Source organism: Galendromus occidentalis, unplaced genomic scaffold (assembly GCF_000255335.2).
Source record: "Galendromus occidentalis unplaced genomic scaffold, Mocc_1.1 scf7180000077440, whole genome shotgun sequence".
Lineage (NCBI taxonomy): Eukaryota > Metazoa > Arthropoda > Arachnida > Mesostigmata > Phytoseiidae > Galendromus > Galendromus occidentalis.
In genome coordinates, this window is record NW_003805428.1 from 1,577,480 (window position 1) to 1,639,165 (window position 61,686).

The 61,686-nt window shown below is 52.1% G+C and overlaps 5 protein-coding genes across 5 annotated transcripts; 1 reads left to right on the forward strand and 4 right to left on the reverse strand.

Annotated features, from left to right (window-relative positions):
- Nucleotides 1-13,895: 13,895 nt before the first annotated feature.
- LOC100903414 (DDB1- and CUL4-associated factor 8) lies at nucleotides 13,896-16,047 on the reverse strand. The gene is made up of 8 exons (XM_029111446.1): nucleotides 15,945-16,047; nucleotides 15,655-15,802; nucleotides 15,401-15,525; nucleotides 15,119-15,288; nucleotides 14,843-15,022; nucleotides 14,560-14,746; nucleotides 14,113-14,363; nucleotides 13,896-13,994 (listed from the first exon to the last, which is right to left on the reverse strand). Exons 1-8 carry the CDS (start codon nucleotides 16,024-16,026, stop codon nucleotides 13,896-13,898), a joined length of 1,242 nt encoding a protein of 413 aa, XP_028967279.1. The 5' UTR covers nucleotides 16,027-16,047.
- A 4,021-nt stretch (nucleotides 16,048-20,068) lies between these two features.
- On the reverse strand, nucleotides 20,069-24,243 carry LOC108864247 (short-chain dehydrogenase/reductase family 9C member 7). Its single transcript, XM_018639480.2, has 7 exons — nucleotides 24,163-24,243; nucleotides 21,970-22,183; nucleotides 21,629-21,838; nucleotides 21,388-21,529; nucleotides 21,098-21,271; nucleotides 20,783-20,995; nucleotides 20,069-20,489 (listed from the first exon to the last, which is right to left on the reverse strand). The coding sequence occupies exons 1-7, from the start codon at nucleotides 24,196-24,198 to the stop codon at nucleotides 20,348-20,350; spliced, it is 1,131 nt and encodes a 376-aa protein (XP_018494996.2). The 5' UTR covers nucleotides 24,199-24,243; the 3' UTR covers nucleotides 20,069-20,347.
- Nucleotides 24,244-24,897: 654 nt separating this feature from the next.
- On the reverse strand, nucleotides 24,898-27,147 carry LOC100903557 (carboxypeptidase O). Its single transcript, XM_029111411.1, has 7 exons — nucleotides 26,793-27,147; nucleotides 26,461-26,680; nucleotides 26,274-26,372; nucleotides 26,007-26,159; nucleotides 25,702-25,918; nucleotides 25,278-25,595; nucleotides 24,898-25,173 (listed from the first exon to the last, which is right to left on the reverse strand). Exons 1-7 carry the CDS (start codon nucleotides 26,858-26,860, stop codon nucleotides 24,983-24,985), a joined length of 1,266 nt encoding a protein of 421 aa, XP_028967244.1. The 5' UTR covers nucleotides 26,861-27,147; the 3' UTR covers nucleotides 24,898-24,982.
- A 323-nt stretch (nucleotides 27,148-27,470) lies between these two features.
- On the forward strand, nucleotides 27,471-28,894 carry LOC100903700 (N-lysine methyltransferase SMYD2-A-like). Its single transcript, XM_003743209.1, has 2 exons — nucleotides 27,471-27,638; nucleotides 27,734-28,894. The coding sequence occupies exons 1-2, from the start codon at nucleotides 27,471-27,473 to the stop codon at nucleotides 28,892-28,894; spliced, it is 1,329 nt and encodes a 442-aa protein (XP_003743257.1).
- Nucleotides 28,895-32,009: 3,115 nt separating this feature from the next.
- On the reverse strand, nucleotides 32,010-40,966 carry Hr4 (nuclear hormone receptor 4). Its single transcript, XM_029111447.1, has 8 exons — nucleotides 39,656-40,966; nucleotides 39,094-39,275; nucleotides 38,688-38,836; nucleotides 37,620-37,709; nucleotides 36,971-37,410; nucleotides 32,630-32,813; nucleotides 32,357-32,488; nucleotides 32,010-32,239 (listed from the first exon to the last, which is right to left on the reverse strand). The coding sequence occupies exons 1-8, from the start codon at nucleotides 40,883-40,885 to the stop codon at nucleotides 32,010-32,012; spliced, it is 2,637 nt and encodes an 878-aa protein (XP_028967280.1). The 5' UTR covers nucleotides 40,886-40,966.
- Nucleotides 40,967-61,686: the final 20,720 nt, after the last annotated feature.

Sequence of the window (61,686 nt, forward strand, 5' to 3'; positions counted from 1 at the left end):
AGTCATTGAGGAGTGGGTGAGCCGAAAAGCGACTTGCTCAGCTCTGGCATTCAAATTTTTGCGCCCCCACCGGCGGCCAAAAGTGGCGGGGGCTCAGCTCGATGTCTCTCAGCTCTCTTAGCAGGTGCGCTGCTGGAATAACGAGAAGAGACCAACTGCCGCTGGGCCTTCAGATTTCGAGAATTCAGCGTCAAAGGCGCATTCCTGATGATTGCAGATACGTTCGAACAGTCTCGAGATATTCCCTAGCGTACCCATCGTCATTCTATGCCTGCGGAAAAGGGAAACAATCATGGAGGATGATGAATGATGAATACTAGATAGAACGGGGTTACATTCCGTCCGTGAGTCCGTGGTCCGTGGGCAGTCGAGAAGCCGCCACCACGCGTGGCTCCGAAACGAACCACACGAGCGGCGAATGACACGTGTTTGAATGTTCGCGCGATGGTAGCACACTGTGACGTCACATCCGCTCCAGTCTCTCCGTTTATTGTAGCGTTGCTCTCTTGGCGCCATCTTGGATAAATTATTGTGTGTTCTTCGCTAGTGGTCGGAGCCCGACCGATACGCCGCTAAATCAATCCACTCAAATCGGGCTTTACACTGTGGATTTTGTAAATATATTCAAACGAGTTCAGATCCCGACTGTTTCTTCGTCCGAGGTAAGCACAAATTTGTGTTCTTTGCGACGCACGGATGAGTCAGAAGTCGGAAGGTTTTCCCGCACTCGTCGTTCGGATACCTCGGAATTCCTGCGAAATTCCGCCCAAAAATCTCGCCACCTTGCGTGCATCAGGGCGTTTGTGACCCTTACGTAGGAATTCGCCGTGGAGAGCGAACGAAAAGCGTCTTGGTGATCTCATTGGCGTCATGTAGGCCTAAACCCTGTGTTGGAGTGACCGGCTTATTCAGAAACTGTGCGGAGTTATCCGGCTCCACCAATCGGTTCCATTCGGTAGGGATCGCTCCTAAACCTAGAAAAGTGTTCGCCGCTCGGATATTCGTTGGGAATTTTCTAGAGAAAGTCGCAGAGACGCATCAAGTTGACTGACCCCCTCTGAAAACAACGTTCGACGTAGCGGACGCAGTGCCAGTGCTCCTAGCTCGGATATTGTTCTACCTAGCAAGATCGAACATCGAAGCAACGGTCTATCTCGCCGTAGAGTGAGCGGTGAGCAGCTATTGTACGTCGACGCATCGGCGAGTAAGCCGAAGTTCTGTGGTGAATTTCGATACCTTCCGATGATCTTCGTGTGACTGCTACGGCAGCGGTGGTGTCATTGGCAGTGCTTGTGCGCTTCCGACGACGGAGTTGGTCTCTCAATCGCTACGTTTATCCGTCGCTATTCGATGAGTGTTCCTTGCATCGTCGGTCGTTTACACTCTGGCGTGAGTCTATCGCGCAAGAATTGTGTTCTCTCGGCGCCCAGAGACGATTCGATGCCCGGCTAATGGCAGGGAATGGCTCACTGGTTGGCCGGTCGGTGGCTCGCGCCAGCTAGTTACTCGGCTGGCTTGTTCGCTCGCTTATTTGTCTGTCACTGATCCGTCGCCGACGGCGTCGCCGTCGTGGACAAATGTGCGCTGTCGCATTTGCCAAACCCTCTGGCTACCCATTCGTATTCCATTGTCGTCGTCGTCGGCGGCGTCGAGGTGCCGCACCGACCCGTTACGCGCTGCCCAGACCGTACTACTGCGAACTTTCCAACCAGCGCGACGGCGATTCCTCTAAGCTTCGACGGGCATGCCTTCCACGTCCCGTAAGAACGAACGTCTGCCGAACGTGTGACGTTGCTGCTGAGGATGCCGTTCATCGCCTGGTTCCGCTCTCTTTGTTATCGGCTCTGAATGCAGCTCTATCGAGTTTCATATTTTCTTCATACTCCTGAATTCGAGCTCTCCGGATTGGAATCGCCTCGGAGGCGGTGGCGACGACTGATCCGACGTCCGGTAATCTAGTCCACAACCTGTACCAACGTTTATCCGTCATCCCGTCCGTCCATCCATCGATTTCTTCCTGAATTCTCACCAATAAAAAGAGATCCATCCATCCATTCATTCCTTGGATCGCTCATCGGTCGAGGAGGAGGCCGTTGCCCGTGGCGCTAACCAGAAGGGAAGCCACAGCGAGCGACACCATGCAGCTACCAGGGTCGGCTACCAGCCGAGGCAGTAACAGCGACGGTCGAATGAATGAGCGAATCACCGCCAGGCCAACCGATTGGGCAGGCGAACGGGCCGACCGGCCGGCGGGCGGGCGGCCGCTCAGGCAGGCGGGCGGGCGGGTAGGCGACAGGCAGGCAGGCGGGCGGGCGATCCAAGCTGGAACGACGAACTGGTTGGCTTCGTCATTGAGCCGTTCCAAGCAATGTTGTCGCTTGCGGTGCCGCTATCGATGTTGCTGCTCTGGAGCACTATGATGCGTGACTGTGACGGCGATGTCAGCGGCTACCATCCACTCCAGCATCGCGTTCTTTCTACGCACTCCTAGCCGTTTGTGGCCGGCGGGAACTTTGGAACTTGATTGGAAGATGATTGAGGGAATAAAGTGGTTGCCGATCCATATACTCATCCAACCGGGATATATGATCGCTTACAGCAGGTTACGGAAAAGTGGTGGAGCGTTGAGAATCAATAACACGGGCATTCGGATGGTTATCGTGCGCGCGGGGAAGCCGACGGAAGATAACGGCCAGGGAGGAACGGATTCGGGCACGGAGGGAAGTTCCAAGAAAAAAGAGGGGCCGGCTAATTCAGAATCAGCACCCAGGAGATCAGGCTCCCGACTCGATCGGATTTGAAATGAGGGGATCGTCCTCGTGATCCGCACGGTCGACGGCAACGATCTTCGCGCCGATTGTTCGAAGATCGATCCAGAACGGAATGTCTTCGCTTCACGATTCGGTAGCGGGTGTTCTGCGATGGCGCGGTGCCAGACTTTCTGGTCATCGTCGTCGTCACCACTGTCGCAGCTTGAGTTCGTTCCAAGCAAGCTAGAATATTCGTCTGGTTAAGGGCGACATCAGTCGGCTTCCACTCGCTAGTTCGCTTCCTCCGCTCATTTTCTGAACTTCGTCCGCTTACCTCATGAGATTCCATCAGCCATGCTCTGCAATCGAATACCGAAAATGTTCTTCGAAACTCCAGCAGCGCTCGAGAAGATAATTCCATAAAGATCGGGAGTTTTTCCTTCTCCGACCTCTAAGGTTGAATTCAAATGACCGCTCTATTCGTTTCAGGGAGCGATTGTCCCCCGGAGAGGCTGTGGTAAATTTTCGATGTACTCCGATTATGTCTGCAGCTGCAGGGCTAGTACACAAGGGGGAATCCAAGAACAAGAAGACCTATGCCACCATAGACATCAATAATATCTACAAGGTAGGTTGAAAAATATTCTCCATATAGGATAGGATGAAAAACATACACATATGACATTGTATGTATCACCCTCCTGAAGCTCCGACGAAGATCTGAGATTCTCCCTCCGGAAACCAACGTCACTCATCAGGCCTCGATATCATCAATTAGCTCTTCGAATATTCAATTGACCGTCTTTTGCGTTTCCAGGGCAAATCCCTCGAAGGCCCGAAGTCCTCGGCAATTGGCGCTTCAAAACATGGACTCCAGTCGCTTGGAAAGGTGCAGGTCGGCAGGCGTATGCCTCCGCCGGCTCTGTTGCCCAGTCTGAAAAGTGAAAACCTAGGTACGATGTGTGCCTGTCCGCTTTTGTCTCGTTGCGCAGTCTATTCGATGGAAAATCTCTAGATCTGATCTCTCGACCTTAACGAACACCTCGACGATTTCAGGTAACAATCCGAATGTAACATTGGTACCTACAGGAGGACAAGGATGGGGAGTTGCGAAGACTTCTCAACCGGGAGCATCATCAACGGGGTCTGGGGGAAACGGAGCGGGAAACGGGAACAACAACACCAACAACAGCAGCACCAGCAGCAATCTACAGTCATCGGATCCACCAATCGCGCACCAGGAGAACCGCTCAGCTGTCGGCGAGAATGGACAGCCAGGGAAAGCCGGTTGCCAGAGCGGGGGTGGTGCTGGTGGGAACAAGACGTGGAGCAGTGTCGCCACTGGTCAGAGTCACGGTCAGCAGAATGGAGGTCATGGAGGTCCGGGTGGCGGCCCTCAGCTGCCTTTCTACCCCGGAGAGTTTCCCACGCTCAAAAACGAACCCGAGGGCAAACCGGCTGGTGGATCACTCAACAGTGCGGACCGGGACGGCCACGTTGCCAACCAATACGGTCCAGGCTTGGCTCTACGACCCGTCGAGTCAAACTGGAGCAAAGGCAGTGCTGGTGTAAGTGCCCAACTATCCGGAGGAAGCCCGCAAGCGAACGCTGGCAGTGGCGTCAACGGCCTCCTCAAACCGAGGCCTCTGTCTCCTCTGGGTTCGTCGCCCAATGATCCTCTCGGGATGGGCTATCCACCCAGTATCTCGAAAGGACTCGGACCTAGGGAGCGCCAATCACCTTTGACCAACGGTACAGCGGTAAGTGAATAATTACCTCCCCGGAGCTCTAGACTCACGCTTCAAGGTTAACCGAACGATTGAGGATGATAATAATCATAATTGGGATTATTATTTATAATCAAGAGTTATATTAAATAATCATTATCATTATCACAAGAATTATTTTAAATTATTAGTTTTTATTATTATATAAACACGGCAACCAAACGATGCTCTTTTGAGAATTGTCCATGAATGCGCATGCATGATCGATAGTGGATAGGGGATATCGCACATTATTCTTTATTTAATGAATTGTAAATATTCAATTCATGGAATGGACGCCGTCGATTAATTGATGTTTCTGTCGCAGCCTCTGTTCTCACGCGGGGAACGTGAAGAACGGCCTGGACACGCCGAGCGACAGGACCGTGGTGATGGACGTGGCGGCGGAGGAATGGGAGGCCCGCGACCCGGCGGCGGGGGCAGAGCATTCCAGAGGGACGATCCCCGCCTAGGACCTGATCAGCACTCGAAATCGGTGCTCAAACACTCCGCTATCATCTCTGACCAGCAACTCGAAGGCTTCGACCGGATACTCAAGGATAACGAAACCGATTGGTCCACCGCTAAAGGCGACATTGACTACAATGCGAAATTGTGTTTTTCCGAAGACGAGGACGACGAAGAACCGCGCTGTGGCGGCGGCGGCCGATCGGGGCGAGATCGCGAATCTCCTCTGAATTGCTCCCGCGATCAACCGAGCCAGAAACAGCTGTGGACCCCATCGGGCCAGCAGGACAGGGACGATGGCTGGAGAGAGGGACGTCACAGCCGTTTAAAGGACGGTGGTCGAGACAACCGAAGTCGCGGACCCATGCAGCAATGCGTGTTCGACGAGGACTCCCAGGACCGACAGGGGGATTCAGGCAACAGTGTATGGCGGAACAAGCAGCAGAAAACTAAAAACGAAATGAATGAATGTGTAGAAAGAGCTCGTATGATGCGTAGGGATTCTGAACGGAAACTTTCTGAACGGGACGACGTTCAATCTCATGTTGACCAGTACCAATCAAGTGACCGAGGCGGCAACCTGAACAATAACAGTGGCAACAGTCGGAAAGACAACAATTCCCAGCAACAGCTAAGTTCGGGAAGTCGTGGCCGAGTAGAGAAGCAGCTTCCACCTCGCTTTGCCAAGATGCAACTTGCCCAGGACAGTAGCCGTTGGAGTAACAATGGAGCCTCCGGATCCAGTGGGAATAATCGCAGTCGCTCCGACAGTAGCTCTTCTAACACAAACAACAACAGCAACAATAACAACGCCGCTTCCAATCAGGACAACAACTGTTCTTTGATGGGAAGCCAGCAGGAGAGCGTGTGGCAAATGAACAAGGAGAACAAGCAGCGAAGTCTGCACGACGAGAAGAGCCCAAGCCCGCAGCAGTCGTCACAGCAGCAGCAGCAGCAGCAATCGGATTGCCTGTGGCAACAACCCGACAAGCGTGAACCATCTGCGTGGCAAGATCAGGGCGGCTTGTTCGATCCGCCTCCGAGATTGAAGAACAACATGCACGCGGGACCCCCGTTGACTTTGACGAACGTAGCGGACATCGAGCCTAAGCGAAATCTCACGTCGCTCAAAAAAGGTGAGTTCCGACCGTCGGGAAACATTCATCCCTACGGCATTTCACTCGTGCTGAAATATAGATTTCGGAACGGACAAAATCCAAACCAAGGAATCATAAATCATGATCCATCATCATCGTGAAAGATTTCGTGCCGGATGCTTTTGCGAGAGAGCTGCCCCCCGAAAAACCGGAGTGACACATTTCCCTCTTGAATTTCAGACGGCTCAGCGGGTTCTAAGCAGAAGGACGACGAAGGCATCGATAAAGGCGCCGACGAGATGGCTACACGGATGAGCCATAAATCGGTGTCTTCGGATTCCCTCAAGGGTTCCTCAGGCTCGCAGGCCAGCCGCGGAACCTCGAGCAAGAAACTGCAGGACAACAGCGACGGCGTTGCCTCCAACGACGAGGAACAACGAGGATTTTCGCCTCGTGGTGAGCCTTCACGAAGAGGTCGAGGAGGCGGTCGTGGTGGTGGCGGAGGGAATGGCACCGGAAGCGCTGCCCCGATGCGAGGGTCCGGGAGGCCGTTCGGTGAGAATAGGGGCGCCCCTGTTGGCCAGAAAGGACCAAGTGGATATCCTTCGAAAGATATGTCCTCGAGAGGAGGTCGCGGCGGGGGTGGCAGCGGCGCCGGCGGCAGAGGTGGGCCCGCGTCGAGTCGTCACGGCCCGTCTCTGACCCAACTTTCCCCGCAAGATCGAAACCAGAAAGACGATACGCCGCCCGCTCGATTCAAGCGTTACGACGATCATGACGAAGACGACGACGACAAGAAATTCGGAGGACGCTCACAAGGAACAAGAGATTCGCGAGATAAACCGCTCGCCGGCGGTAGCGGTAGACAACAGAGGAACGGTGGCCCGAACGATCGGAAAGACACCCGCAGAGACGAGCGTCGGGAGACTTCCAAGAACGGTCAACAGCCGCAGGACAGCAAGAAGCAGGAGAACAAGTCCGCTCTGACGTCCAAGGACAAGAAAGTGCCGCAGGACTCGAAGAAGTCAGACAACGGCTCCGCGTCCGGCACCTCGCCAGGTTCCGCGACCAGTGTCGGTGGTCTGACCTCTCTGAAGAAAGATCAACAGCAGCAGCAGCAGGCTCAGCAACTTTCGTCCGTCGGCCAGCAAAGCGCAGGTGGACAGAAGGTTGCCGGCGTGACCTCTAGCTCGACACCCCCTCAGAAGAAGGAAATCGGATCGAGTAGCTCGTTGAAGAAGGAAGGCGCCTGGGGAGATTCTGAGGTTTCGCCGGGTATCGAGTTCGGCACGCTGGGAGAAAGCGAAGATCTTAACTTCAAGATCCAGGCTGTCAAGAAAGTCTGGGAGACCGATCAGACGACGTCCAGCCATCCGGCGCAGAGCCAGTCAAGCCAAGCGAGCGGCGTTCCGACGTCCGCGGCTAATGTGCAACAGATGTCCCAAGTTGCTCAGCAGAGCGCTGCCCAACAGCAGCAGCAGCAACAGCACTCCGCGGCTCAGAGTCAGCAAGCTCAGATTTCCTTCTTCCAAACCATGGAAAAGGAAACCTCTTCGAGTCCGATGCAAGTAGGACAATCAGCTGCTCAGGCCGTGACGCAGCAGGATTTGAGCACTTCCGCGCAGCATATGGTGTCGAGTCTGCAACAAGCTTACGCTAATTCTCAACAGCAGTCGAGCAAACAGGCGGTTTCTCTCGGGCCGCAACACCTGTTCCAGCTGATGCAGCAACAACACCAACAACAGCAGCAGCAGCAGCAACAGCAGCAACAGCAACAACAGCAGCAACAGCAACAGCAGACTCCGCAGCAACAGCAGCAGCAACAACAACAGCAGCAGCAGCAGCAGCAACAGAAGTACCACACTGCGCCCGCGGCAGCTGTTCAGCGCCACCATCCGTTGGCGACCGGTTACGGATCACTCTCGCAGAGCCCCATCGACCCGAGTCAACACCATCTGCGCGCTTTCGCCCAGCCTCACGCCGGCGCTGCGCAGATGTACACCACGTCGTTCCAGAACCCCCCACCTGCACCTGGACACCAACACATGACGAATAGTCAGGCACCTGCAGGCACCGGGGCGTCGAACGATCACCAGTACACCTACTTCCCGCAGGATATGTTCCGTTATCAGCAACAAACCCAGCAGAACCACTTCCGGAACTTTTTCACTACGCAAACCGGACCTTTTGGAGCCACGCAACAAGGATACCATCACCAGATGCCTCATTACCCACCACCCAACATGCAACAGACGTTCTCGACCGGAATTTACGCAGCGGCCGGACACGCTCCCGCCACAGCGGCCGCAACGGCGGCGTCCCGGTACGCCGTCAAGGACGCTCAGCAGCCGCCTTACGAACAGAGCACGCCGCCTCCGTACGCCCACTCTCAGGCACCTCAGCAGGGCGGACAGGCAGCTGTTGTCGCTGCAGCTGCTGCGAACCGTTCGACCGCCGGAACGATGGGTTCGCTCGGCGGTGTGCCCGCGAAACAGCCGGGCGGAGCCGGAGCCTTCGGCGCCGCTTCCAGCGGACTCTTCGGGTCGAACCAACGGGCTCAGCAGCAGTACGGTCAGCCGATGATGAGTCAAAGCGGACAACCTTCCGTCGCTCGTCAGAACCCCAACCCTTCGGCTGGTGGGCAAAGCCAACGGTACGCCGGAAAGTCATCCGGTTACTCACATCATTGAGTTGTCCTGGAGGTCGCGCAAGTACAGCCAAGCACCTTTCCCTCAGTGAACGGAAGTTCGGCTTCGTGAGTTTGCTTCTCTTTCGCAAATCGAATGGCATTCATTCAATCAATCAATCTACCACCCAGTTGCGGCAATGCCGGTCGACTCATGATCGCAGCAGTGCATTGATTAGGGAAGGACTTTGGATAGCAGCGGTGGGCTGAGAGTTAGTCCTCACGGAGAGTCCGCTTCTCTTCGTCGTCGTCGTAGCCGTCGTCTTCAGCAACGTATCGATCGCTACGAATCATCGTCGTCGCCGTAGTCGTCGTCTTCTAACTCCTCCTTCAACTGCTCTTCCCTCTTCTACTTCTTGTTCTGGTGGTCAGTCGTTCCGTCGATTGAACGAACGAACGAATGAACGGACGAACGAACGAACGAGTTGACGCCGCCCACCCGCTCGCTCGCTAGCTAGCTCGGTTGCCTAATCGGTCGCTTGGTCGGTCAGTCATCGTTACCGTCTTCTGAGAAATAACAGCTGTTCAGTAACACGTTCAATAGGCGTTTTATCCTTAATCCAACCTACAGAGATGGTGTCGCGTTGACCCCGTATGGTTGTCGGCGAATCCGACGCCCCCTGGACGACTGGCTGGGTCGCTCGCTCGCTCGGGCGCCCGCTTGCTCTTTTGCGGTGAGCCAACGCCGATGAATTGGCCGAAGTTTGAACCTCAAAGACAGATGCTCTGTCATATAAGCTCGGTTGAATGAGTGAGCCATTCAGTCGGTCGTACATCGGGAGAGAATTGCACGAAAAAGATGCTGGGAGAACGAGATCCGATGTGCTCCGTCGTCGTCCCCTAAAGTAGTTGACACCGACGTCGGCGTCGCCGGCCCCGACGACGCTGGCGATCTAAAAGAAAATCACCAAAAAAAAGTGAAGATCTAAACGAACCAATTTCTCCTTCTATCCGCGTGCGTTGAGCATGATCAAATGAATTCGAATACTGCTCGTGGTAAGCTAATTCAACAGGGAGCGAAACCAAGAAACTCAACAAAAAAACAAATACAACATTTTACAAAAGTTCCAAACAAACATCGAATTTGTGTTTTGAATCTACCGGGAACGAACTCTTCGGAGTCCTCCCCTCCCAGAATTTCCGCGTTGACTCGATCTTGTACGAGTCTCGCACTGACGTGTGGGAAAGTCTGTCTCCCCATCGATACGAGGTTCAGTTCTCTTGGAGTGACGATCAACAACTGATTCAGATCATATACCTATATCGGAACTGAGCAGCCAGTGGTTTCGATAGATTAGCCGAACGGTAATCGGAGAGCTCACAGTCAGTGGAATACTTGAGAATGAATCCACTTATTCGGTTCGGGCGAGTCGCCAAACTGACCGGGACTTGCAACATGGTTCACGAACTTCGAGGTCGCCATTAGCAGAGTATATTCCGGCACGGAACAAGCTTCGAGGGGCTTCACTGCTGACGGTTGGCGCTGGCTGCTACCCATTTGATTCGCTGAAGGTGATTATCCGTTAAAATTCATCGTGAAATTTTCAAATGGTCCATCGATCATCCATCAGTCTACCAATAATGCCTGAATGACCATGAGAATCTCTAGGAAAGACATGTAACCGAATCTGTCCGCTATCTTCCAGATTGCCCGGGAGTTGCATACATCAGAAAAGTAGCAAGACCATGCCACTGAAGACATGGCAGCATGTGCATCGCAGGAGAAGCAGATTGAGGATATCGACGGGACGACAGTGGGTAGTTCAATCAGTGGCTGGATCTGGGAAATCACACATTGACCCAGCTTGACGATCGGTTGAGCCCTTCGAGGTTCTCACCATCGTCGATCCACCGAATCGGACGCAACGGAGAGAAACGACAGTTTGGCAAGTTGGGTATCACAGAGCCGTTCGACACGAAGAGGATTTTATTCGTGTTCGACCCAGAGACATGAAGTTTGCTTCGAGGAGACATGGACGCTGCCGTTTTCGTAATTTCTCGTTGAATAAGAACCGTCACAGAGAGAGAACGACGTCGATGGCAGTAGCTGCGTTGAGAAGGAACGAATAACTAACTCCTCTGACGAGCGGCGAAGTTGGAGCTCGGCTTCTTGGAGGCCTCGTGCGCGTTCTGCTGCTCCCTCAAACTCGCAAGTCTCGGTTCGTTCCAAGTTAGTCGGCTCGAAATCAGGAGGAGCTATGTAAAATATTACCACGACGTTTACTACCACAACTTCCACCAATACTACCATTATTCTTATACTTATTGTAATAATTATATGATTGTCGAGATGGTTTAAACTAGGCTGCGAACATGAATGCGAGCGAACTTGAAGCGAACGGTTACCGTGAGGAAACAAGCTTGTTTGATATATAGTGGTGCATTTCGGAGAGTTTGGGCCGACACGAGGCTTCGAGTTTCCATGTGTCCTTTTCGCCCGGCATCTGATGTCCAGATCACTTGGTAGTGCGCCACTTTTTCACACTTTCTCTCTATACCCTGAGAATCGAGACGCGGGTCTACCATCGTATGGAACAACTGCCTCACTATGGTCGAATAATCCGTCACTGCGTAAAGTGAGCTGACATCTTAAGATGTGAGCGATGCTCGCTCAGATGAAGTCAGCTCGCCTCCGAATGACTATCCGTCGATCTGTCGGTCGATATATGAATCAATCCACGAGTCAGGCTGCCCATGTCCCATTTTTCGATCGTTCCTTACATGAGGAACTTTTGAGCTATTTCAACAGCATGAAGTTACTTCCGAGATGTCGGTGTGCGAGAGAAGAAGCCGGCGTGCTCGAGCTCCGCACGGGGCATTTTGAATCGATTGCTCGGTCGATCCATTCTGTCTATCGATGTATGACTTGATAAGGTGGATAGAGGTTTAGATCGTTCATCTAGATGTCATATAAATGTTTTCATTGACGACGATGACGAAAGAAATATTCAATCTTCCCCTCCTGTTTTTCTTCTTCTTCGAAGCAACTCACACATTTCGGCGAGATTCATTTTCGAGAACCGCCAACTACCGAGATGCTCCGCTGCTTCACGAAGAGAAGTCACACAAATACACACCTTTTGATGATTGAGAATAATGACGACCACGATGATAATGATAATGAAGATACTATTAATAATAATATTAGTAAGAGTGGTCATGCTGAAGGTAATAATGAGAAACAATGATCACCGACCGAAGAAGAAACTGATATGATAATGCTGAAAATGATGATGAGACTATATATTAGAGTGGTAAATTGGTACTGAGAGCATAAACACATACAACTTCTAGGCGTAATGAACGAGTAAAACAAATGAAAATAAATAACTTCAATATTCAGCTCAGATTCCTGCTCATTTCGATCGAGTCTTAGATTCAGCGGGATCTGCTAGAGAGATCCGGAGGCATTGCGGTGTCTTCTGGGGTTCTTGATATGGACTAGACAGGCAGCGATTCAGAGAGGGTTCAGTGGGGAATGACGAGGGGGAAAGAGAAGCGGCTCCGATTCCGGACTCGGAGAAGGGACCTCACGGGCTGGTCAATCGCATCCGTCATTACTTCATTGTCTCTAATGCGGGACCGCTCCTCCTTCTACACGTCATCATCAAGGAGCGGGACCCATACGACAGGGTTTCAATTGAGGGGTCCGAATTGCTCAGTTCCGGCTTTCGTGGGAGCCAAGGGATTCCGTGGTTCGGGAAGTTGAGGCGCAGGTCAGCCGAGGAACTTGTCTGTCAGATGAATTAGTCCGATGTGACAGCCCATTACAGAAGCTTCTAATTCAGAGGCAGAGAAGTTTAGGAGCTCATTTTCCTCAGGCAACGCCAGAATGAACAGACATCGGATTTGCAGACTTTATTTTATTTACTTATTTTATTCATACCGCACCAGTGATAAAGCATCGCTTGCAGCGAGAATCCCATGGCATCTCGGCGGATGCGTACCCCGTCAATCAATCGTCTGGAGCCGATTTTGGTTTATTGTTTTGTCGGGGGAAGTCGACTTCGCTCCCTGTTCCGACTCTCGATGGCTCTTCAGGGATTCTCCACCAATGACGATCTAGAGTGATGAGAATCGGGAGACTTTGAGCTGAGGAACACAGACCAATCTTGAGCTATGAAGTACTGCATCGCTGTAGAGGAGAAGCAGACTCGTCGTCGGACGAGGCATCATCCGAGCGCGGCGGGGTATTGGAGCTGTGGCTCGGTGCCGGGAGGAGGTTCATCATGTAAAGGAACATCGTCCCTTGTTGGGGAGCTGGAAACAAAATTCATTTGTACCGAAGAGTACTAATGTCAATCGCAAGGAAAGACGGTCGTCATTGCCAGCATGAGTTGTTCCAAGTCGTCGGAGGAATGTGACCGGCAAGGACCGCATTCGAAATTTCCCCGTTCGAATCGTAGGTCTCTGACTATCTTTTTCGATGATGCCCCATTTGACTATCTGATCAAAAAGACTACAGTCACGCGTTTCCGATATTTTCATTTATTTCAATTCCTCCCCCATCTATATTACATGCGATGAGATTCTCGAAAACACGATACCAATGGGATCACACGACAATACTTCATGAGCCCCCGTTGCCGAGAAACTGGGAACTCCCTCAAAATTTCCCAGTCCCCGAAGAGCCATTCGTACCGGTGGATAGTTCGATAATGTCTGTGGACACAAACCCGCAAAAATCACGCTGTGCGAAACGTGTGGAGGCCATTCCGAGAATGGAGTGAGAGAAGCTCTGTAGAGATCATCGCCGAGCATTCGTGCTTCAAAGATCGAGGCACCCTGAGCACAAGTTGCTCTCGAGCCGACCCGTCACGAGAGGTTCTCATAATTTCTCATCGCATGTTACAACACGAAGCGACGGGAGCACGGAAATCGAAAGGAGAGGGAACTCAATATGTCGGACTTATGAAAAGCTCTATTTTGAGCGCATGAATATCGATGATGAGGACATCGGGACGTCTGAATCCTGATTGCATTCGAAGGATCCCCGGAGTATCACATTAGTTAATTGGAAGGCCGAACAAAGAAGACCGGCTTCCGGATAATGAATGCATATCCTACTTCGTTAGTCCCATCGTCCACGTTCTCCACGGAAGTCCAGGTGTTGGATATTCCTTATATCCTAGAAATCATTCATCTGACGTCTCCGCAGCCGGATGTAGTACTCACAATAATCGCGGATGAGATTTTGATGCCGCTGCCTCATATTCTGTATGGTGTGCTGTAGAGGGAGAGAATATCGCTCGAGTATTCCATCGAAAAATTCTGTCGAAAAGACGACTCTCGGAGACATGAAGGTCTGGTTCGAGCGACGACCCTCGACGGATCTGGGAGCTCACCTCGCGAACCTCCTGTAGGCTAGGCTCTTCTTCGGCCGATGGAGCCCATATTTTCACGTTGTGATCGAAACCTGAGGTTGCCAAGAAAGGAGCGGTGGGATTGGGCTCGACACAATTCAGAGCACCGTCTTCGTCACCAAAGAGAAAATTGACTATGTGCGACGATTCTTTGTCCCAGATGTAAATATGTCCGCAATCTGAGCCCGAAACGATGAACTCGCTTCGCTGTCCGAAATAATTCACGCCTTTCACTGGAAACAAGAATCGTAGGGAATTTTCGAGAGATCGGGGTTTTTATCGGCCATCACTCTATCAGTTATCACTGGATCCAGGGCAAGCCTGAACACCAACGATAAATATGCCCATCGGCGTATCGATGATGTCTACGAGTTAGAATAAGGGATCTTGGGCAGATCGAAATCACGGGGTCGTTTCGGTTTCACTCACCGGTGTCGTTGTTTCGATGTCCTTGATATTGGTGGAGATAGGAGTTTTCTGTACCCTTAGCCTCAATTGTCGAGATGTCATTCGCGAACAAATAAATATCTTCGTCTGAATAACTGGCAAGAATCTCGGTTCCGTCGAAATTGTATACCGCTTCCGACACGGACAAAGACGCGTCGTCGCAACGAATCTGCAATTGGAGCTCACGTCACGTTCTGAATATCCTCCCGAGAGTATGGGACAAAGCGATGAGACATGCACGAGAGTTCGATTTTCCTTCGAAAACCCGCGTACTCACTAGATGATCTGGGCAGAGCTCTCGGACAAAATCATCCGGTTTTGCGTTCCGTCGATCAAAAACGCGAACGAACTGATCCTTGCCGCCTGTGACGAATTCTGATGGGCGGAGAGGATTGATTGCGATGCTGTAAAGGCCTACAGGCTGGCCTGCGCTCCTCACAGTGACCTGGAGATTCAGATTAGGGTTTCGAATCGTGTCATCGCATCATTCTCTTCATCGACAGAAGGCACTTTGGCGCCCACGGCGAAGATGGGAACTGACCACGTTGATTGGGTTTGGGAGACGGATGTCTATATTCAAAACGCAACCGTCTTCCCCAGCTGTCAAGATTGTCTCGTGTAGAGCGGGGTGCATAGCTATTTTGTGTACAGGTCCTCGATGGAAGCCAATCTTGCGCGAATCGACGCCCCGGCTTCCGGCTTCGTCAAGCTCTGAAAATCAATCAGATTCATGAAGCTCGAAACTCGAGCCGACGGACGTCAGAAGGAATAAACATCCCCTGATAGACCAGCATACAGTATCGACCGGCATCGCGCTACTTACGGTGTATTCTAATGGATCCGTCATGAGAAGATGTGATGATGGTTTGATTGTTCTTGTGGGGCATGAACTTCGATTGGAAGACGTTGCTCCGATGACGCGATGAGAACGAAGTGAGTAGCTTCTGGCTGTCGGCGCCAAGAGAGAGTAGGAGAAAGATTGTCTCTGATTAGAACTGACTGAACGTAAGTGACTGCGACATCGAAAATCGCAGGTTTCTTCGAATCATGCTTGCTCCAGGGCTACCCTTCGCCTACCTCTGCCACTCCCAAAGCTGACACTGGAGATCATCCGATCCCGAGACTAAGAGATCCCCCTCGGCGTTGAAATTCAGTGAGTTCACGCATTCCCAATGACCCTCCAATTTCGCCATCAGCTCGAGTCTCTGAGCCATGTGTAAATTACCTGGAATTCAATGGCTCAAGGCTTGCCATCAATGCGCTATTCGGGAGAGACTCTCTCGTTGTGCCTCTCTCTTTAGACGAGCTGTCCCGGAGAACGAACACGGGCAAAGTCAGTCGTCGCATTTCTCAATCCAGGTCCTTACCGTAGCATCTCCGCCGATAGGTGCGTGCTTTACCACACGTTTGGAAACGATTGAATTCTAGCAAGGCACTCCATTTATGCATGGGTTTCGGACATTTCGGAATAACATCGTAGCGGGGGTCGTTGTCGCTCGGTTTCCGACGGCGAAGAGGTCGGAACGCGTTCCGAACATCCTCTTCGGAGGTGTCATCGGTGTCCAGGTCCACGTCCGGGGAAGCTGGTGCGGCAGCTTCGAGATCGGAGGGAGCCGCAGCGTCGTCCGCTTCATCTGGAATTCGTGATTCGGGATGGTCAGAGTTTTCGTTCAGCAAGCAAAAATAATCCATAGGCGAAATGACTCCTAATGAATCATGCCACACGAGATGTCTCGCAAATCTCATTTTCGAAGCTAACCGGCTCGTGAAGCGGAATCATTGGCGAGGGGCGATCGGAGAAATCGCCGCGGGTCCGGTGAACAACTGGAGCTCGATTCGGATGAAGTTGAGGCGGTGCTGTAGCGTTCGCTGTCGGACGTCTGTAATTGATCTTTGGATGAAAGAGAGCCCACCGAATAGAGATATACCAGGACGCTCCCTCCTTCCGGACGCCAGCAGCGTCGGAGGATCCACTCCCCAAAGGGTTGAAGCCACCGGATGTTTCTCGGTAAGCACTCACCAATCCTTGCAGATCAGGGGTGCTCTGGCGACTGCTTGCAAACAGGGGCGTACTGGCTGAGCTAGAGCTCCCAGAGCCGGTGTCGAGCTCCTCGGAGTTCTCCATGATTTGACTGTTCGGTTGACTTCGTTCCTCTTGCGCACAATTATGGGAGTTTTTACAGCGCTGAGCCTGCCGCCGCGGCCGTGAAGAATCTCGATGGATGTACTTTGTTTACGTTTGCTCGACTGCGCATCGCGAAGAGACTCCGACCTAGACCGAATACTTTGAGTGCCGAGCAGTCACGTTCGGTGTACTCGGTTTCCCTGTTTGGGAGATCTGAACATGAGAGATTTACATCAATGACTCTAGGCAGGATGCTCGAAACTCGCTACTTCCACATCCAGTCCTCACTGCATATCAGCTGTGTGAGACGCGAAAGTTTGAAACGACGTCGCATTTGTTTTGGACTCGGAGCATCGAGGATCGAGAGCTCATCCAGCATCAATGGCTATGTGGAGTGAGAATATTTCGCACACTCGTGGTATCATCAGCGTACAGGTCCGCATGATGCACTCTAGATTCGATGACTTTTGCAGTCATATGTTGAACAAGCCTTCCGAGGGCCTGACGCGGAGCTAATCGAGAGCGTCAGCTCTCCGTCGTTTTGAGCGGCAATGCATACCGATTGAGAGGTTTGGTCTACTTCACGCTACTCCCTGCAAAACTCACGATTGTTCCGGATATTCCCAGCGTCTTTGTTTCGCGATCTCAATTCACGAACGATCCGGGTTGCATCTATGTGTAACAGAGCGTCCAAGCGTCGAGTCTAGATGTGCCCGGCGCATTCGGACAGCGGGGCGAATGATCTTCAAGAACTCGCTCACCGGCCGCAGCCGCGAAATTGGCGAGCAAACAACTTCGGAAGGATTTTCCGAGAATTGCCTCGTGCTGAGTGCCCCTAGGAGTTCTAAATGAATTTTTAGCGAAAATCCCTGGTTTCTTCGCGAAGATCCAGAACGACGCGACGCTATCCGGGTAATACGTCTGAGCTCGGTGGCTCCGGTGAATCTCGGAACCTTCGAGTATATATAAATCGTATAACAATGGAGGCTTATCTCGTATTTCTCCCTCAATGAGTCTTCGTACCACAACCTGTCTGGTCATAAGTGTGATTCAGGCGCGGAGTTGAAATATAGTGTCTGATCTCATTTCCTCTTTCCGAGAGATGGTCTGTTCCAGCTCCTGCTCCGGAACTGGCTCCATCCTCTCTTGGGACTCCGTTAACGCCCGGGGAGAAGCCCGCGGCTCTCCGAATGCCGGAGTCTTATTCGGTGCACCTCGGTATTTGCGCTTAGAGCAGGCGGCCCGCTGCCTTCCCCCGACTTGAGCTACGAGCACTCCCTATTGGAATGTACTTTTGGAATAATCGCGCTTCACCTCCACGATGGACTCATGACACGCGACGATTCAAACCGAGTTGACAGGGCTATCGTCGCCTCCATCTCGTCGATAGGAGTATCCGAGAACCTAAGAGGGTGAAGATTACGGTGGCTCAATGAAGTCGCCAGATGGGACACTGCGACCCTGGGAACGGAAGGCTTCCTCCCTTCGCTCTTGAGTATCTAAATCTTTATTTCGATCGGCATTCACCTGAGGTAATGGACAAGTGATGCGGAAGAGGAACGACTCCCGTGCGAACTCAAGCTTAGCTTTCCTTTCTGAGTAGCTGCTCCGAATTCATTCTTCGAGGATGCAGCTTGGAATCCGAGAATGGATTCCGACTCCGGAGAAATGGAATTCTGTGAGCTTCTTCAATATTAATGGGAGACCTCCATCGCGAAAAATGCCGAATGCGTCAATGTGAGGTGTTCTGCGTGATCAGGAGCTCAATAATTGATCGACAATCCACCGACAAGTTAGAGCAGAGGTTCCCAAACTGGGTTCCGCGGAACCCTTGGGGTTCCGTCGCTCTTTTCCGGGGGCTCCGTGAAAAAATCTTTGCGGATCCCCAGTGTTCCGTGGGCTGCTTTTTGCGCAACTCGGGGTTCCGCGACGAGGTTTCGCTTCCATATTGTAGCGTTCAGATAACGAAGGTGGGGTTAGCAACGATGCTTTATTGCGAGTTAGCACGGGCTTTTATAGAAGCGTAAGATGGCGCTACGGGCGCCGCTTCAATATGTACGGTCATATACGGGCCCTAGGTGTCGTAGCCCTGTTGGGAACTTCTTTTCCTGATTCCAAATGTCTTCCTCAATCCCGGAGGGGATCGTTCTAATTGGCGCATCGATCGGCAACGAATGCACACTGCGAAGGTCGTTGCACAAGGCACGTTCCCACTAGATGAGCATTCCTAATTTACGCAAGAATTGACTCAAGCAATAAACATTCGGGTATGGTCCGGAACAAACGACAAGGTCTTCCCTCTAATAGCTGAAAGGAAAGAGCAATTGACAGGACTTCGAATTTTTTTAAAAATGAGGAAGGGTTCCACGGAACACTAGGGGTTCCGCAAAGGGTTCCGCGGAAGAAAAAGTTTGGGAACCTCTGAGTTAGAGTTTCCTCCTGAGTGAGTGGCTGGTTTGAGGTTCTGTTTTTCCTTTCCGGAGAGCCGATGCTCCGTAAAGAACAATCGTCTTATCTTATTCCAGCGGGAGAGTTCTGAGAGATTCAGACAAGATGGGGACGAATACGATTGTGATCAAAGCGGGCGACATTCCAATAATGAATTCAGTTTGTGGAGGGTGGAGGGAAGACGTCATTGCTAAGCGGCGAGCTAATTGCAAGCGCGGATGTCCCCTCCCGGAGATAGTAAGGGTCTACGAATTATAGTGGAGGAGATAGTATTTCGAAACGTTTATGAGACTTATCAGCCGAGGATGATTCTGGGATGCTCGTTATCTCCGAAGCATCACTCTAATTGACAAAATGCTCGCGCGTGGGTCAACACGATATTTCGTCATTCCGCACTTGGAGTGGGAACTTACCTCTGAGGATGCTACGTGAGGGAAGGCACATCGTGTTTTACATTCTCTATCCGCCAGAATCGCTCGTAGCAAGCATGGGGAATCGTCGCTCCCTCGTAGTCTCAAATCTGCCTCGAACTGAGCATCTGTGGTTTAATTGTCACCACTCTAAGTGTATCCGTTTCCTCCGAGGAACACGACTCTCCGCTGTAAACACACTTCACGGCGCCTTTCTATTCGTGGCGGGTTCTCTGAACTTATCTCGGAAATTGACTCAGCGCCTGCTGGGGGAGGTGTCGCGATATTATCGTTGGAGCGTCGGACAATGCCTCTGCTTTGGCATGAGATTTTTTCCTTAGAGAATGAATCTGCGAGCATGATGGCTACTCGGTGTCCCTCCGGAAGCGATGTCCGCGCCGCATCCAGGGATGCAGCGGAGAATAAGCTCTTCCACCGAAGCACCTCAAGATGTCTTTGAGAGCAAGCGAGATAAGGAGTGTTCCCAGGAATGTTTTCGGCTCCGATATATCCGACGTTTCCAAAATATTTATTCTCATTATCCAAATCATGAGTCGTCAAAATGTCCCAACGCGATAGCATTCTCGTATCACAATAGACTACGTGGCTATTTCCATCTGTACGGAGTCCTTTACGACGCTTCCGCGTTCTGAAGAGAAAGACCCAGTGGAGCACCGATGGGAATCATTGCTCATTTGAATAATTACCCCGTTCTTTTCTCACGTTGAGGGAATTCCTTGGCATATAGGTATGTACAGTTTGGAACACGGTGCGGTCCGACAAAGGCTCAGGTGGAACATCTTAGGAGAAGACCACTCTTCTCGTCTGCTCTGAAGTGAGGCTCTATGAAGGAGCACGCGATGTCCTGTGCAGCCGAGGGTAGAACGAACAAGCTCATGTATAATAGCCAATTGAAGAATCCATCGGATCTGGAATGCGCAGAGTTTGCACAGAAGAAAAAATGGTGAGTTCTCAATGACGAACACAAACTCACACCCTGCTATTGAGTCTGGCAGCCGATGCCGCTTTTCTTAGGAAAACTCGGCGATGGGAAACTGAGCTGTCGTAACTCGAGGATGTTCCGCTCCGTCAAAAGCGGTTTCGAACGAAACCGTTCAGTAGAAATGGCATTGTGATGGTTTGTTTCCACAGAAAGATGTCTGGTTGAGGTTGACGAATCTCTAAATAGGAGCCCTCCGCAGATATTGCATTCAGGCCTCACCTGTAGTGTCGCTTTGGTTCTCTATCCGCTACGGCGCAGAACATCTGATCCACGACTTCCAAAGAGTTCTTCCGAGAAATCCTCCCCAAGAGCCCCATGAACCACTGGAAAGCGTGCTCCGGGTATTCGCCGTAGTCTTTTCTAAGTTCCTCGGGAACGTCACGCTCGAACTTCGACATCATGCTACCGAAACCGCTCGGATTGATCCCGGTTCTCGGAAGGAAATGGGAGAGCTGTTAGGGCGTAACCGAATGACTCGGAAATTTGATGAGCTTGACAGAAAGAGAATGAGATCATATTTGGAAATCATCTCACTGATAGTAGAAGGGCTCGATCGTGCACACGTGCACCCCCCACTTCTTCATTTCTCGACGTAGACCGTCCGCCATGGAAATCACGGCGGCTTTTGACATTGAGTACGGAACGATCATGTTGCTCGCTATGCGTCCGGCATAACTCGACACCACAACCATGCGACCGCGGGAATTCCTGGAGGTCGAAATCGGTCGGAGAGGTCTTGTCTGACATTCAGAATCACAGTGGTTCTTACAACCGCCCACTCTCGTCCAGGGAGAAGGGTGGGACGAGACTACACAACGACTCACCTGAGCATAGGGAGGAACGCCTTAGCGGTCCGAACAACCCCCATGACGTTCACGTCGAAGATGCGTGAGACGTCCTCCGTGCGAATCCATTCGAATTCGAGGAAGATGTTCACGCCCGCGTTTGCAACGACCGCCCAAAGCTCTGCGAAAAATTATTCTCAGCTTGCGCGCCCGGTCGACCTCGGGGCAGAATATCTGGCAGAATCTGTCTGCTGGTACGGAAATCTCATTGCCAACTCACGGTAACCCTTGAGATTGGTTTTCACGTATTGTACGGCGTCCCGGACTAGCTGCTCATCGGTCACGTCCAACGGAACTATATGGAGTTTCTCCGAGCCGCGAACCAAATTAGTGGCACCCTGACCTTCAGGAAAGAGACAGCCGGCAAAAACCAGGTAACCCTCGGAATCGAGCCGTTTTGCCAAGTGGTATCCGAAACCTGAATCACATCCTGTAAACCCAGAATGAGAGAAGTTGCGGTTCGTTCATGTTTTAGCGAGTCGAATCGCGGCAGGAGCAGAGAACAATGAGCTGAAGAGAATCTTGTTATCCCGGTTGAAAAATACTCCGATGCCGTCATACCTGTGATTAGAACAGCCTTGCCCCGAGAACCCAGTTTCGGTCCCTTCAAGAACAGCTCAGTCGCTAGCCAGCCAAGAGCACAGGCTAAAATGAGAAGAGCGATACCTGCACCGATTTGTTGGAGAGCGTACCACAGAAAAGGAACGGTCTTCGCTGAAATTCCCAGCAGTGCTAGGCAGACCCAGTACGCCCGGAACTCGTGCAATTGCGATGCCTGGGTGGAGGAGAAGACTTATTTGAAAAAATCTTTTGATAAAAGAAAACGCCGATCATGCGATAAGATCTTGATGACAGACGAAGGTCAACGGAAAGATTGATGGGATGCCTGATCTTCGAGTATGAGGGCTCCAAGCGCAGGATAGCGGTACTTGCAGAGCTCGCGTGAATGCTTGCCCTTGCGAAGTGTTTGATTTTTCTTCTATTGAAAATGACTCGACAATCTGTCAAACTCGCAGCGACCCCATATCTGTGATAGGAATCGGGGCATCTGCGGTCACGACAAGAAACACGGTCGAAAGTCGTTCCTAGAGCTCTTGCGAGCGCAATTGCATGGCGCGGCGGATCCAGCAAACGAGAGCATGGATTTCTACAAAAAGCTGAGAGGCAACCTCAGATCTTATGATGATCCCTACTCCCTACTCATGGCTCCTCCAGCTCTTGCGCTCAGATCGATAGGATATCAGTATCAGCTAGGATATCACGGAGGATTAAACAGTCGGGAGGAAACTAAAGGAAGTCATCGACAATGAGTGCGTTCGCCAGTTGAAATCCGAGACAGTAGTCAACGGATGAGTGTCATACAAGGGACAGCGAAACCGCATTGCTCGAAGGCTTTCGCGTGTTCACGCTCCGCGAATCCCAAAGTGACGACAGAGAAAGAGGTGCAACGCGGCATATCGGATCTTTGATTGACTCATTCTCGTTTCCGTATCAAATCTTTGCTTTGTGTCTCCATTCTCAAAACCTCACGCAGACAGAATTCTCCATTGAATCTCAGATCGTGGTATCGAACAAGGCTCGTGATCAACGTCGTGTTCACACGAACGGGGCGGAGGAAATATATTCGATGAGACGGTAGGACTCTGCGAGGCATTCAGGGCATTTTTTTCTGGGAAGTGCAACCGTGGGTCTGACTTAACGATTTTCTCTCCTTCACTCCTGAAGTAGACTCGAAACAATCGATCGCCTCAGCGTCAATCGATTGCAATCAGAATCGTTACGTGCCGTTTCTCGAATATTACGGCACGTTCCTCGAAGGCTCGGAACGAGTTCGGTCATCGATATGTGGTAGAAGGGTGGGTCTGGATGACGGAACGGACGCTGTTCAAATAACGAAAAAATACGGCCTTCGGAGTGACTTGAGAAAAAATTAAGCGCCTGTCGTTCGAAGTGCCCATGTTGTTTGACATGTGCCACTGGAAGTACCGCTTGTTGTCAGATCCGCTCGTCTGATCTGACACGGGCGATTGGCACAGGAAAAGAGAGATCTCAGCGTCAGTTCAAACTTTCGATCGTGGATTTGTCAGAACACTTTGGAACGGGTTTAGCAATCTCATCCGACGGCCTCTATAGTCAGCATTTTTCATTAGGTGTATGAATCCGAGGATTCGAATAAGGACCAAATTTTGAAGGCATCCGGCAAGGGACCCGCCAATGACGCCGAGTCTCCAATTAGAGCTGTTCCGCTCTTCGAGCGGAGTACAGCACTCAACTGCCTCTCCGAATTGTTTGCGGCGTCTATTCCCAAAATTCTTAACTTCCTGCCTTCAGAACGGTACGCCTCGATCACGATGGAGGATTCTATTCAGCTTCACACTATTCATAGGCTGAGACAGACTGAGCCCCCGAAGATCTGGAGTCAGGAAGAGGATGTCTCCTGGAAATCAAAGAAGCTCACGCGGCCACGCAATCAGCGCTAGCTCACGCTCCGAGGAGCTGGATGATATTTTCCCGCTTCCGTCGAGTTTTGGGCATACCATGAGGGAGAGCTGTGTATCTGTTTTGACTTCAGTCTTCGAAGAGCGCTGACTGTGTCAGCAGCAAGTGGGTCGCGCGGCAGGAGCGGATAACCCACATTCGTCGAAGCTGTCGGGCTTCCTCTGATGTTCGAGACGATAGGTCGAGATCGAGGCGTACGTTCCGCCGATTCATCGAGGATCGTCGCCAGAAAAAAAGTCACGAGAATGCACTCACCAAAGCATGCTGAATTTTACACAGCAAAGGATGCATCACTGCCGAAATGACTGTGGATCGTTTCGCCCTGGCGCCAAACAGCAGCGTTGCGCCGGGAGAAAGTACCCGCCGGCGAAAGAACGAGCGGAGAGGATTCTGTCGTCCATCACGTTTCGGTCCAGATTTGAATTCCGGAAGTTTTTCCGGAAAGTGTCTTGCTCGCGTGATCGGGAGTTTCTGCGATTATAAAGATCGAATTCGACGACGGAGACCGTGCGGCGGGACAAAGACCGAGTTGCATAAATACTTACGCGTCACAAGTTCATCGCGCTCAACTAGATCTTCGAGCGATTCGCATCGCTTTGATCCATTTGACCGTGTATTGTGTTCGGGTAAAAGGCGGGAGCGATTCGACAAACGATTCGAATGCGCGGGGAATTCGTTTTCATCCCCGGTTTCGGCGATCGGTCCGCGTCGCTAGACTGAAGAGGGAACTAAAGATTCCGTTGAGCCAAGTCCAGCAAGCTGGAAATCCGACACTGGTCACGAGTCAACTCTATCCAGAGCTGAATTACGACATTTCATTGAAGGCTATTCGCGATTTCCTCGGATTCTCAATTTTTTCTCATTAGGATGTTGTCTCGAAATTTTGCTGCAGCTCGGCGTCCCAAGAAAATAATGGGCCTCTCTGATCGTGAGTGAACAATTGGCGATCCATCTCTTTCTTTCCAACATGAGCATTAGGGGACGACAGATTTCAAGACAATATATTTATTAACAGTACATCCTCAGGGCTCGAAGGGGCGATGAGGGTTCGGGCGAAACGAGATGAACTTCCGGATTAGTAGTTGAGCGTGCAGAACTTGAGACCGACCCAGAGTTCGGTGGCAGATCTCGGGATTTGTTGTTCCGAGAGGGTGAAGCCAATGTTTTCTCCCACGGATGAATGCGGGCCCAGCTCTATGGCGAACGAGTAGAAAATTTTGGCAGTGTCAAAAGCCCAGTCCGTCGAGGCTCCTGGTCCGTTGTAACCTAAGGAAATCCTTTCAGTTGAGATCTCATCGTTGACAGCTGGCCAATCGCTCTTGATCGTGATCGGATGAATTCGAGAGGCAAATCGAACGAGAAGGTCTCACCCATCAGCTGAGTTATGTTGCCATACTTCCACTCGCCATAGCCGCCTCTGATTTTCGAAATCTCTTTGACAGCGCCTTTGCTCAAATTCTCCAGACGACGTCTGTCTTCGGCGCTGAGTGTTGCGTTGCGGTAACCGTGAGGGAATATCCATAGCTGAGCGTACGAGTGAACCGAGAAATAAAATTGTATCCGAGTCTGACGGGATCGAGCTCTCCGAAGACCCAGGATATGGTCGCGCAGCGCTTTGGTCTCCAGTTCTGAGAAGGGTTGCGGCCCACAGTAGTCCGGACCGCACGGATCTCGCAAGTTTGGAGTCTCTGACGGATGGAAGAAGATATGAGCGACGACACCTGACGCAGATGGCAACCGCATGATGGGGAGTCCAATGAACTGTCCCCGAATTGATCCCTCGAGCAAACTCACCGCAGAAGAGGGGGGTGTCGAAGTTGCGATTCAGATCCACCCCGGTGCAATTATCTTGGCTTCCGTCGGGCTTCAGTTGATCTCTGGGTCGTTTGGATCGGTTCTTCTTCCACTTCCTGTCAACGCTCATCGAGTACGCGTAACCGTCCGGGTTCATGCACGGGAATATTCGCCATTCGAAATCGTCGATCATCCGCCGGACCTGCGAGTGAGTTCTCTCATGGTACACGAGCGATATTGGGCTAGGCAGCTCTTCCCATCAGAAACTCCCCCGGAATTTTCGATGGTTGTCTCACCCGACTCACATCTGGGTCCTTATCGTACTGGGAGACGAGATGGTGTATAATCAGAAGACAGGAGGCAGGCGCAATCCACTCACGGGCATGCAATCCACATTCGATGAACACGACAGGAGGCGCTTCTGGGTCTCGAGGATCGGGCCGGACTCTGGAGCTTATCTGTGACGTCGGGAGAAGAATTGACTTCTGTGCAAATCGACAACCCCGACCCGACGCCCGACGAGGGCCAGATTATAAGCGTTCAGGGAACCCCCGGTGGATGGAGATACTGACCAAGAGCCCCAGGAGTGGTCTCGACTCGAATGTGAAGCCCAGATTCAATAAGGTAGCGAGTTTCGATGATTCCATCACCGCCTCCAAATATCTATAAATCTGAGGAAAAAACTCGGAACGTTGCAGCAGCATAATCCTCCTGAGAGTCTCTCGCTTTAGGGATGCGTTGGGGAAAAAGGAGTCTGACCTGATCTATTCCGTGGAATCTGTTCTTCTGGAAGCCTTGGAGGAAGGGACTTTTACTTTGATTGAAGGTCGGCAGTGTGTGAAGTTCAGGTGTGGCCCAGTTCGACGAGTCGGGTGGCAAAGATGGACCGGCGGTAGATGGACTAGGCGGCACGAATATGTCTGGGTACCTGTCAGTGTCAACGGAGATACAGTACGTCTCATTCAGGCAACATTGCGTCCTGCAGAAAAAAAGAAAGAACATCGCACACTATAGATGTTCCGATAAGTGGAAAAGAAGCCACTGAGAATGCTTGATGCGAATCGAAAGTCGTTCAGGATGCTACGACATACCTGTGCGATTGATTCCCCATATGAACTAAAGTGCTAACGAGGTGAGCGGCCACGAACGTGGGGAACATATTTTCCGATTGGCCTCTTGACGTCTATTGTATTCTCATGGGTTGTGATGAGTCAATTTTTGGATTGGACAAAGATTCTCTGCGTTCGGAACTCCCTTTGGAATCATGAGGCGCAACTTGGGAAGCATTCGGTGATTATCAGCGCCGTCTCGAAGCGATGTTATGCTTCACATAATCAAAAATCTCTGTCCCGAATCAAGCCTCGGCAATGGGAGGATAGTCATTAGGAGGAGTTCATCGATCAGCGAAGATTGTGTACACCATGATTTCCTTTTCCACGTCTGCTCTGGTGTGTACGTCGCGTTCCGCTCTTTCGCCCCACAGTTAACCGAACTACGGGATTGGCGGGAGAAGCGGTTTCCCTTTGGGGTTTCAGATGTTGTCCTCCTCTGAGATTTCGGGCAGAGAGTCTCGAGAACCCATCTCTTGTGACATTGAACATGAAACATGAGAAAGTTCCACAGAAGCTCGTGTTTCCGGAAGATGCAGAGAAACAGATTCTTCGAGCAGTAAGTTTGTGATGACTGATGACGAAGCTGGAGCCGACTTCTAAACTAAATCGGAAAAACTGGAGATATTTTGAGGGGTTAAACTATTGAAGCGAGGGAGCATGCCATGCTTTTTAGCAGGATCTGAGATCATTCGCTGCGAGCCTTATTCCTGGTGCGTCAGAACGAATCGACTCAGTGACGTGTGCAGCTTCTGTATCAAGCAGAAGAAACGCCTTCAGTTCTGCGAAAAATGCTCCGTTGCCGTGTACTGCAGTGATAAATGTCAGGTGAGGACCAATCTCATGATGTCGAGGGAAGGAGAATCCTTCGGAGACCCCTCTTCGACCCGCACTAATTTAATCGGCGACTTCAACCTACCTAGGAGAATGATTACGTGAATCATCGTCTGGAATGCTCACTCCTGAGATCAGCGACCGAGAGACTAGACACTACCACACGTTTCTGTATCCGTACACTAACTCTCAAGAAACGGGAAATCTCACTCGGACGTATAACCCGTGGGGAGAAGTTCAGGAAAACACTCGCAGACCTCGTAGCGCCACTCTGGGAGGGAGACCAGGAGGACAAAGTGAGGAACGCGAAAAAAATCTTCGCTCTCATCCAGAACCGTATGAAAGTCACTCTCCGAGAAGTCCTAGTCTGCCTCCTCCAATTGCACGTACATTCGATAGCCGTCGAGGACTACAAAGGGGCTCCTCTGGGACGCGGTCTCTATTTGGATCAGACTGAATTCGATCACAGCTGCGAAGCGGAGTCGAGAGTTGGTGCTCATTTCGACGGCAAGATATTCGTGTTGCGAGCTCTCCAAAACTTCAGAGTGTGTTCTCTAGCCAAGATCCGGATGTCGTTCGTCCCGCGGAGCTTGCCTGTGATGCGCCGTCAGGAACTCCTCGCGCAGGAGTTCTATATCCAGTGTGAGTGCGCGAGCTGTTTGGCGGAGCTACAAGTGTGTCGGAGAGAAAATGCCATCGAGAGGTGTCTGCGAGATTTGCTCTCCGCTGACATTGAGATGGAGAGAAAATTCTCGCTCACGTTGGAGATCCTTCCAAAGTGCGAGGGCAGAGTTCACTCGTACTATTTATCGAAAGTATACGGGAATCTCGCCTCATTCAGCAACAGTTTGGGGCGTTACGAGGACGGTATCGAGTTCGCCGCGAAAGCTCTACAATACGAGGGAGATCTACGTCTGGTTACTGGATTGTTCGAGGAGCTCCTTTATGCGATGAACGAACTGGAGTGGAACGATTTCCGGAAGTCGAATTTCGGTCTTTTCCTCGATACTTTGCAGTCACACAAGCGGTTGCTTGAGAGCCGCTTGGGGAAAGATCACAAGGAAACCGAGAGAGTGAGCAGAGTCTACTTCTTCTATCTGACACGATCGTATGTCAGCTCCAAAATGACGTCTCTCCATGAGATGCTGCGGGAGAAGCTTAGTTTCGTGAGCGCGAGACTACTGCTCGTAGCGAGAGTTGCCATGAACGGGGAAGGCGGTGTAGCCTCCAAACGAACGAATAGCAGATGATGGCGACAGATACAAGACGAAGATGCATAAATTTGAAATTTTCACTCAACTATTCCTGCTCTACAGAAGCCCGTTTGTTTTCTGATTATATCCATCCCTGAAGATAGCTATCCCTGTTTCTTCCCCGACCCATCGAAGTCTCACGAAGTCGTGTGCATTGACTCCATCTAGTAGATTCTCAAGAGAGCCACTCGACTTCTTCGGTATGAGTATTGTTCCGAATCACCGGTCCCCGAGCTCAAAATTCTGCTGCTCTCTCTAGGTATCGACGACCCTATTCCCCCGACATCCCGATTGCCGGAAATTTCGAATGAGATCGCGCTGTTGCACTCGGGTTCTGTCCTGAGGAGAAATCTCCTCGAGAACATTTTTCACTCTTTATTCTCCCCTCAGGGCTGATTCATTGAATACGGAACGGTTCTCTTCAGAGACATTTATATTTAACGTTTATTCATTCGTCATTTTCATCGCAATTCAATTCAATAATTCATTCAAGTATTATATTACTCGTTATAATATAGACTGTATCTGCAACAAGATATTTTGACAAACATATATAAGATGTGCATCGCTACCTAGCTAGAGAATGTTGTTCAACATCCCCCGGGTGATCAAGTTCCGGTGATGAAGAGCATCCGGGCTCACTCAGATGAGAAGTTGCGTCACGTTTTTTCCCCAGTCAGAGAGCAAGGAATGAGAGGAAACACTCGACGTTATAGCGGCATCCTTTGAACAACGGGAGATCCGTCGATATTTCGATCTACGTACACTCATCTCTGTCTCTTTGAACTGCCTCTTGCTCGCCATCAGCCTCACCGCCTCCGTTTTGATGAACATCGTTCCAATCTTCGAAAGTCTAGGATGTCTCGGATACTGGAAGATACCGTCCCTCTCGACAATTCGCAGGAGGCTCGTCGTTTGCAACATAGGTTTCAGGAAACCACATGAAAAGCTGATCGTTCACACTTCTTTCGCACATTACTTCCATGCTGGCAGGAGTCCATCACTTTTCAGAATCTCGATGGTCATCTCCCATCGACCCTCACTCGGAGGCGACTCTATTGCGGGGATCACGGTCAATTTCGCGGTCGCTTGCTCCGATGTCTGAAGCTGACACTCGAGAGCATTCCGCTCAGCATTCTAGGCGAGACAATCAGCCCTTAATGGGTTCTTCTGCCCTCGCAAGGAGCGGAGTATTCACGCCGACTTTCGGATCGCAGCTGAAGTCACAGACCTGAGATCGTCGAGCTCCGGCTGCGATGCCATCCCGAGATCCAATATTTAGTACTCGCGTTCGATCGTATCTTCAATAAAATCATCGCATACATTCTACGGAGGTTCACACGATTCCAATGTGCGAAAACCTCGAAAGCTCTTCTCTCCGGAAAGAGTTTGTTACGGTGGACGTCTACTTCTTAGCGGGAGAGTGAAATAGCAAATAGACCATGGAAGATTCATGTTTTCTAATCGATCGTACTCTTGTTCGATTACCTACCATCGTTGGATATGGGTCCTTATGAGGTCTCACAATAGAACCAATCTTCAACAATACGTTGAAAGCAAATACTCGAAGACTGAAGAATTTTGGTCAGCAACATATTATTGTCAATATCAAGAGTACCTAATTTGTTTGGCAGTCGACTTAGCTGTATTTTGTCCTCGACGGATTGCGCTCCGAAATTACCGTCCAACACGAAGTGTGTTGACAAGATGTCAATCAGGGAGCAGCTCTCACGAACACGAGGAAAAACTATAAAACACTTCAGAGTGACCATCTGGTAGGAGGGGGGTGAGTCTTCCTCTGGAAAATACCTATGATAGAAGTACCGAGGGAAACCCGGTTTCAGCTCTTTGCAATGGCAGTGCGTTGTAGCTGAACTCTTCACCTGGACACCGTGTCTCCGGGTGGAAACTAAGCTTTTCCACATTTTAGTATTTCTACCCTATTTTGAACCCAACCACCCACGAACACTAGATCTCGAATCTAGTTCAGATTCGACGTTCCGTCGGCTAGGTGCAGACCTATCGAACTTTTTGCTCAATCACTTGAAACTACAAATTTCATTCAGAACCCCGCGATAAATCTAGATGTTGCAATGAGTTATCGGGATACGATCGAACGCGGAGCTTACGGGAAACTCTGGCTGTCATATCGACGCGGGAGCCAGAGCCGAGTCCTCAAGTCGGGCGAGCGAGCGTCGATGAAGGCTCAAGACTCCTCGTTGGTCAGCAAAATCCTCCAGACCGATCCTCTCAAACGAGCGATCGAAAGTCGTCGTCTCGTACTTCAAAGAAGTACTACCGTGAAGATGGTGAAAATAAAGATTACCATTAAGTTGAATTGACTAGTTTGCACACAATGTTTCCTCTCTCTAGAACGCGTCACTGTGCTCAGGCACCGCCCCCGGTCTTCACACGATTTTGTAGGAGAGTATTTGCGAGACGAAGACATAACTACGTACTTTCTACTTGACTGATTGTATATACAGAGACAGTTTTTTTTTCGTAACCAACAGAATCGAGTCTGACTAAGGTACACTTCTAACAAAACTAACGAGGCGACAGATATATGGTGAGTTCTGAATGAACATCGGGGACCTCCGCACGGGTACGTCAGCTTCAAACCTATGCGTTTCCGTGCATCGTACCGACGCACGGAAACATACCGGTTCCGGAATATGTATACTTTTGTATATGGATTGAACTCGTGTTTTCGTTCCATCAACTCCTGTTGATCCACATCAGTTCGCCATGGTCGCCACCAGACTTCGCGCTCAGTTTAGGAAATCGGAGCTGATATCCAAAAGAGTCTGAATACAGGTCTCCGTCACGGTTTTCTTTTCTCTTCTATTTGAAGAGCTATCTGAAGTTTACACCCATTGTCTTCTGGTTTTTTTTCTCTGATGCATGCTAGCCAGCACAATGCACAGTTTGTACAAAAAATATATACAAGGATATCGCACGCGACTCCCATCTTGAATAAGTTCCTTATAAATAAAATTGAGATGAATTTCGACGAGAAACACTCGCCGGACTGTCTCCGTCCTCCAACCGACTGACTGACCGGCTGTAGCTGGCTGAGAGATCCGAGTTTTCGTCAGGATACTCGATCAGCTCATTGATTTGCACCACCGAGTCTGGCGATGCAGGCGCCGGAGTTCAGTAGGAAGGGTACGTAAAACATCTTGCTCTTCATGAGGAGATCAGCAGCCCCCTCGACGAGTCGCGAAAGCCCAAGCAAATAATCTAACCGGATAGGCTGCGATGACTTCGTATGAGATAAGTGAGTTCTCAGAGCTCCCAAGTAGCGATCTTTGATGGGCGTCAGCGCACTCTGAGAATCATCTGCGTTCGAAGAAATAGATCTAGTCAGCATCTTCCTGGATTCACGAGGGGGAAAATCGATTCCTCGACCGCCAGAATGACGAGATCTTCAGTATATCCATGAGAGAGCAAACTTACCGTGATTGAGCATGAGGAGCACCTTGAGGCAAACGTATTCCTCCATTGTGACTTCACCCCGTCTTAAGCAGAGTGCCAGTCGAGTTAATTTATCCACGAGCTCCCCTGCCTCCTGCTCGAGTTGTTCCATGCCTGCAACGAGGGCAAACACCTTGTTCCGGAAAACTGGCCACGAGGTCCAACCGATCATCCTCAAATAGCACGATCCCTATATCCTGACGGGCCCAAGGGCAATGCGAGCGATCCGTCATGGACTCAGATCTATGAACTCACCTATATGGCGTCCCATAAGAGCCGTAAGACTTCCTTGCAAATCGTGCAGGGCGGCTTTGACTTCACTGTCCTCTGCACTGGGATCGGACACTCCGTGACTTTGCGGACACCTTGGTGGCAGACGCATCGACTGGTAAGCTGCAGTTGTTAGCACCAAGAGTTGATGCCATTTGTGAGTGAGCAACTGGAAATAAATGCTCTCTCGTTACAACGACGTTCTGAAATCCGATGTCATTCTGCTCCCGTGAACTTTCTATGGATATTTCACACAGCCATAAATAATCGCGTTCGATAATGATTCGTCTATCCCCTTCATTCACTCATGAATCCCCGATAATTTTCTACGCGAAAATATCTAAATTGCTCATGCATGACGGAACTGATTACGACATGATCTCCGGAGCGCCCATTCTTTAATTGATTCGTGTTCGTTCAATATGTTCCCGGTTTTCGGACGATGCAAAGATCGACGTACACTCAGTGATTGACTCGGACCGATGGGATTTTGACTTCACGATGGACGTTCGAGATCCAGAGAATTCTGAACTCGGCATGCTGTCCGCACGGTCATCCAGTCGATGATAATGTTCGATAGTTCTGGTGCCCTGCATATTCGTCAATGACGGGCAAGTCGTACGAATCGCTCGCCTGACTCAAGATCGTCACCGTGATTCGTTGCCACCCGTGTTACTAATGTTATAGCTGTGGCCGCCGATGGCCTTGCTGGGGCATCGCCCCGACGCCCCGTTACTGGGTCAACCAACGGATAGAGCTGCGCTTTCTCTGCCTGCCTTCCTGTCGACTGCCTAGCTGAGTGGATGCCGGCCTGACTGGAAGCCGGCGTCGAACATTCGCAGCTTCATTCTTTCCTCGCGCGCTTAGTCGGTGCTCAACGTTGGTGCGGCGACATCTACCTTCAGCCCGACGTAATAAAGGGTCATAATGAAACTGTGATCTCTGTATCATCGGCCGAAATATCCTGCAGCTGGCAGCTAAAGTCCGGAAGGTTTTCGGTATTCACCCGGAGTTCCTTCCGCCTTCGAATTCGATTCAATCTGGATATGGATCCGGGAGGAATCGATTGGAGATTCGGATGGCTCCAAGGATGGAACTCATGAGAACACGGAGCGTCGATGAAAACGCAGACCCAGAGGAGCTCCGCAGAGACTGTCTCAGTTCCGGAGAGTTCGATCGAGAACGAGACAGGAGACTCAGGGTATATAATCCTCGGATGGGCCTCGGGAAATGTTCATTGTTTTTTCAGAAGATCATCCCTATATTGGCAATCAGTCGACTCGCGCTGATATTGTGTTCGATGATGAGCTTCATCATCGGGGCAGAAGCGGCACCAGCAAGACCACCATCACCATTCTCGTTATCATCATTGAACTGTGGGTTTGTTTCGCTTCATCCGCCGGGATTCTGACCCTGACGCCGACGAAGTCCTTGAAAGTTCGTTCCTCTCAAGACCTTCGGCTGACGGACTTCAGCAGTGACGGCTAGACTGCGAAACGTCAAAGCACATAGCCGTTTGTTGTTGAAGGGTTCAGCTCAAACGTCAACTGCAAGCGATTTCACAGGTCAATGCATGATGATTACGTTCGAATATTTCTCATTGATGAGAGAGGAATTCTCGAACCGCAATCCCCACCGGAAACCATGCTCAAGACTTGGGAGCTATCGAGTGGTCTCGGTCATTCCCCGAGAGCGTTGGAGTGGCCAAGGGTTGACCGCGTATACCTCTTCCCCTCACACCGGGCTTCGATGGATACCTCGGACTTTCGGAGCCATTATTTCTCGATGATTCTTCGCCGAGGAACCGTGAACTTCGGAACAGTTCCATCGTTGATCAGACGATTGTACGGCATTGTGTATAATCGCATCAGCGATTCGATTATTAATCATGCAGAGGAAGAGTCATGTCCTAATCGGCAGAATCGCTCCACGTTTAAACATGTGACTGATCGAAACAAAATAGCTTGAGCGGGTCGCTTTCAAAATAGCAGGTAACTGAGCACGAGGGCCTTGAGGGTGCATTGCCCTGTTGGCTGACTGACTGACTGCCTCACGGAGCCTCTCACTGACCCACATTTGAGACCCAGAAGGCACGCGGCGGGACCACAGCCAAAGAGCCACTGGAGATATGCGCAGGCTTCTGTGGACAGTTGGCAGATGTGTGTCAAACCTAGGACTGCCTAGCTCAGATTTCGAGCGGTAAGATTGAGCATCAGTATCTCCGATGGGGGAGGAATTTTTTCCCGGGAAGATTCCCGGGGATCATTCCCGGAGATCACGCGGAAGATCTCTTAACGGATTTCCCTGGAGAAGCGGCTGGCCTTCGAGGTCTATCGAACACGGGAGGATCGTATGATATCGGATCGATTTTCCCTGCCCTTCAATCAGACAAGCCAGTGAAATATACGTGATGGTTCCTGAGAACTACGGAACGATCATCGCGAGGCCCGTGCCACCCTCTGGCAAACGACATTCGTCCATGAAAGTGCGTTGCCCCTGCCAGTGGTTGACCCACATAAAGCACAGCGCGCCGGCAGTCGTAGTAGTAGCAGCCCCGTCAACAACAACAACGACGACGACGACAGCAACAGCAGCTTCAACGACAGAGCTGCTGGCAGGAGCAGCAGCAACGACAACAGTGGTTTAATGCTGCTTCAGAATCCTTATAATGGCCACAAGTGCTGCTGCATCCGCACTGCCGCACTAAGAGACCTAACGGTTTTCTGTAGGAACGACGTATGTACATATGTAGATCCTTCAACACACTCTTCAGCACCTCAGGCCCCCCGTGGTTTGCAGTTTCATGTTCCTCATGCGACTTCGGGAAGACAGGATTCTCGAGGTGGAAATTTCAGGATGGGGGTGAAAAAGATTTCTTCCCATGGGAGTGGATGGGTACACATTCTTCTCTTCGGCAGGCGGGCAGGTGTGTAGATAGATGGGAACGTACGCCGATGAGATCTTCTGTACACGTGCCAATCCGCTCACGTGTCGATTCATCATTCGGTAGCCTTCAGTCGAGAGCTAAGTTTTGCCACGGAATGACTTCGATTCAAGTAGCAGCAACGGCAGCAGAAAAAGTAAGCGTTGCAAAGAAAGTGCTAAACATTGCCAGCCGGGCAGGCACTCACCGGCACTGAACATGGCCGACAGCGTTTTGTTTGACATCGTCACCCTCCGTCATTGATTCAGGGTCTGAACCTTGGCAGGGCGATGCCCCTACCAGCTGAGTCGGAGCCTTCAGTCAGTCACCAGAAGGTCATCATCGTTGCCGAAGTGAAATTTACCGCGGCTACCGCCGTTGTTGTTGTCGCCGATATCGCCGCTGCCGCCGCCGCCGTAGCTTGCCCCCCAGCTGGTCTTAAGAATCGGGAGTTCGGGTGGTCGATGGCGGAGCAACGGAGCGTTGAATAAAACCATCGACCGCCCGTCCGTCCGCCCTCCTGGCCGCCCGTTGGTTAGAATAGTCAACAGACGGCGCGGCGGCGACGAACACGTTCCCGGGATTTGCTAGATGCCAGTCATTCAGTCAGATTGGCTGGCTGACTGACTGACTGGCTGCATGGCGTTAACGGACGTTTCTTCTAGTGACCCAGTGGCCCAGTGGGACGCGGAAGTTTCTGCCAAACCAGCAGCTCCACGACTAGCGGGAGCCGCGGCTCCACTAAGGCTGCGTGGTCCAGATCCGATTCTGGAACAGCGAGCAAGCGAGTCAAGCCGGCAAGGAATGGAGGAAGTGAAGACCCCTGAAGGAAAAGGAAGCCGACGACTGACGCTATGGAAGAAGAACGAATCGAACGGCTGACTGACCGACCCGTCCAACGAGCGGGCGGGCAAGTCGGCTAGCTAGCTAGCTGGAAACCAACCAAACACAGACAATGTCATGCGACCAAGAGAAAGGCCCCAATGACCCCGATGACCGAAAAAGCTCCGTTCAGTGTTCGGAGGGTCATCATCCATATCGACCGCCCACGCTCTGAGGGAACGGTGCCGAAACTGACGGCCTATCTGTCTGTCGGACGTTCGGTCGGATACACCGTCGTCTCACTAACTGGTCTCAAGTCGGTCAGTCAGTCAGTCCACGAAATAAGCGTGACAAAACGTCGGATTCTGTCCCTTCCGATCGCGGAGCCAGAACCCGAGCCGTCTCAATGAGAAACACTGGTAACAACGGTTACGCCCACGTTCGCGTCAGCGCAACCTGTTCTCTATGCGTGCTTTCGAAATCGATTGATATGTCTCTCCAGAGCCGCAATCCCGACTCCGAGCGACTTCTGGGTGACGTGTCGAGACCCGCCGGGGCCCTAAGAAGGAAAAAGAACTCACCTGAGTGTGAACGGCGAGAGGGATCTCCTGATAGAAGGGTAGCCGTTTGGTCCATTGCACTAACTTATAAACGATATTATCCCCGATCTCGCACAACTTGTCCGGCAGCTCGTGGCCGCCTTTGTCGGTGAGGAGGTCCTCCATGTTGTTGAGTGTGGCCACATCTTCGAAATCATCGCAGTCGATGAGGTCCCTTATCAATCGCAGGGCGTCTGCAGGTGTCAGAGGAACACGAACCGCAGGAACTTTTGACGTAGGGCTGTCTTTGCTGCTGGTGACTTCGATAGCTGGCCGAACAGGTTGTTGTTGTCTGAGATGTAATACTTGATTTGGAGACGTGAGAGCTGTCTTGAGAATACCCCCGGCAACTGGAGCTGCCGCGGTCGCTGTCGGTACTGCTACTGTCGTCACGGGACTGGGACTCTGGGCCCATTCGATTGCTTTGGGAGAAACGGCTGGAGGAAGCATTGTTTGCCTGTCTCGGAAGGTTGGAAGGGGTTAGTGTGGCGCGTGGGTGGCGCGCGGGACGATACCCGACTTTCGAGAGACAACACCAGAACTCACGAAATTCCGTTGGGACTCGGTGTCTGGGGCGCGAGAAGCTTTGGTTGACTTCCATTCGTGATGGCCGTGTTGGGAACGTTGCCACCTTTCTTCTTATGCTTTTTGTACTTGACTTTGTACAGGTTGTAGACTGCTCCGGAATTCCGGCCACCTGGCATGCGGTCCTCACGAACGGCTGCAGGGAGGGAGAATAACGGGACGACGTTAAGACGAGCATTTCGGGAACTGACGAAAGCCGGAGCCTAAACTCCTGGGACTAGCAGCAAGTTTCGCATCTTGACTGTGGAATTCAGGCCACAACGCAACGTCCTCGTCTTCGAATCGAAGGATGAAAATCAATGAGAAGATAGACTGATAAACGAGGGACATCCTTGGGAGGCTGTTGCACCCTGGCTACCGAAGACCGCTTGCATCACGGACAGGTACTTTGTATCTACAGAAGTGCGCCCGCGCGGCTCAAGCCAAGGTCACGCTTATGCAGTCAACGCTGACAGCTTCGACCGATTTCTCTGCCGTTCGGAACTCATGCGCCTGACTCATTCCGATTCTCGGGACTCTTCGCGAGAGCTCAGGCGCTCATTTTCAATGATTGAGTGGCTTTTTCTTTCACTCGGTCAAAGAGTCGCCGCATCTCAGGATGGGAACGGTATGTCGAAGATGGTCGAGAACTTCACACATAGATCATATGGATGGCTTTCCGAAATGAATGGAATTCGAGCTCGCGCTTCATTGGCGACGAAGTTGGGAGGAACTAGACTACGGCAAATGTTCTGTGACCAAGTGACGGCAGCCAAGAAAAGCACCGCCTGACGCGAACCGCGAATCGAGGTCACGGCAGACGCTTCGGTTCCGGCTCTCTTCCTGGACTTCCATCGGCGGCGGCGGGGACTGAAACGCTTTGGTCTATTCGTTCTTCGTTGGCTCCTTCGCTCACTCGCTTGTTCGACCTACCAAAAGAGCGACCGACGCACCGAGCGAGCGAGCAAGCAAGCAAGCGAGCATCCAAGTGAATACATGGACGGACGAACGCTTCCAGATATGCTGGCCACCTTCCGCCTTTGTGTTCTGACATTATTAGCGTGCCCCTTGTCGAAGCGTTGAAGTGCTAGTCTAGTTCCCTTGAAATTCCGTAAATTGAAGCAATCGAACTCACCAGCAAGAACCATTCCCTGTAGGAGACATTTCTGGAAGCGGCAGTACTGGCAACGGTTCCTCTGGGCCTTGTTGATTTCGCAGTTCCCCTCGGCTACACAGGTGTACACACGTTTGTTTTGCACTGTTCGTTTGAAGAAACCCTTGCATCTGAATGGAGAAGCGACGAGGATTAGAGATCTTCGCTTCATCCGACAACCCCAACCGAGCTCGTCGAGGAGCCCATCCGAGTCCGCCAGAGATCGACTCCGACTGACTAGGAGTCTCGACCCGCTCCATGGAAGGTCCCGTTCGAGCCGAACCCTCAAGAATCCAGGATGATCGGTCGCCTTCGTCCCGTTTGACCAGGATGCCGGACTGCGGATCGATGATGGACGTAGATCCCTCGCGCGGAGCGCCCTACTCACCCCTCGCATGTGATGATGCCGTAGTGGAGTCCCGTCGCTTTGTCTTCGCAGATCATGCAGATCATGGGCTGATCATCTTCCTCGTCTGTCTCCTCCTTGCCTGGTTCCTTCGGGGACGTCAAATTCAGAGCCGAATCGGCTGACGCCGGTTCGGGAGGCCATTGTGTCCGGTAGGGCGTAACCTGCAAATTGGGATTCCGCTTTTGAACAGAGTCCGAGATCTCGATATTCGAGCCTTTAGCACCTCGGAAAATAAGAATTCCGAGAAATAATTGTCTACGGCGAGAAATCGCCCACTCGGAAGAAAAAAACGAATCTGGCAGCTCAGGAAGTAGAAACTTCCTAGAATCCAGACACCGAGCGGTAAAATCGAAATTGAACGAACCTCATTCGATAAAGGTGAAGTAGAAGCGGGCCGCTGTTGAGTTGAGAATATGACAATGTCGGTCGACGGGTAGGGACTCGCTCGGTGTGAGCCGGCCGGAGACGGCGATAGCATCGGGTAGGGGGGGCTGTACCTCCGAGGGTACGCTGCCCTCTGCTGGGATGGAGGGTAACGTACCCGATCGCCCATCAGCTGCGATTGGAGACGAGACATCTGAGGTGAGCCCGGCGAGCCAGGATGTGCGAGACCAGGCGATGCGAGTCGGTCCTGGAGTCGGTCCGCCAGGATCGGCTGACCCTGGAGGCGCGACTGGAGCTCTACGTCGGTCGTCAGCACGTCCTGACTCTCCATTTTCCTTGCCCGCTGCTCATGGAGCGACGGCGATTTCGAGGGGGATCGCGTCGGGCTCCGTTTAACTACAGTCGTTGCACTAGTTGATTGCCAAGGAGGACCGTTGCCGTTGTAGAGCTCAGTGGGTGTGGGCTGATTCGTAGCCACACCGGCATTGCCCCCATTCACCTGCTGGCGGTAATGCGACATGAGGCGCAGCAGAGCCAGACTGTGTTCCGATTCAGCGCCCCCTCCGAGGGGGGATTTGGGCGCATCGGCGGGTCTGACAAAGGCGCTCTTCGATGCCTCCCACTGAAGGTTCTGCGACGGTGCCGAGGGAGCTCTGTAGATCGGACTGGAGCGATCCTTGGTCGTCGGACTCGACGCGGCGGATCGACACGGTCGCATGAGAGAAGCCTCGAGAATACCTTTCTTTGGCACATCGGGCCGCAGTCCATTCGCGATCTCAGTGGCGATTTCGGCGAGTCCGTCCAGGCCGCTTCGCGCAGCGGTTTCCTTCGCCGGCCGAGCGTCTTGATGGGTGAAATCATTGTTGGGATGATTTGGATGCTGACCGGGACTCCGGAGGATCTTGTCCGATGCCGAAGACGTCTCCGATCCTGCGGGACTGCTCACGAGGGTCGAGGCCGTCTCCGGTGTCTGGGGCGAGTTCGAACTCGAGCCCTCCGACTCACTCAAGTCGCTGCTCGTCGTGGTACCGTTTGTCCTCGTCGCGAGGTTTCCATTAGCGTCGCCCTCTTCCCTTCGGGTCACCTTGATCATGGGAATGAGTTTCGCGGGTCCATTGGTCAGGGCCTCCTCGAGAATGGTTCTCGATTGTTTGACAGCCTGTCCCGTGGTGGTTTCCATTTTCGGGACTTTCGACGAAGGCTGATCGAAGTTGTCGTCGCTTTCGAACTTCTGCACCATTTTCTCCGAGAACTCCGAAAGCGGCTCTCCTGGTGAGGTGCTCCTGGGCGGGCTGGAGCCCTCTGTCGATGTCGAGCCTTCGCCATCGCTCGAGGTGCGCGAATCCACCTTCCTTCGCTTGAGCTTGATGTCGTGAAAAAGGCTCATTTTAGGGGCCAGACTCGCTCCGGCCCTCAACTTTGCCTCCAGCAACGCGTTGGGGCTTACGGCGTAGCCTTCCGACTCGGCCAGGGTGTACAGATGGGGATGATGATGCAACAGATGATGATGATGAGGATGCGTGTGATGATCGAGAGGACTCTCTTCCTCCGACGAAGGCGGCGTCAACCGTCCCGGGCTGAGAGCGCTCAGATAATCGCGGGCGGCCTTCGATTTGAAGTGCGGTATACAGGTTGACACACTTCCTGGCGACGGCGGCGGCGGCACTGTCTGAGCCGTTACGGAAGACGACTTGCCGTCCTTGCTCTTGCTTTTCTGCTTAGGCGGCTTGGCAGGTTGGGGACTTAAGGATGGCGAGGAAGGCCGCGGTTGCGGTGTCACGATCAACATAGTTTACCTGGAATCCAAATAAAGTATTCGGTGAGACCGCTGCTGGACGTGAATGAGCCGCCCTACGTCTTTGTTGTCGTCCGCACAACTCGAACAAATCTGTCCGTCCTCCGGAATACCTATCCGCGCATCATGTGAGCTCTGGGTCAATGGCATCGAGTCTTCGAGGAATCCTATTCGAAGTACTATATGTCCCACAATAGCATTTCACTGTTAGCTATAAATAAACTGAGCCCTCGGCGGACATTTACACGAGAAATCCGCAGAATCCACGAGCGGGCGCGCTCTCGTTCGTTCGTTCGTTCGTTTTCTTGCCTGATCGGGCGGGTTCGGTGACCGCGGGCTCACACGCCTAGGTCTGCCGTGGCCGCCGCCGCCGCTGCGAGATGAGAACATTATTCAGTTCTCTAAAGGGTCGCGGATCCGCTTCGGAGAACCGAAGAGGGAGAGCAACAGAAGAAGGAAACGAAGAGGCCGTGCTGAAGAAGCCAGAAGGGCAGGCCGACAGGCAGCCAGCAAGCCAGGCCGGTCGGCCGGCGAGCTGCCAGCTAGGCAGTTAGTCAGGCACGGATGTCGGGAGGCCCCAGGTTCAATAGCCTAGCCTAACCCAGATCTTTTACGTGACCTTCAGAAGGACATTCACCTCCCAACCGAAAAGCGCTCGACCGCTGCTGGTGCCGCGCTCGTTTCTTATGAGAAAAACTCGTCCAACGGAAACACTGACTCTAGATGTGTTGAAATAGCCATCAACGTCGACAGCAGTTTCGTCGTAGCCGAGATGTGTTCGAGAATAATGGAGGAGGAGAGAGAGAGAAATCTTGCTTCAGAGGATTCACCAGCCTCCCGATTTCGGCGCGCGGGCGTATCCCATCGTTGTGGCGCAATTAAACTCTGCGTCCGAGCGAATGTATCTGTACTCGACCAGAGGCCACCCATTGCGTAACGGTATGAGAAAGCCAATCATCGAGTCAGTTCAGGACGTCCCCCAGGTTTCGACCTAGAATCGTCTTCTTTCTTTTCTCTCAATCGCATCGCTACAGAGTCGGATCGACGGAATAGCTGCCGATTCGTGAATGTCTCGAGAGGCTGTTTCACGTTTCGAAGCCCAAGCAAGACGCGTGAGTGTCTAAAATAGAACTCGCTCCCTCTCATTCGAATGTCATAATAGTACCCGCAGAAACTTCAGAGAAACCCTGACCCAGTCGATGGTCGCTGAACTCGGCTTAGAATTGAGGTCGCGTATCCTGCTCTGAGATTCTCTTGCACTCTCGGTCGCAGCGGTGGCTCTCGCAAAAAAAGTGACTCTCTCCGATTCTATCTCGATCGCTCTTGAACTAACGGGACCTCTCACAGACAGACGGAGAGAGAGAAATTCCATAAGACAAGTGTCTGGATTTGGCCTAGCGATTGGTGAGCTCGACGAGAGACCTCTCACCACAGTCAGCGAGATCGATACGAGGCATTGTACAAATCCTTTGACCGATCTTGCATCAGGCACAACTCCAATGAGAGTTCTGTTGATCTCGATAGAATGGAGGGAACGCTTTGAGGGTTCACGACAATTTACATTCGACTCGGGCATCAGCAGGGAGTTTCCGGAATTATTGATTTTCGTATGGGAGATTCACCAATCAATGCTCTGCGCAGCTTGTCCGTCTCAGTCAGATTGGGAGTTCTGGCCCATCGATCGATTCGAGGCCTTTCCTTCCTATTCACGTTTTTCTTTCGAAAAAGAGCTGTGACTCCGATCGATCGATTGCTTGGATCCGCTCACGAAGATTCACCTCGAGATTCGGGGGAACCGTTATGTAAAGCCGGAGATTGGTTAACCCCCTCTGAATGTTAACGGCAACTTTCTTGCAGGCGGTGTCTGGGTCACTCGGTTTCAGAAAAAAAAATGCAGGAAGCCAATGCCATGCGATGCGGCCTCTCGAGCGAAAGCCTTACCAGTCAGTCGGTCGGCCAATCAGCTAGCGAGCCGGCTAACCAGTCACTCATGGCTCCGAGCTTCAATGAGCGTAGCCAACAGTGCAGGTGTCACGAGCGACCGCGAGCATCAGCAACTTCTCGTCGCAGAAGTCGCGCGCGCCCGAATATTCATCTCTCGGGGCCTGGCGAGGGGTGATCTTCTGGATCCGAGATCGAGCAAATCTTCTCCCCTCCTCGGCCCCCTTGAGTTTCCGGGACTTCAATCCGAGAACGGAGGAGAAATTTTCTATCCCCACCCTGTCGTTCCCTTGACAGCCCGACCGAAAATTTCCGTTACGCTCGCGCCTGCTAACAATCGCTCAAGAGATCTCTGGAGTCGCAGGCAAGTTCTCGGAACCGACCCGACGGTCCGTCGGAGACCCTTTATATCAATTGAGTGTCGTGGATTAGATAATCGGGTCAACGTACGATTTTTAGAGAATTGTATTATCCGGAGAGAGTTGAGATTCACACCCCGAAGGGCTTAGACGCCGGATCACTGAACTTAATCCAATCGGCACCGCAAGTGTCTCAGAGAACACTGTACATCGAGTTCATGTTGGAAATCGCTCGCGACGGCGAAAGAAGCATCAACGGTGGCAGCAGGTGCGGCGACCGAGACAACGACACTTCCTTCGACGAAAATAAAAATAATCAGATTGAATAAAAATAAATGTCACTCGGAGTCACTTCCACAGAAAGCGACGGGAAGAGCCCGACGCGTGCATTGTAGCCGTCACAAACACAGACTGACAGAGCGTCGGGACCAGAGCCTGGACGCCGGGTCGCTCCCGGCTCACAAGTGAGGGATGAATGGAGGAAGGGAAAGCGTTGGCGACGACTGTACCGGTTCTGCAAGCAACCAGCCAGCCAGCCAGTCAGTCAGTCAGCCAAGCCGGCCCTCTTGCCAACCGAAAGACCGACCGAGCAGCACTTCAGCAACCGGCACACCGAATGAAAGTGTTTCCCGGGACAGAATCCGCGTTTCTGGGGCAAAACAAAAACATCCAAACCCCACTTCCACTCGCTTCGGAAATATACGACATCCTCCCAATCGGTCAACACGGCGTACTTATCAGTAGATACGCGTCGGATACGCCTCATACCTTCCGCTTTCGGAAGAGGCAAATAGTTAAGATACCTCACAATAATAATTTCCCCGCTAACCAGCGGGCTTTGGAAGCCGGAACCGAAATCTCGACCGGTGAAGGGAAAAATTCCGGTTCGCTCGTAAGGAGCGCCCGATGAGTTGCCAGTTCGGGAAGTTACGACAGAGGTCACTATCATGTCGCGTTGTAGACGAGGAAAACCTCGGAGGACGAACAATATGTATTTCTTCTCGCACAGCTTCTCTCGATTCGCGCTCCCTATGATCTGATCGTCGGATGGAAGAACTTCGACTCGAGCACACGAGCGATCTTCTATCGTGTCCGACTAGGGGCCGCTCCCATGAAAGCGAAAGTTTCTAGATCAGCTAATCTAGTCCAAGCGGACGAGCCGCTGCGAAGAACTGGGTTTGCTGTAACCGGAAAACGTCACGGGGCCGTTGAAGGGAAAGTGGATTCTGGATCTCCGGATGATGACGACGCCGACGAACCGACAGATAGACAGACGACAGAAAAGCTGCCGCGGGCCGGGATCCAGCATGTTGCCGAGCGGCGCAGGCAGCGGCCGAAACAGCAAACCCAAACAAATATGCTTCCTTCACTTCCTGAACGCTGCATTTGGGTTAGGGCCAGCTTACCGGCCGGCGGATCCACCCGGAGATGGGCCGTGGTCTGTTAGCTAATTGTTGTTGGCGATGACGTTGTTCTTGTCGCCGATGATTGTCGGCAGCCGGAAGATGACCGCGACTCCATCGAATTATTTTCTATTACTGGGCTCACCGACCATTCGAAGGAGCACCTGAGCCGTCGAGATAAACGAGTTTGCCTCAGGGTAATCATTCAGAACCTTAAGGAGCAGTGACTTTCGCTTTGTAGTGCACAATTACGGAAATATTGTCGCCGAGAAATCTACCCGAATCGGCTATGAGTCCGAATTTCGACGGAACTGATCAGAAATAGAAATTGGAGTCGAGAAGACGATCCACAGATTTGAGGCGCCTCGTCAGCTGCTCGACCAAAGCTCCAGCTCCAGCCAGTGCACGTTTTGTGCCTTGCTCCGGCGCGAGCTCCTCACCGCAACCTATCCGATTCACGTGGCAGACCAAATCACCAAATTAAAGGGACTTCACGGGGAGCTATATTTCCTCCTTCAAGGTGTTCGAACGAAGCAACGTCAGAGTTCACCAGCCTGAATTCGGTATTGGCTCGACGGAAATTCTGGAGGCACCTGGAGCATGGGTGCGCGACCCACTGTTACAGGAAGATTTCGGATTCTGACCCTTCGATTTTCCGGCGTTTCGAGGAAAAACATCTCAAAGGAATTCTGATGGTGACCTACTTGTTAGTTCACGGGTTTGCTCGCGGATCACTTCCGCCGAAGTGGTGAGGAATACGCTTTCGAGAATAATAACGTACCGAGTCGTGTACTTCGCCGGACATCCAACAACATTTCTCAAATATCCTTCAGTCACTGGAGCTACTAGAGTGTACTTTTCCACCAAACGAACTTCTAAACAAAAGTCTGTTTAGAGTCCACTTTGACACTTAACTCGAAACTTCCGCGCACCCTTCAACCGTAAGAAAACGCAACACCAGACCCGGGTTACAGAAAGCGAGCTTCGAGTCCGGGTCGTCTCTATCGAAGACTCTTGAAAATGAGTTGATGGAACTACGTCGCTTATCAAAGGAACGTGGAGCTGTCGAGCCGGCGGCGCGTGGTCTCGGGCTCGTGGGTCCAAGTGATACGTCCGTCCTCGAAGCTTTGATCTACCAACTGAGTCAGGTCAGCGCGCCTTGTTCGAGTGGCCGACGGATCCGCAAGAGGGCGCTCACTCGATTCCCAACTAGGTCAACGTCCTCTCAAAGTTCACCGAGGAAGGTTCTTTAGATGGGTTAAGTTTAGATGGGCCCTGCTGCCATCTCGTATTGGGAAAGAAGGAGTCACAACAAAACTCTGATACCGTTATGCCATTCGACGATCGGCCTGAGACACCGGCGGAGTGATTCCGTACCTCTGGAGACGGAGTTCGAGGCGCGACCTGACTTCGAACCGGGGAATCCACCTCGGCGATGAGAAGGATAGATCTGTCTGAGATGGGATGGATATTTATCTCTCGATCGACTTCGAATCCCCCCTTGGCGCATCCCTTGATAACCATCCGCGCTCTGGGAATATTTCCACGAGGTTATCCGGATCACTCGGATAACCTCGAGATTTCCTTCAAGTTAATGTAAATCCGGATTTCCCAAAGCTGTCAGCCTGAAATAGCACCGCGAGAGCATTCAGAAAGAAGTACTCGTCTCTATTTCGGGCGCGCGGGCGCTTGGAGCCACCGTCGGACGGCCTCGCCCAGTCAGGAACTTTTGGAGGCAAGGTTGCCCAAGAACCTTTGGAGAGGTGAATGCTCGGCCGACTTCCGTGTTGGAGGAGCCGTACAGCGAAGGCGGCAGCCTCGGGCACCGCAGCCTTCGGGACGGAGAACCCAGGAACTCTCAGGACGTATTCTAACGTTGCAAGGCCACCGCCGATTTCGATGGAGGAACGCTTCCGGCAAATATTCCGACCTGAGTACAGACGTGTTCCCAATTATTATATAATCCAGCTCAGCCCGGATATACACCTGTTCCAGTATTTCCGGCTGTTGTTTCCCGCTCGTCCCAGAGTCGACGAAAACGGTATTTCGCGAGGTCCCGGATCCCCCGCGACCGAAAGCGTGCATCCAGACATGATTCCTTCGATCGGAAGGGATCGACGCATTCCCGAGGCCCGTCATATCCCCGTGGAACGCGGAAGCAGAACGGGGGCTCGCAAAAAGTTTCGCGTCAAATGTGTACGAAACGTGGGCGACTCCCCCTCCCGAGTCGCAGATAGATGAATACAAGGCGTACACGTGCGCACTGTTATGCTTGTTGTTTTTTCTCTTTCATTCTACTCTTCGTAGACTGGTGGTCAAGAAAGAAGGGCGGCAAAATTGAGGTCAACCTTTCTTATAGGGTCGGAGGTTCAACAGCCGCGGACTGGCTCAGGGCCTTGAGGTGATCAGCAACGAACGCGGAGGAGAAGAAGGTGGTAGATGTGACATAACATGTGCGTTTCATCAAGAGGCAGCTTGCAACGAGACCAGCAGAACAATAACAACAACGCCGACGAAAACAACGAGAGCAAGATAGAGAGACATTGAGCACGAGTAGGCAAATTTTCACACCGTTAGCTTCGGGCGGCCACGACACAGCGCCCACAGCCGGCAGCGATCGTAGAGCTCGAAATTCGTTCGCTGTCCGTTCCGGAATGCGTCTTCAGTCGGTGACGTCGACCTCGCTAGTTAGGTCGAGTTGTCTCTACTGCGGTTATCTATCCAACTCTTGACAGCCCTCTGTCTGTTTTCTCTCCTTCTGGATTGTATCCGCAGTTGGAATCCAGACTCATGAGTCGCTCGCATAATAACTGTTCGGGGACGATATGGGAAGTGTATAGCGTCGCATGATTGATCTCTCCGAGACCAGTCCGCGCTCGCTCACTCGCTCGCCTCGCCGCTCGATCGTTCGCGTAACGTGGTGAACTGTCTCCCGTACTCTCTTTTAGTAGAGTGTAGTGAGCGGCTAGTAACAACAAAACATTACACTAACTGGGTCAGTCAGTCCAGCCGGGTGCCGCTGGAATCGAGGGCCACCAGCAAGGTGAACGGCCCTGCAATAGAGACTATCTTGGTTAGGCGTGCTCTACATTCGGTCGCACTTTCGGAGAGACACAGAAAAACAGACACACAGATGAGCCCGCGGACGGACGGACGGATGGTCGAGCAGACACGCACATCGTGAACGTTTCACTCCACGACCTGCGGAGAGACCTTGCGGAGGAAATCAAGTTACTTCCGGCCTCCGAGCTCGAGCCTCTCCAGCCCCTAATCCCCGCGCGCTTCGTTTGTTTGTTGTTCGGATCACCCGACTGTTCATCGAGCGTCGAGAGACGCTTCTGTCGACGGGAACCAAATGCTTTGAGCCAAGAATCCACGTAAAAACAGGTTTCGAGAGTCCCAGCCAGCGATCGAGTCCGACGTCACGGCATTAGGTGTCTCAACAACAAGGTGGCCGCTTATGATACGCAATCGTTCACTTGTGATATCGGACATCCCCGGCTGCCTGCCGATTCACCGTTGACTATTCCGCCCTGTTCGTTAAGGAGTAGGTTTCGTGCACGGCTCACTTCTGACTGCTGACCTGAATCTCGCTTTCCCATGATCTCAACAACCCTTTGATAGAGCCGAGCTCAATCGGGTCGTCTGGTCATACGGAGTTTTCGGGCTTTCGGAGCTCGAGGCACGTCGCGCCCAGCTCCCCCGAGCCCGAGAATTCCTTCCCTCAAGCGTTATATCGTCTCTGAAGCGTCTCTAGTGAGACAGCCGTTAGGCGATGGACCTGCACGGAGTCGGGAAATCAAGATTGGGAGACACACGAAGAACAATAGCACGATGAATCGAGCTGCTTCAGATATTCGTATTCCCAGAATCGGGAGTCATCCCGCGCCGAATCGAGCCGAGCCCCCTTCAGAACGGCGTGGCGTCTTTCGGCCAACCGCAGAGGTCAAGGTAATCGCCGTACGTTCGAGAAACTCGCTCCTTCTCTTCCGATGAATCGGTGTCGGATCCGACTTTCGAACTCTTGAGAAAGCCGATATCGTTCTCTGTACGGTACCGTAGGCCCGATAGGCAAACGGGCGAGCGAGCGGGCGAATGGGCAAGCAGGCACGCGGGCCCGAGGATGACTTCGACGGCTTGAATGTAGGTCACCAGCCACGGCGGGGTGAACGCTCTGCCAAGGACAGTACGCATCCGAGCCTAATAGGAGACGGATAACCTAACTAGAACGAGTCGAAAAAAAAGCACATTGACACGACGTAAGGTACTGACTGCAGAAATAATAATTTCTCGCGCACATGTACCGGAAGTTATGGTCATCACACGTCCGACGAGTCCCTGTCCTCAGGCTCGGGATCGCCGACTGAGAAAATTGTCCCGGGACGGAGAGCGTTAAGATTTTTCGACGGACAAGGGTCCGCATGCGGCGAGCTCCTCGGTATCGAGCCTAACCTAGTAAGGCAAAAAGCGACCGGCCCAGGCCAACTTCCGCGCTATGACGTAAGCCGGGTTACTACCCATCGGGGGTTCGGTGGAAATCTATCGGGCTTATCCAAGGGTCGTTTGTTTGTGCGGGCAGGCAGACGGGCGGTCGCCCGCTCGCTCCCTCACGCCAGAACTCTCCCCCGCTCTCCGGCCTGTCGTATCCCTCCTTGTCGTCGGCCTCCTGCCCTGGATATGTGGAGTTCGTCGACACGCTGACCTAACCTCGAACGGCGTCTGAATGATCTCTAAAATATTAAAGGAAACGACACGAGTATCCTAGGTAATCTCTGCCAGAGTCCGAAAAAGGAAAAAATCATTGAGACTGATTCGAATTGAGTTCTATTTCCCAGAGTTCCGGCTCTGTGTGCGATCGTTGGGTTTCCCGGAATATTCGACATGTTCCTCTTACATGTCGCTGAGCTGCATGCATCCGCGATCGTGCCTTCGAAGGATGCGATGCTCTCAAGGCTACGCGAACCGCGAGCTCCTGATTACAGTTCTCAATCGATGAGAAATATTCGGCCACACTGAGTCTCTCCTCATGAGTGAATTACGCACGCTAGCCGTGAAACGAGGTCTCACGAGACATTCGATCGATTCGTCTTTGAACGGAAGTTGAACGAGAAGGGATGAATTTCGATCGTCACGGGTGTGATAAGTCGTTGGCTTCTCACACGAAGACGATCTCTCGAGTTCAATGGCCTGGGGCATAGCGAAGTCGGTAGACGCTCGGCGGAGAGCGAGGGCGGATGCGGAAGTCTCTGAAGACAGCGAGCCGTATGTAGACGGTCTGGGGCACGGCCAGTGGACGGACGAACTAGTTCGCCCGCGCGCTCGAGCGACAGATCATCGGCCGGCTTCTGGTTCCGGGAAGAGCAACTCTGGAGCCTTCCGCAGCCCCCGTGTTGCGCAAACTCGGAGCTCTTCCGGAGCACTTCCGCCTGTGAAACCCCATACCGACCACGATTTAACGGGAGCAGGGTGCATCGGTCCGACTCGAAGTCATAGGCCGGTAGACAAGTGAAACTCGACTACCGCCGAGCCTTGATCGTTCTTCGAAGAGACTTCCCGCTCAACCCGCCGTCGTGGCTTCTGCGTGAATACCCTGGACTCTCGACTGTTGTGGGATTTTTTTTACGGGAAAACGGAATTGAAGTTTCGGCAGCCCTGGAGGGCCGTGGTCAAAAATCCTCGGGAGCCGGCCCCTTGACCAGGAAAATGCCGAGGTACGCCGTTCTCATGCAACCAGTGATCGACGTACGGCGAATTTGTTTGTACCGGGAAAAGTTATGAACCAGACGCATTGATGGTTGCAAAAAAAAATGTAGATCATATGCCATCTGGCATGACAAGTTTCGCGAAGGATCGGTCGCATGGTATTTCCACGACGCGACGGCTCTCTGCACTCTCGATCTGCGAGCGCATCGACAGTCGACCTGACCCCGCTGGAGTGCGTCGACACGACCTAGTTTACCAATGCCACATTACGCCATCATCATCTTTTTCACTAGCCAGCCAGCCTGCCTGCCTGCCTACCAGCTACAGGCCTGTCGTTAGCAAGTCAGAGCTAGAGAGAGACAGAGAATCCTGTTGTTAGTTTGCACGCTCGGTCAGCAGACGCGATCAAAGCTTGACCGACCAAACTCGATCCCAGCGGAATCCAGTGACTAGGAATCGAGCTCGATCCCATAGATCCCACGCACTTCCGTCTTTGCGGGCATTAAACCCAGAGGGGACCGGCGACGCCTCGTTCGGATTCGCAGGGACTCTCATGGAGCGTATATTGGAATATGTATCGTATTGCACATCTATATCATACATCGAATGTTTTCCTCAGACCGAAAACGCTTCTAAAAACGGGATTCGGCGGATATGCTTCGGAGACTCGAATTCAATGGTGAAATATTATGATTTCTCGCAGGGGCTTTCCTGCGCCAGAGTTGGAGACTCGCGCTCTCCGGAGTATTCCCTCAGAACCTCGGGACTCTGGGAATTCCAGTTCGCCTTTTGAAGTCGCATGGAACGCAGTCTGTCGAATCCTTCAAATTATTTGAGTAATTGATCATGATTGTTCAAGAAAAAAGCTGTCCGTACAAATCCTCTTTGGCTCATTGTTGTCTCTCCCATTGAGAGGACGTATCGAGTTCGAAATAGATATCCGAGTTGGTAACAGGCAAAACGAGACAGTCTCCGTACAGAGATCGAAATCGTCGCTCTGTAGAGGGCGCCCTAGAAAGCCTCGCAAGTTCACTGGCACCGCGACCCACTTTCCGTCTGACACAAGGAGGGTGACGTGAGATCAACGATCGTCGAGATCCGTATGCGCTTCCGGGATGCGACAGGCTCTGAATTTCATGCCCTTCGGGACCCGTTCTTCCTCTTCCGCAGCGGAGTTCGTCTACTCTTTTTCATTCGAAGACGAAATCGCCCATTTTAGTCGCATTCCCATCCTTCCCCCTCGGCCCCCAGAATGAGAAATCCACATTTCGACCACGGTAAAAAGAGTCCATACTGCTACGGTGAGAACTTTCGCCGAGGTGAAATTCATTGTGGGGTACTAGCTGCCGTCAGTGAGGGATCGTAGAATAAACTCAGACTCTGTATCCTGCTCTGTCGCCCCGTGGCACTCTCTGAGGCGACCGGATCACGTGCCCTTGCAAGTTCATTGCCTTGCCGACCCAGATCTCGCGCGAGAGAGGGCATCGCCGGAGGAGGGCAACTTGCCCCATGCTTCGAGCACACCGCTCGAGTCATGCCGTCCTCTGTGCAGCGGAAAAATATCGATGACTGCTATCAGACCTGGGCGGGAATCAGAAGAAGAAATTCTCCGCTCTGGAATTCTATTGAGTAATTCTTTGAATTCATGGGTTTTGTTCTCCCTTCATCCTCATTCCCCAATACAGAGGCTTCTTCCCCGGCAGCTTATGCGAGCGAGATTCGCTCTGTCTCGACTGTTTGTTACCACGGAAAAAATTGGTCAACAGCGACATGAACTCGAAGCTCGAGATCTCTTTTGACCCGATTCCTGTGTGACGTTTGGTCGACCCCGATGACGTAACAGCTCTCGAGATTGCTGCTAAGCTGTTCCTGAAACGCTCGTGCCTAACACTTCCTGGTTTATCCGAGCCGAGCGAACCTTAGTCTTGTCAAACTGACCTTAGAGTTCGACATTCAAGTTCAGTATCGTTCAAGCGTACATTGTCAAATGCATTGATCCTACGGGTCATAAAAAAAAGGATTCTGAGGTCTGAGAAGAGAAGCATCGAGCGATGGAGCCAATGCAACGGACTCAGTGATCGGTCCCGTTCTTGAATTTCATGACACTTCAAGATGGGGTGTGCCGTCGGATATTGATTCATTGTCGGAAAGACGAGGCTCTAGAAATATCCAGAGGCTTTCTGGCGATTTTCCTAGCCTGACTTCCCGCCGTTCGATCCAAAACAGAAGACACGAGAACAAGACCATCGAAGCGTCCCTATCCTCGGTTTACGGTAGAAATGTTGACGCATCCACCGGAATCGATGCTAATCCTTGTGTTAGTCCGATAACTAACCAGGAAGCACCGGCGAAGTCACCAGAAGCAACGTCAACGTGGCCGCAGCCACTGCCGATGATGCGGATAGCAATGATGGCCAGGAAGAAGTAACATCCAGGAAGTGTGTTCTAGTCTGGACTAGGAGAAGCGTGATGGAGGTGTCAGCCACGAGAGGCCGAAGACGCAACCATAGATTACCCGGTGTAATGTCACGTTGGAAAGGTGCCGGTCAGAAAGGGGTTCAGCGTCGATTCAGACCGTCCGTACGCGGGACCCGAATCGCGGCGCTCCTCCGCAGAACTTTGACACCCGATCATTTCCTCGCATGATTCCAGATTCGCGGTAGGTATTGTTCCTTCCATACTGCGAGGCTCCGAGCACCGATCCGAAAATTCAGGAGGGGAACGAAGAAGAGGGAGAGATGATTCATCCACGTGCGTTCTAATTTTGAGCTCCCGCTTGGGTGAATATCAGCTCGCCGAAGAATTTTCCGGCAAATTTTCAGAATTTTCGATTCATTCGCCGTGGTCGCCGGTGGGGTTGAATAATTATTCGGATCGGTCACGTTGCGGGGGCTCCAGCTAGCCAAATGATTTCTAATCAACGCCAAAGAAAATGGCTGAAGTCTCGATGACTGAGTAAGTGACCGTAATATCGACAGTGGCGCAAATCTAGCGGTCACTCAGCAAAGTAGAATCCGAGCGACCGTCGACGACGTCAACGACGACTTTATCGAACGCGGAACACTTTCACTGGCTGTTGAGCGTTCGCTCGCTCGCTTGCTCGTCCGTCCGTCTGTCACTCAATCAGGCAGGGCGATGCTGCTGCTGCGGCAACGAATATGTGGGTCAGTCAGCAAAGAATGATCCCGCCGTTCGCTGGAACCAAAGCCAAGATCAAGCGACACCACCAACAACAAGGTGGTCGGCCAACTGCATGACCAGTCAGCGCTATCTTCTGAGAGGAGAAGACGAGAGAAAACGAGAAGAAGGAGCTTGAGGAAAGCCGTTGCGGCCGCCGCCGGTAACAACAGGAAGAAGATGGCTTTCTGTTGAACGGCAGCTCGTTCTGTGGACATCGAGGCCACGGTCTGATCTTCGTTTGCAACTGAAATGGGTTGGAGCAAGCCAGCGGCTTTCTTCCCCTCCGACTCCTCCTCGTCGCCGTCGTCTTCGTAGTATTTTCAATGCACACCAGGAAAGCGAAGCGCGCCCGCGCGCGCGAGGAAACGTTGCGTTTCACGAACACGCGGAAGCGCCGTTTGATCGAATCGGTGTCACAAGGATCCACGGATTTTGGATCTCACAAGAGATGATCCGGCTGTTTCTGTCGATCGGTCGCTTTGTCGACTTCTGCCAGCGACCGGACTCACATGCGGTGGATAACACGTATCGCTCTCTGAGAATAGATGCGTATAGAGGGTATTCGAGGTTCTCCCCCAAGCCGCAAAAGAAGCGGGTCGGAGTTCAGAGTCTGTTCGATCATTCCATCTCAGAGGGAGATTCCCGGCTCGTACACGCTCTCCGTGACCATACCTGGGCATGAGAGTAGTCCGCGGGACTATCGCTCGTGAACGCAGAATGGGTGGCTATCGTAATCCAGGGAGATCAGCTGTTCTCCAGAATATATTTTGTTGCTACTTGTTGCTCCGCGCGATTTAGATCGAAAGGGGCAACGCTCTTTCAATGCTGTGCTGTGACTTTACACCCGAGCGTAGTGCTGACAGCTGGAGATTTCCACTCGGGTGCTCTCCGACGGCATCGCGGATTCCGGCGACCCGCGAGCGAGTATCCGTCGGAAACAGCCTCACGATCCCGACTCCGAGAGACGATTTCCGGGGTTGGGGCTCTTGAGGGCTCGGCAGTCAGGTCGCAAGTCTGCGCTGCGTGTCGGCACTGTTCGGCCCCTTACAACGACGACGACTAAGCAGCACAAAAGCTATGAAGTGTTTGCCACAAGGCCATCATCGTGGTGCACACTGTAGCAGCCGTCGCGTCGTAGACGCCGCCGCCGCCGCGGAGAGTAACTCGGTTCAGGGTCGGACATCGGCCCACTGCGAATCTCAATCCTAATATGATCGTCTGTGTCAATACGATGCTTGCGTGTTGTTTTTTGTAGTAGTCGTTGTTGCAAAACATTCCAAAAGCGACTCATCAGGCGACAGAAGAGACGTGGGGGCACGTGGAAGAATTCTAATGCTGCTTGCATCTCGGAAATTCGGGAAAATTCGCTAGTGGACCAAAGTGAACTATGACCACGAGAGTCGACGGCACGAGAAGCTCCCACCGTCGATCAGTCTTGAAGTTTTCAAGGGATGCCCAGAGCAAGAACTGCACGGGATGCCCCGACGGTGAGACGACGTCGCCCTCGAGCTCGATTTTCGAAGGGAGCGGATCGGAGGCCTTCGAAGAGCTTAGCCCGCAGCACGGTGAGCCCTCGGTGAAGTCCGGAGAACTACCAGTAGGTACTAAGTCTCCGGATTCGGTTTTCAAAGTATTCCAGGATTCCGACCGCATGAACCGAGCTTCGAGAGAGGTATCCGAGATTTTTGGAAGGATTTCTCCAATGGGTCTCGCTGTATTTTTGACAGAGGAACACACGGAATCAAACGACATTGTCCGTAACCGCTTAGGTTTTAATCACTTGTCCGGTGTCCACCTGTAGCCGTAGTATCTCATTCATTGTCAACCGGTTCACGGTCGTTCAAACTGATACCAGAAAAGTGAAGGTGAAGTCGAACCGTCGGCGCACAGCTGACCGCCGGCGAGCGTTTTCTCTTCAATTTTTCCTCGGTTCCTCCTGCATGCTGACTGCTTCGGAAGCCAGTTGTTACAAACAAGTTCACCGCTGTGCGACTGTCCACTCGGTCCCGTTAGTTCATCTGTCAGATCTTGAGCGATGACGGAGTTCTCTAAGGTTGAATTGCGACTGTTTACAAACTGTAGAAAATTTGTTACATTTTCTCTCAAGGTGTTCTTCGACGGATTTTCAGGGGCGGGCGGAGCCCGCGACGACCGGGTTTTTCGAGGGTTCCGACGCTGCGAAATGAAAGATCGATGAGCTGCGAAGTCCCGAGGAGAAATTCTCGGTTTCCATCATCGACAGGATTTCGATCAGAGTTTCGAGTTCATCTAAGTTTTTTTGGTTGGTCGTTGACGCGTCGGAGCTTCACTTTCCGTAGAGCGTTGCTCGAACGTAGAACAGAATGATCGCCCCCGTGTTGTTGACAGAGATAGGCGCTTTCTTTCAAATCAAAAAGATCAGCCCACGGTGTTTAGGCGAAGTCATTAGATTTCATAGAGCGTTTATCGCGATTGGTTAATGGTTAGTGAATGAAGGTGTCGTCTGTGATCATAAATAATGTCGCCGCCGTCCGGTCGGCAATCGGTTCAAACACCGAGATTGGCTAACCCTAGAATTCAAAGACTGTTCAAAGGCTCAGCGGTTCCAAGAGATGTTCCAGTCTACCGCTTGCGCGGTCGGGATGCCCGCTCAAAGTGTTTAAGTAATCAAAGAACGGAGGCATACTTCAATGGGCGAACGAACGGATGAATGACGGACGGAAGATAAGCCGAATGAGTGGATAGAGTTCATAGATAAGGAAACTTCATGGTCGGCGGAAGATCCGCGAGCAACTCTGAATGAGGTTTGCATGTCGCTCCCGATACCGAAGTCTAGCAGAAGCTGTTCAGTTAGTCAGTAGTTTGTGATGTCGTCAGCTGAGCGTCCGTGAGCGCTATTCGAGGCATTGAAGGTGCGTTGCCCCTTCACGGCCGCCGGGGTTGGCCGCCAATACACAACACACCGCGAACAAGGTCTTGTTGCTGGCGCGACTGCGGTCGCTATGGCGGTCGCCTGCCGAAGCCGCTGCCGTTGAGGCTGCCGGACGACGACGGGTTCACGGAGGTGCGTTGCCTCCCATCCAGACGGAAAGCGCTGAAGCTCAGCTGACTCATGCGCGTTGCCCATCGGAGTTCTTGGTCCCCAATCGGAAAACCAGCCCTTGCCCTGCGCGCCAACTCGAGGGATATCGCATGCAGCTCGGTATGGTGCACGCCGGTCGATCGATGAGTCGGTCGTCCGGTTGGACGAGCGCGAGCCATGAACCTCGACACGGATCCGCACCATCCGGGACTTCCCGGTCAGCCCGGGAAATAATTTCTGACGACGAGATGAGTCTCTGTGGGCTCAGCGTGTCCGGATTCCTTAGCAATGAGCTCTTTCTGTCGGACGTAGTCGTTTTTATCGGACGTACGACTTCTAGAAGTTTCTATCCATAGCGAAAGCGAGGCCCTTGCGAAATGGCGGCGGCAACACCGACATTGGAAGTGCGATGCCCCCTGCGTGAACAGTCAGCCCCGACTTGCTCGAGGTCGTCGACAGTTTCTCTGAATACTCTGACACAATCTGTCGATTTTTGCTCCGTCGAATCGTCTACTCAGCTTACAGCAATCATCGTATGATTCTCGTTTTCATTGAGAGCAGAAATCTCGGGACTTGTGGACTCGCTCATGAACTCTAGGCGATCTGAGACGTTCGCTCGGAGACGATTTTCGGTCACCGGGCCGCTAACGACTCAATTTGAATATCGTTGAGGGTGTTGCGGCACACAATCAAGTCCGATCGGTCCTAAGGTCCGTTTGAACCTTACTGGGCCGCCCGTCGTCAACCTGCGACGCGGGACGATCTAGATCAGCAAGGCATCGCCGTGCCGGAAGTAGCCGCCGCCGCCGCAACCGCTGCCGCCGTCAAACGAATTTGGTATCACTGGGTTAGCGGGAGAGGCTATGTTGACCCAGTTCAGCTCCAGCGTGAGCTTGGCGTCTTCCGCACTTTCTCCCAGTGCGACATGACATTTAACTGCCAGAGAAAGGAGAAGAACTATCACGGGAGGCGTCTTCCTACCGTCTCCGTGACTGACTGAGATCAGAATTTCTAACTATCATCTGCTATTTCTAACTACTTCTTCTGATCGCAAACGTCGTTGTTGACGCTGTTCCGATTCAAGATCTTCGCTGTCGTCATTCCCGGCGTCGAATAGCGTGGATGACGTGAATGTCAGGGTGAAAGTGTCCGACGACTGTGCGAGAAATTATTCACCAGGAGGAACAGCCCATCACGAGAGACTGATTTTGGGAAGTCGCATTGTTGGGGCCTGGCCTCGGTACTGTTGAGTCAACCACTCCCAAGACCCGCGAAGACCCGCTCAAGCCTGATCTGGAGCTCCCTCACGATGTGCGAGAGAGGTGGAGGTCCGACGGGCCGAATGAGTCCCAGATGACATCACTATTGACCACGAACAAATATTACGTGTTCCAGATAAAGCATGCGATCCAGCTGGTTAGCCAGAAGGCGGCAGACCGATTCGGATGGTGAATTGCGGAAACTCTAGGTTTTGATCGAGGCTTTCGCTTTTCTGGGGACTGGGTCAGCCGGAAGAGATTCAGAGTTCCAACTGGGTCACAGTAGATCAGCAACGCAACAATGCCGTTTTGCCGAAGCTCGTCGTCTCCCACCGCGGATTCTCTTTCTTTCCGATCGTATGTTCCGCCGTATACAATTTTCACACCTGATGCCCCGATAGTATCCGAAGTGAAACTCATGGTACCTAGTCAGGGCTCTCAAAGGAACTTTGACTTACTGCGGTGTTGCTCTGTCGTTCTTCTATTATTATCCTTATTACTGGTGGACTTATTATTGTATTATCAGATAACACATACAAACGACAAAGACGTCGATGGTGGCAGTGGCGGCGTCACGAAGAGCACAACGTGGGGGAAACCTCTCAAAAAGTGTATCGTGTTTGACAGGGAAGCCTTGCGCCCGCCCACGGATCGTCTTCGAGACGTGATATGCAGTCACGTGATAGCGGCTGCGTTTTCCGACCAGCGAAGCAACAGGCTTCCAAATGACAGCCAGCATCCGTCTACGGATCAGATTTTCGTTTGTCGGTAACCAACTCACGCGTTCCCCTCCCGAACCTCGCGAGAGTCGTAGCGACGCCCTTCACCGATGGAGATCCGAGGAAATTACCGAGCGATTTCTCGCGACGTTCCGAACTCCAGGTCGATTGATCTCAGGAGTGGAAAGCGCCGGACTACCAAGGGTAATAGATATCGGTGGCGAACTAGGATGACGGCCGCGCCGGTGTAATTCAAAAGCATCACTTCGCGGTGCGAATTCTGTCGACTACGACTCGCGGTTGTAGCGCTGGTGTTTCGGTTTTTAGGCTCTCCTTGATCGTCGAAGCAATGAACGGCCGTGAACGTTGCTGAAGCGGCCTTCCTCTCCGCTACCGTCAAACCCGCCGACCCGACTAATCCGCTGAACGAACGGCTGTCTGAAGAAGCTCGGAGTCAGCTGATTGCGGTGAACGGAACTTGTTGTTGATCAACAGAGACTCCATGCGAGTCCAAGCATCCTCGATCCACGCGTTCGGAGCTTCGACAAGAAGCGAATTCTGAGCCGTACAGAGATAGTTACGTCATGGTTTTGCGCGGAATTCGTCACGAAAACATCAGACCCCGAGAGGCGAATCAGCCTCCTTTCCCGCGAGTGGGTACCGCGGACTCGAAGGGAATTAGTGATTCCTCCCGCTCTGGAAGCTCCTACGGATTGTCAGAGGAACGAGTTTGCCCTCGGCGCTCGGGAGCGAGAATCTCTCTTGTCGTCTCGAAATCCCTCAGCTCCCGAAATCATTGGAGTCGGAGCCGGTTCTTCCACCGTTGAGAAGCTAGTCCGTGGGCTAGAATTCTTCAAAAATAGCCGATTCGCCGAGCGATGGCTGCGACGCCTGCCGTAAAGCCCAGAAGTTTATCTCCAAGGGTAGCACGCTGCGGCTGCCCACGAAGGGTTGTTGGGCAAATGAACGGCCATGGCAGACGTCGACGGTGGCTGTTGCGCCGGCGGCCGGGACGGTTGCGGCGACGTCGAACCTACCATCTACCACGATACGTTCTACAATAGTGAGGTGCATCTCGGAGTCAGGACGCCAAAGAAAGGGGAAGAAGAAATCATTGTGACGTCTGTTGTCCTCTAGCGGTACTCGCGAAGCGGCCGCTCCGCGATAGAAGGGGACCGGTGTCGATTTACATGGGAGTACTCGACATAAATTCATCATGGAGCATCGAGAATTTACGTTTTCTCCAGCAGCCTCTCCACCGGGGACGGCTGCGTTCGCGGCGAGAACGTCATCCTAGAGGGCCAGGTTGCTTGGCAGATTATATTAGAACTGTGTGTAGAAACAGGCGTCTTCCGTGTTCCCCAAAAGAGTGACGGAGGGGCCCCACAAGTTCAAAGAACCGCGAGCCATAACAGCCTCTTGGGCAACAGGCACCAATCCAGTCCGTTGTCGTGTCGACTGAATGGCCGAACAGAAAATCGAACGGGAATCCAGATTCATTCCTCGTCTCTCTCTCTCGCTCCTTGATCCTCTGGCCGCTGTACCTCCAGAGGAAATGGCAGAAAGAACGGTATTTCGCAACAAAAGCTTTGATATATCTCCGTGTTGGTACCTAGTTGATCTCAAGACCCCGGATCTACTTTCAGTGTGGACCTTCTTCTGGGAGGCGAATTTCCGCCGTATCGGTACGCTACGTCCTCGAGAGAGGAAACTCCCCCGGAACGGAGTACGCCGAAAATCTTGACGACCAGAAACTCCGTGACGATTTTTTCCTCTACGCGGAGCGGCCGAGCGCTTGAGAGAGGCGATGAATGAATGAGTGACCGAATTAAAATGAACGGGCATGGCATACAAAATCAACAAATCCACCCTCGCACGCTGGTTAAGCAAGCGATGGCCTTACAATGGTTTCGCTGGCTCGGAGGATCCGTTAGATCTGAATGGCCGGCCGTGAACCGGAGTTGGTTACGCCAATGTCGCCGCTTGTGAAATTCAGTGCGACGCTACGACGTTCACCGATGTCGTCGACGTTGGCGCCGCCATGAGCACTGCCGATAGATGCCGAAGCGAATAGGTAGATGGACTCCATACATGCTTGGACGAGTGCGACTCATGTCGTCGAGCACCGACGAGTGAGCACCGCGTTCACCTAACGTGCCATCATGGTCATGGATTGTATTGCGACGTCACGTTCAGCTGCTGGTAATCATTGAATGTAATCAGCTGATGAACTGGCTGACTGACGGCTCATAATTGCGTCACCGCAGAAGATACTCGCCGTTGAAGTCTATATCAAGGTCTTCCGCGCTTTCCTTCTCGCGAGTGGGGACAGCTTTAGAGAATCAGAAAAATTTACCGACCCAGGTTACAAAATAATGTTCGCAGCTACGGTCCAACGATCTTCGGACTTCGGTTTCGGTGCGCTACCGGGTGGAAACCGGCAACTCCGCTCTGATAGCGACAGCCTCAGCTGATCCTGAGCCAGAGAAAACAAGCGAGAGATTTCTGTGAAAGGGACCTCTCTTGACCAGAGCATCGAGATCGACAGGGTCCTGGGAAGACTCTCCAGCTCCGGGTCCCGAGCTCCTCCGAGCCCCTCGGGGATTTCTGTTGTGGCAGAGCTCCGACTCGTCGGAAAATCTTCACGTCCAAGGATCTCGGTCTGAATCTCGACTCGCCCTCTCAGAGAAAGTGTCTAAATAGGCTGACTGAATCTTGTCCAAAAGGAAGAAATCTATTGTCGCTCCGCTCCTTCGATACAGAAGTAA

Excerpts from the sequence above, each read along its gene's own strand:
- LOC100903414 (XM_029111446.1), bottom strand. The coding sequence starts at position 16,026 with ATGCATAAATGGAGTGCCTTGCTAGAATTCAATCGTTTCCAAACGTGT. Across the intron at positions 15,526-15,654 it reads CAGCTTTGGGAGTGGCAGAG|CCAGAAGCTACTCACTTCGT; the intron begins GTAGGCGAAGGG and ends TGGCGCCGACAG. Across the intron at positions 15,289-15,400 it reads CGGATCCATTAGAATACACC|AGCTTGACGAAGCCGGAAGC; the intron begins GTAAGTAGCGCG and ends ATTGATTTTCAG.
- LOC108864247 (XM_018639480.2), bottom strand. The coding sequence starts at position 24,198 with ATGCATCCTTTGCTGTGTAAAATTCAGCATGCTTTG. Across the intron at positions 21,530-21,628 it reads AACCAATCTCAAGGGTTACC|AGCTTTGGGCGGTCGTTGCA; the intron begins GTGAGTTGGCAA and ends AATTTTTCGCAG. Across the intron at positions 21,272-21,387 it reads GCGTTCCTCCCTATGCTCAG|GAATTCCCGCGGTCGCATGG; the intron begins GTGAGTCGTTGT and ends TTCGACCTCCAG.
- LOC100903557 (XM_029111411.1), bottom strand. The coding sequence starts at position 26,860 with ATGTTCCCCACGTTCGTGGCCGCTCACCTCGTTAGCACTTTAGTTCAT. Across the intron at positions 26,681-26,792 it reads ATGGGGAATCAATCGCACAG|GACGCAATGTTGCCTGAATG; the intron begins GTATGTCGTAGC and ends TTTTTTCTGCAG. Across the intron at positions 25,174-25,277 it reads CAACATAACTCAGCTGATGG|GTTACAACGGACCAGGAGCC; the intron begins GTGAGACCTTCT and ends GGATTTCCTTAG.
- LOC100903700 (XM_003743209.1), top strand. The coding sequence starts at position 27,471 with ATGCCATGCTTTTTAGCAGGATCTGAGATCATTCGCTGCGAGCCTTAT. Across the intron at positions 27,639-27,733 it reads ACTGCAGTGATAAATGTCAG|GAGAATGATTACGTGAATCA; the intron begins GTGAGGACCAAT and ends CAACCTACCTAG.
- Hr4 (XM_029111447.1), bottom strand. The coding sequence starts at position 40,885 with ATGAGCCTTTTTCACGACATCAAGCTCAAGCGAAGGAAGGTGGATTCG. Across the intron at positions 37,710-38,687 it reads ACAGGGAATGGTTCTTGCTG|CCGTTCGTGAGGACCGCATG; the intron begins GTGAGTTCGATT and ends CCCTCCCTGCAG. Across the intron at positions 32,489-32,629 it reads TCTTATGGGACGCCATATAG|GCATGGAACAACTCGAGCAG; the intron begins GTGAGTTCATAG and ends CCCTCGTTGCAG.